Raw genomic sequence first — 72,089 nt, forward strand, 5'->3', positions numbered from 1 at the left:
ACATAATTTTTGCCCTATGAGAACTACTCCCAAAAATTCAAAATAAAATGGTTTTGTGTTGTTTGTAAGTTATGTGTATTTTGTCTATTTTCTATTTTAAATGAGAAAAATGCAAAAATATGTGTTGCATGTGCATTTAGGATTTAATTTTGCAAATTAGGATTTAATTTTACAATTTAGGATTTAATTAAGCAAGTTTGTTTTACAAAAATAGAAAAAATCACAAAAAATATATGCTTTGCATCTTTTGCATTTAATGTCCGAATTGTATGATTTTTATCGTTATTGATGTTTAATTTCGTGTGATAGTTATTATTAAGTGTCAATATTTTTAGTTAATTGCCAATTTTACAATTCAATTAGGATTTTTAGTTTTATTGTTGAAAAGAAAAAATTGAGAAAAAAAATAATAAGAAGAAGAGTTAAATTCAGTTGGGCCAATTTGGCCAAGCCCAAATCCTTACAGCCAAACCAGGCCAAAAACCAGCCCATACCCGCCCCATCCAGTCCACCTGCGACTAATCCGAACGACATCGTTTTTGTCACTCTCAATCGGGGTCGTTGATCTCATTTGATCAACGGTCCAGATCAACTCCTCCGTCACCCGACCCGTTCCCATCCAAGACCGATCCGGTCTCAAGGGTAAACGAAGCGACGCCGTTCCACTTAAATGAGCAATCCAGGCCGTTGATCTCATCAGATCGAACGGCTTGGATCCAATCCCCATGTACGTATATAAGGCCTCCAAACGAACCCCGCCCCCAAACCAAGCCCCCCTCTCCCTCTCATTCTCTCCCAAACCTCATCTCTTTCAGAGACGAGGAACCCTAATAGCCGCCACCCTATCCCTTTACCGTAAACCGGCGGCGCCGGCTCCGATGACCGTGAAAATAACACCCCTGAACCTCCTAACCACCCTCAACACGATTCCATACTCCATTAACCGCGAATCATACCCCAACTTCTCGAATCTTCGATCGAAGACCCCGTCCCAAACCCTAGTTTGTCCACTTAACCCCAAAATCACACCCAATAATCCCCTTGACCTCCTCGTCGCTAATCCCTAACCAGATGAGCTCGAATCCGAGTAAAAACTCATCGAATGGCGGATCTATGGCTCGACAGTACGAGATTGTTTTGAAGCTGTCAAGGTCGAACGATTTCTGGTTAGTATTATAAATCTATTTCTGATGAAATAGACGTATAATACTAACTGGAAATCAAGTTCGAAAGGGCGTATGGTTGAAATCCGAGAAAAGAACAGTGAGTTTTTCTTAACTTCTTTTTCTTTTTCTATGTGTTTGTTTGTCTGTGTGATTAGTCGTTTCTTTAGGGTTTTTAGTTTAAGTTAATCCAGTATATATATTCTGTTTCTTCTTCTAATTTTGGTTAGATTAAATATTCCAATGTTGTTTGAGTAGTTCAATCAACTCTTGGTTTACCTAAATTAGGTTCATTGTAATTCGTCTATTGTCCGTTATTTTCTTTCTTCTCCATCAGTTTATGTTTTGTTGATTAATAACATAGGTTATAAATAGTTTCATCGATTAGTTCGTTCTTGTTTGTAAACCAATAAGCTCGTCAAATGGTTGTTGTGTATGCTTGATCTGTGGACACTTAGCTTCAGGCCATTATCAATAGGCTGACAATGAACCTGCATTCATGTTACCTGCATTCATGTGCATTTTGATTCAATTTTCAATTTCAGTTTAAATGATTCTGTTGAGTTCTGTGTTGTGATTTAAATTCAGTTCATTTGTTTCAATTGGAATTCAACCTTAGTCATTTAGCTGTCAATAAGTTTGGTTATAGCTGTTAGTCAGATTTAGTTTTTAAATCTTTGATAGCTTGAACAGATTTCAGAATTAAAAGTTTTAATACAGTTGAATAATTGTATTAGGGTCAGTAATATTAAGGGGTTTCAGGGGTGATTTGGGAATGTAACAGTTAGGATAATATTTTAATGTTAGTGTTTTGTTAGTGGGATATTAATGTCTTTAAATTAATATGGTAATGGGGAACAAAAGGGAATGGGGGGCTGAAAATAAGGAAAAGTTTTCCTTAGTGGGATTTTGAGTGGAAAAATTTAGATTTTAGTGGGAGAAGGGGGTCGGGCAGTAAATTTGAAAGGAGGGCAGGTCTGTATAAGAGGGGGGAATGAGGTCTGTAGAAAGGGACTGGAAAATTTTTTCTGAGAGCTAGGTGAAGTGGGAAAAGAATAGCTATTATTTTTTATTGCCTGGTTTAGGATCTGAAATAGCTAGAACTTTCTTCCTTTTACTTTTGCTCTATACTTGGGGAAGTTGATAGCTGCTGGTTATTTGTTGTTGCACTGCTGTTGCAACTTCTGTTTGCTACTACTGCTGCTGCTGACTCTCCTCTTCTTCTTCTTGTATTGTCAATACCAGGTGCATGCTTCGAACTCCCTTGATGTAGTTCCTTGAAGTTCACAAAAAATGGAAATATTCACAGATTTGTGTTCATTTGTAGGTTGCCTGTTGTTTACAATTAGATGGATTGTTAGTTAATTATACCTAGTCGGTATTGGTTATGTGTTTTGTATTATGTGAACAGTGGAGACATACAGATTGTAATTAAGAGCTAACTAAACTGCTATGCTCATGTTGACATGCTTTATTTACAAATTTAAACTGCTATGCTCATGTTGACATGCTATTAGTTTACAAATTTGAGCTGCTGGTTGTCAGTTCGCCTCACCTAAACATGATTTGAGTTAGAGTTTGTGGTTATAACTGCTGCGCCGGTATTTTAAGAGTGAGCTTACTTAAAGAATGATTTTGTAATTGTTGGCATTAGAACGTATTCAGCCATTGTTTAGCGTATCTGTTTGTTGGTGATCTTATGGCAGAACTCAATTGTTACAAGGTTTTGTTGGCCTTCTTGATTAGTTGGAAGTTTGATTCCTATTATGGCTCCACCTTGGTGACTGATTGAAATATGTTTGTGATTTATTGCTTACTGCTAATTGACAAAGGGTACGAACTGTTGCTTCTATTTCTATACCATGTACTTTCCAGAAGTCCAGGCAACAAAATCTATTAAAAAGGAAATATAACAACCCGCTTCTTTATGCTTGAATACTAGTTGATTATTGTTACAAAAAGCTCATGTCTAATAAGCGACGAAAACAGAGGCGAACGAACTTGAGATTTTGAATGATGTCATATAATATTTGTTTGGTTGCGCTGATTTTGGTTCCGAATTATTCTGTTATTTAGCCGTTTCGATAATTGTTTAAGCCATAAGGCCATTGTGAAACAAGGAATGTATAGCCTTGCAACTCATTTGGGCCAGCTGCCAGCCCAATGCCATTTCAGCTGAACGCTTAGCTTCAATTTAACACAAGCCCAATAGTTATTAAGTTAGCTTGAACATTAGCCTAAAAATAATTAGAATTCCTTTAAGCTCTCCTTAATTAATTAGACTCTTACGATTGGTTTGAGATGTGCCATATTAGCCAGGCCAACAATTATGGTCCTCACTTAGTTAACTTTAATCCTTTAGAAATCAAGGTGTGCCATTTAGTGAATTTTCCATGGCCTCGCAAAGTTAAAAATGCGTAGTGGCTTTTTAGGGCGATTTTTAATAAAGTTATTTTCGTAAAATCGGGTGCGCATTTATGTGACCCAAATCTAAATCTCGACAAAGTCGAAATGTGACATTAATCACGGGTACATTGATTGTGACGTGGTTCGAGATGCATTTCCACGACGTTGCAAATTCCTTTTAAAAAATAATGAATGAGATGAGTCTCGACAAACAAAAATACACAAGCTGTGGGGCCCTCTATACGCGTTGTTAAAGTTACTTAGACTTCAGGATGGGCCGTTTATCAAAATTTCATGGCCCTACCCAAAATAATGACACGCTAGTCGCTTTAGGTGCGTATTTAATAATGTTATCTTCTTAAACTCGGGTGCACATTTATGTGACCCAAATCCAAATCTCAACAGAGTTGAAATGTGTCAATAACCGTGGGTGCATTGATGTGACGTGGTTCGAGATGTATTTTCACGATGTTGCAAATTCTCGGTAAAAAATAATAATAATAAAAGCGGTACACAGTTAAAATGTGCACATGGATTTAACATGTATCAAAAATCAGATAAATAAGCCGAATATGATAGTTGAGTGACCGTGCTAGAACCACGGAACTCGGAAATGCCTAACACCTTCTCCCGGGTTAACAGAATTCCTTATCCGGATTTCTGGTGCGCAGACCGTTAAACAGAGTCATTCTTTTCCTCAATTCGGGATTAAAACCGGTGACTTGGGACACCATAAATCTCCCAAGTGGCGACTCTGAAATAAATAAATAAATCCTATTTCGGTTGTCCTTTAATTGGAAAAACTCCCTTTACACCCCTTTGCGGTGGCGCGGGTAAAAAGGAGGTGTGACAGCTCTGGCGACTCTGCTGGGGATACCGAACCCAGAATCTCTGGTTTAGGGTTCAGAATTCGAGCTTAGATGAATTGTTATATTTGGCTTTATTTATCATCTGATTTTATTACATGTTTTGTCCTAATGTGCTAAAATGTTGCTTTTTACCGCTTTGATATTATCTGAATTGTATATAAACTGCTACGAAATCCCTCTCTTCTCTCTCTTGAGGAGTGCACGCTGGTCATGACTTCTTTCTGTTAGTGTCATATCCTAAAATAGAACGAGGATACGGAGGATTTGCAAAACCGGATGATCTTTTGGTTATCGGTACGCAGTTCCCATCCTCGGCTCGAGTTGTCCGCTCGGGTAAGCCAGGTCTAGAACAAACACCCAGGATAAACCTAGTATAACAAAACCTCATGTCGGATCCCTAGTAGGAACGCTTATTTGCATCATGTGCACTTGACTTAGGGGACTCAACACAGGGGTTGGGTCCGTCTAGGACAAGCGACCTGAAATGAAAAGATCATCCTACTGCATCCTGTTTATTTTACATATTTATTTGCTGCAGACTTGCATGCTGACCGCTTCTGAAAATACTGGAATATTGAAAAAAAAGGGAAAAAAAAGAAAATAGGAGTGTAGATAAATCTGAGTCACTGGCGAACTCTGCCAAAATTTGGAAAAATAATAATAATAATAATAATAAATGTTTTTTTTAGTGTAATTTGTTTAAACAAGTCTTGTTGTCAGAATTAGTTTATTGTCGTGGCCCGAACTACGCCGGTTTGATTCTCACCGGATGTGAGATACGTAGGCAACCCTCATCGGGTCCAACCTTCCCTTTTGCAAAAAATAGCCAAAAAATGTCAAAAATTTTAATCTTTCGTCAAAATAAGTCGGGTGATTCCATTCTTGTAAAAATAGCTGAATGTCCTTAAAAAGACGCCGGAAGGCTGTTTTTGCGAAAATAGCCACTTTTGGTCATTTGCGAAGTTTTGTCCGGTTGGTAAAACACAGCCTTTAAATCTTTTTCGAAGTGCTAAAAGGCCGTATTGACAAAACCGGAGTTTTATTTAAATGTGTGTCAATTTTAGTTTATTCTTTCTTTGAGTCCAATAAGTGTTAATAACCCCCAAACAAACATACAGAATGAGCCCAGGTCCAAGCTTGCCGGTAACAGTTAGGAGCAAGATCCCTTTGGAGTTGCGCTTGTGGTGGGAGGATTTGGAAAAGTCAGAGCGAGATAAGATCAAATTACATCTAGGAGGTCTCACCAGTTTGTTGAACGTCAGACCCAGATGTGACATCATAAAGGCTTTGGTTACATTTTGGGACCCGGCCCACAACGTATTCCACTTCTCGGATTTTGAACTCACCCCAACCTTAGAAGAGGTAGCAGGTTATATGGACATTACTGAGGGACTAAGGCACAAATATCTGATTGCTCCAAGAGCCGTCAATTCACACAAGTTCATGGATCTGCTGAAGATAAGCATGGGAGTCCCGTACTCTGAGTTGGATAGAGGTTTTTCTACTCTGCAGTTCATATACCAGAGGTATGGGCATATAGGAGGGTTCGACGATCTGGAAAGCGGGGTTTGCAGCAGAGGAAATTGGACAAAATAGGATGAACATAGGCGGTTCGCCTTCATGGTAGCGTTCTTAGGCATTATGGTATTTCCTCGGAAAGACAGAAATATTGAGTTGAAGGTGGCTGGAGTCGTCAAGGTCCTGATTACCAACAACAAAAGCACGTTTGCCCCTATGATAGTGTCCGGGATATACCGAGCTCTCACAGCCTGTAAAGCTGGGGCAGATTTTTTCGAAGGATGCAATTTGTTATTGCAGATATGGATGATCGAGCACTTGTGTCATCATCCTTAGTATATGAGCTATAGATCTACAAACGAAGGTTGCATTGAAGGATATAACACGAGGGTTTCAGGGCTCAAATTGCCAGAAGGGTCTGAAGACTGGGTATCTTGCCTTCACGCCATCACTGCAGCACAAATAGGGTGGATATTGGGTTGGCTTCCTGTTGAAGAAATTGTGTACATGCCCGCCACGGGTCCTTACTTCCTCTTAATGGGACTCCGAGGCATTCAGCCTTATGCGCCTTACCAGGTGATGAGACAGTTAGGGAGGTGTCAGGTGGTACACCCAGATGAAGATCTCAGTGTTTATGAAATCGAGGTTAGCACCAACGACCAATTTCATGAAGAAGCCATTCGTTCTATATAGAATGAATGCCAGTATTTAAAGGTAAACACTCGAGTGCACGACCTATCCAGAGGTGAAGTCTCACCGGCTTATATCGCCTGGTACAGGAAGAGAGATGTTGTAAGAGATGAGCCAGAACGGCCAACCAAAAAACCTCACATTCAAGAGTTCGTTGAGGCGTCACAAGAACCCTGGGACTGGTTGGCCAAAGAGCGCAAATACCGGGCCGAAATAGGCAAGCTGAAACAACAGGTCAAGGATCTGAAATTTGAGAACAAGGTGCAAGTTGTTGCCGATGAAGGAGAGAAGAACAAGTTAGCCCAAGAAAATGAGGCTCTCAAGGCTCAGATCCGACAAATGAGGGTAGATGCTGACAATCAACAAAGGAGTCGGTCGGATGAAAGATTGATTAACGGACTAAAGAAGGAAATCATGGAGCGCCGGGATGACTTGAAGAAATCCGAGGGTGCCGTAGCACAGCTCCGGGCACAATGGGCAAAAATAACAAAAGTGCGCACACAGTACTTGCAGCAGGTGAAGAAGGAATATGAAAAAACCATCGCCAAACTAAAGGGAAAAATGACCACCCTTGAGGACAAGGCAGCTAAGCAAGCTGAAGCTTATGAAATCAAAAGTGGACACTGTTATGATTTACTGGCTCGAATGAAAGATGAAATACGGTAGCTGCAACGGCAGCATCTCCAGAATTCTCAGGTTTTGGGGGGCTGTAGTGATCAGATCAGGCACCTGCTCATAGAAAAAGGTCGAACCAGGAACAAGATTGGTACTATTGCCCATGTCATCATTAGAAGATGCCGAATGTGTGAAGACATGACCCGCACTACCTTCATGTCAGCAGTAATGATTTTCGTCAAGCGGACAATGTACGAACTGGAGCAACTTGAAAGGGATCTCACACCTAAGCCTGCGACAAGGCCGAACGATGCCTCGCAGGCACCAACTTTTGGAGCTTTAATGTATTCATAGTTCGAGTCAGTGTTTTGTTTTTAGAGTCTGTTGTCTGTCTGTATATTCTCTTTTGCATCAAAATGTGTCAGTAGTTTTTTTTAGTCCGTAATTGGTTTTACTTCGGGTTTGTTTTCCTTTCCAAAAAATGTCTAGTTTGTATTATAATGTTTTAGTAAAGAAAATGGAAAATTCCCAAAATTTGCTTTCGCATTTATGTGGCAGAACTACGCCCGGTCTGATTCATGCGGGGACATGATACGTAGGCAATCCACATAAGATTAGACCACCACTAAAAAAGGAAAGTCTGGAGGCACTTAAAAGAAGTCGGAATGACGCATGCAGTCAGAACAAAGGCATGATAGAAATGGCTAAACTGCTTAGGAACATTGCATCCCCAACGTGAAATTGCAATATGTATTAAACTCTAACGCTAACAAGTTTGTTGTTGATACCAGAGATTTCGAAACAGTTAGCTCGTTAGAACGTTCTGGCAGATTACCATTACCACACAAGATCTAAAGGGCCCATTCCTAAAAGTATGTCTGGTTCGGATAAAAGTGTTGAGGAGGAAAAGACGGAGATGCAAATGATGAAGGAGGAAGTAGACAGGTTGAGACAAGAGATAGCTGGGATGCACTTAGCCTGGGCTAGGGGACAAACATCACCAATACTTCCCCCTACTCCCACCCTCTCACCGGCTCGAACTCCGGAACACCCTTCCACTGGTCCATCAACGAGCTTCCCCATTGCCCAATACTATCAGGGGGAAACTTCCTATAATCCCCAAGCTCCACCACCCAAACAAAACCCTCCTCCACCAATTGTTCCTGTCTTCGTGGCACCTCCACTCGCCATATTGCAAAAATCATCCGATGAAACAGTGTTTCAGGTTCACGACAACCAATACTATCCTCCTGAACTCACCTTCAAAGCACCCGAGCCATACATCTACACCCCTCACCTTCAGCTCCCGGCGGAAACTGAAAGGCCGGCTAAGAATCCGGAGCAGGACGAAGTGCTTCGTAAAGTAAAAAGCCTGGAGCAATCCTTCAGGAATATGCATGGATTGGGCAACCAAGTTAGTGTGGCCTACAAAGATCTGTGTCCCTTCCCCGATGTTCAATTGCCGGCAGGTTTTAAGATGCCAAAGTTTGATCTATATGAGGGACATGATGATCCCATGGCATATCTACGAGGTTTCTGTAGTAAGATGAGAGGGGCAGGTGGAAAGGATGAGCTGCTAATAGCTTATTTTGGTCAAAGTTTAAGCAGGTCCGCACTGGAATGGTACATGAGGCAGGATCCTAGCAGGTGGTATACGTGGGACGATCTAGCACAAGCATTTGAAGGTCACTTCCAGTATAACCTTGAGATCGTCCCTGACCATCTCACACTGTTGAAACTTGAGAAAAAGCCCGGAGAGAGCTTTAGGGAATTCGGATTCCGTTGGAGAGAACAAGCAGCAAGAGTCGATCCACCAATGAGGGAAGGTGAAATGGTGGACTACTTCTTACAAACTTTGGAGCCAACTTACTTTGGTCACCTGGTGACGTCAGTTGGTAAATCTTTCAACGAAGTAGTAAAAATGGGCGGTATGGTTGAAGAGGGACTCAGGTCCAACAAGATAATGAGCTATTCGGCAATCAAGGCCACAACTCAGGCTATCCAAAGCGGCACGGGAGGTGCGCTCGGGAAAAAGAAGAGAGAGGAGGTCGCAACAGTCGAAGCAGGTACTTGGTCCAGATCCAGAGGTCCTTCCCCTCGCTACCAACCCGGACCCTATCACCCAAATTACCCACACACTCCATACAACCCTCCACAACCCTATTATTCATCGCAAGAGCCACATTTCTCCGTCCATCACGCCCAAACTTACACCCAGCCTCCGGCTCGCCCACAATGGCGTGCGCCGTTTCTCCAGAATACATATCCACCTCCACAAAACACATACCCACCTCCACAAAGCACATATCCACCACCAAGGGCCTATAGGAATCCTTCAGGGCCAGGCTTCCGCGGAAATCAGGCTTTCAGGAATGACATGGTGCAAAGGCAGAGAACATTCACTCCGATGGGAGAAACCTATACTACTCTGTTCCACAAATTGAGGCAATTAGGCCTATTGAGTCCTGTTGAGCCCAAATTACCAAATCCCCTTCCCAAAAATCTGGACCGCTCAGTAAGCTGTGAATATTGTTCGGGGGCTCCCGGGCATGATACTGAGAAGTGTTGGAAGTTGAAGACTGCTGTACAAGATCTTATTGACACAAATAGGATCGAGGTTTAGGCACCAGAGGCACCCAATATCAAAGGAGGGAAGCCCAAGAAACCCTCACAAACGGTAATAATGATTCGTGCCAGTCCAAGCAAAAAGCCGACCAGTGGGAAGGCAGTGGTACAGTTGGGAAGGGTAAAAGACAAGCCAGTTGTGGTAATGGGGAAAGGTTCGTCTGTTGTTGCGAAGAAGCCAAAGCCAGTCAAGGTAGTGCTGCAGGGAGTACCAAGCACACCAGTGTTAGTTGTGAAGGCGGCCCGCGTAAAACCAGTTGTTATCAGGCTAGTAATGCAGTTGCCGATAACAAGTGAGAAAGTTGTACCTAGGAGCTACAGTCAAGTGACGATGATGCATAAGGGGAAGGAGGTTGTGGAAGAAGTATGCGAGGCCCAGGGGTTAACCCGTTCGGGAAGGTGTTTTGTTCCCGCAGAATTGAGAAGGTCCAATCCTATAACAATAAAGAAGCCAGTGTTGGAGGAAGAAGCAGAGGAGTTTTTGAATATGAAGGCACAGGACTACTCCATTGTAGAGCAGTTGAGCAAGACTCCGGCCCAGATTTCGTTGTTATCCTTGTTGATCCATTCAAGCGATCATTGTCGGGCATTAATGAAGATTTTGAACGAAGCCCATGTTCCGGACAAGCTCTCAGTGAACCATTTGGAAAAAATAGTGCACAAAATCTTCGAGGTAAACCGAGTGACATTTTCTGACGACGAGTTGCCATTAGAGGGTACATAACACAATAAATCACTCTATTTGACTGCAAAATGCGAAGACTCGGTGGTCACTCGAGTACTGATTGATAATGGGTCCAGTGCCAATATCTGTCCTCTGGTCACTCTGAACAAACTGAAAGTTAATGATGATAGGATTCACAAGAACAGCGTCTGCGTACGAGGTTTTGATGGGGGTGGTACTAACACAGTGGGTGATATCATGCTGGAATTGACAATTGGTTCGGTCGAGTTCACCATGGAATTTCAAGTGATAGACGTGCGGTGTCGTATAATCTTCTGTTGGGGCAACCCTGGATCCATGCAGCCAAAGCAGTGCCTTCTACACTACATCAGATGGTTAAATTTAAGTGGGATAGACAAGAGATTGTGGTACACGGAGATGACGGTACAGGCACCGTCAGTGATGCCATTATGCCCTTCATAGAAACCGACGATGACAAGGGCCCATGGGTTTATCAGGTTTTTGACGCAGTCTCAGTGGACAAAATTCCTGAGGGCGGGGACCTTCCACTTCCCAGAATCGCAGCTACGACCTTCATGATAGCCTCGGAAATGTTAAACAGCGGATTTGTACCCGGAAAATGTTTGGGGGTTGATCTGCAGGGTATTGTCCGAACAGTTTCTTTGCCTAAGAACCTGGATACTTTTGGGATAGGATTCAAGCCTACCGCAGCGGATGTGAGACGGGCCCACAAGTTGAAGAAAAGAGTCTGGGTCCTTCCCAAGCCAATCCCGCGCCTATCCAGATCATTTGTCAAAGCAGGTACCAGAAAGCTGTCGGTCCCGAAAGTTCTCAGACCACTGATTGGGCCAGATGGATATTTGAATGAAGGCTTTGAAAGGCTGTTCGCTGATGTCAACATGATAAAAGCTGGAGAAGGTTCCAGTAAGGCAGACATACAGTTTGTGGGGCCTAGGGCCAATATCAACAATTAGATGGCTACTCCCCTTCCTACTCGTAGGGAGTCTTGGTAGTGGGCTCTGATTTTTCTTACTTGATTTTGGATTATTCCAGGGTTGTAATCCAGTTTTGTTTTGTATTCGACAAAGTGTGAAACTCTGTTATCCCGTATTTTAATAAAGTGAAAGCTTTTTCTTTTTATTTTGTTTTAACTTTGTTTTCTTCTTTTCTCTTTCTGAACAGTTCTTTTCATACTGGTTCTAATGACATGGCATGCACAACGGATCTTCAACTTAGTCTAAAAAATCAATCTAATTCCGAACTAATTATATAAGAGGTCGATTATAATGATGAATCGGAATACGATGAGGATGAAGCCTTCGAAGAGATAAACAGAGAGTTAAGCCAGTTTGAAGAGAAATCCAAACCCAACTTAAATAACACAGAAGCCATCAATTTAGGGGATGCAGATGATATCCGGGAAACTAAAATAAGCATCCACATTGCACCAAATATCAGGGAAGAACTAATCAAAGCACTTATTGAGTTCAAAGATGTTTTTGCATGGTCGTATGACGACATGCCGGGGTTGAGCACGGATTTAGTGGTTCACAAATTGCCCACTGACCCGGCATGCCCTCTCGTCAAGCAGAAATTGAGGAAGTTCAAAACAGACATGAGTGTGAAGATTAAAGAAGAAGTAACCAAGCAGCTGCAAGCAAAGGTTATTCGGGTCACTCGATATCCTGATTGGTTGGCTAATGTGGTGTCAGTGCCGAAGAAAGATGGGAAGATCAGGGTGTGTGTCGATTACCGCAATCTGAATAGGGCAAGCCCAAAGGATAACTTTCCATTACCCAACATCCATATCTTGATCGATAATTGTGCCGGACGTGAGATCGGGTCTTTTGTGGACTGCTATGCTGGGTATCATCAGATTCTGATGGATGAAGAAGATGCGGAAAAGACGACGTTCATTACGCCATGGGGAACGTATTGCTACCGGGTAATGCCATTTGGTTTGAAGAATGCTGGGGCAACATACATGAGAGCAATTACTACTGTGTTTCATGACATGATACACAAAGAGATTGAGGTATACGTGGACGATGTGATCATAAAATCCAAGCATCAGGAAGACCACGTCACAGACCTAAGGAAGTTTTTCGAAAGACTTCGAAGGTACGATATTAAGCTCAACCCAGCCAAATGTGCATTTGGTGTTCCAACTGGAAAGTTGTTGGGATTCATCGTCAGTCGGCGAGGCATTGAGTTGGACCCGTCAAAGATCAAATCCATCCAAGATTTGCCACCGCCGAAGAACAAGACAGAAGTAATGAGTCTGTTGGGAAGGTTGAATTATATCAGCAGGTTTATTGCGCAACTCACGTCAACTTGTGAGCCTATTTTTCGGCTACTAAAGAAAGATGTTGCGGTAGAGTGGACGACAGAATGTCAGGAAGCATTTGACCAAATCAAAGCATATTTGTCAAATCCACCTGTATTGGTTCCACCTGAGCCGGGTAGACCATTAATTCTTTATCTAACGGTCTTGGAAAATTCATTTGGATGTGTACTGGGCCAGCATGATGTCACCGGCAGGAAGGAGCAGGCCATCTATTATCTTAGCAAGAAGTTCACAGCTTATAAGGTTAAGTACACTCATCTGGAAAGGACATGTTGCGCCTTAACTTGGGTGGCACAGAAGTTGAAACATTATTTGTCATCCTACACTACTTACCTCATTTCACGCTTGGATCCATTGAAGTATATCTTTCAAAAGCCTATGCCGATAGGCAGACTGGCAAAATGGCAGATTTGCTCACAGAGTTTGACATAATCTATGTGACTCGGACTGCAATGAAAGCTCAGGCATTGGCCGATCATTTGGCCGAGAACCCGGTCGATGAAGAGTATGAGCCACTGAGGACTTATTTTCCCGATGAAGAGGTGATGCACATTGATGAACTAGAACAGGCTGAAAAACCAGGTTGGAAGCTCTTCTTTGCTGGATCCACAAATGCGAAAGGAGTTGGAATAGGAGCGGTACTTATTTCTAAAACAGGGCATCATTATCCTATTACGACACAACTACGTTTCTATTGTACCAATAACATGGCTGAATATGAGGCGTGCATTTTGGGCTTACGATTAGCTGCAGACATGGATGTCCAGGACGTCTTGGTCTTGGGAGACTCGGACCTCCTGGTGCATCAAATCCAGGGTAAATGGGAAACACGGGATTTGAAGCTCATACCATATCGACAATGTTTGCACAATCTGAGCAAGCGATTTTGATCAGTGGAGTTCAGACACATCCCAAGAGTTCACAATGAGGTTGCCGATGCCTTGGCCACTTTAGCATCAATGTTGCACCACCCAGACAAAATTCATGTTGACCAATTGCATATTCAGGTTCGTGATCAGCATGCTTATTGCAACATGATAGAGGAAGAAATGGATGGCGAGCCATGGTTTTATGATGTCAAGGAATACCTCAGGATGGAGATATACCCAGAGCAGACCACCAGAGATCAAAAGAGAGTCATTCAGCGATTGGCAAATGGATTCTTCCTCAGTGGAGGAGTGTTGTACAAAAGAACACCAGATTTGGGATTGCTGAAATATATAGATGCTAGTCAAGCCACGACAGTTATGACAGAGATACATGCTAGAGTTTGTGGGCCACATATGAGCGGATATGTATTGGCAAAGAAGATTCTTCGAGTAGGGTACTATTGGCTCACTATGGAGCGTGATTGTATCAGTTTCGTGCGGAAATGCCATCAGTGTCAGATACACGGAGATTTGATTCATTCTCCACCGACAGAATTGCATTCAATGTCAGCACCATGGCCATTTGTTGCTTGGGGAATGAATGTCATTGGACCGATTGAGCCGGCAGCCTCCAACAGTCATAGGTTCATTTTGGTCACCATCGATTATTTCACTAAGTGGGTTGAAGCTAAGACTTTCAAGTCGGTAACCAAGAAGGCAGTGGTAGATTTTGTTCACTCCCATATCATCTGTAGATTTTGAATCCCAAAGGTGATCATCACGGATAATGGTGCAATCTTAACAGCAATTTGATGAAAGAGGTATGTCAACAGTTTAAGATTACACATCGCAATTCCACCCCATATCGTCCCAAGGCGAATGGAGAAGTTGAGGCAGCCAACAAAAACATAAAGAAGATACTTCGAAAGATGGTAGAAGGTTCGAGATAATGGCATGAAAAGCTACAATTTGCATTGTTGGGATATCGCACTACTGTTCGCACTTCAGTAGGTGCAACTCCTTATTCGTTGGTATACGGAAATGAAGTAGTGATACTGGCGGAAGTTGAAATTCCATCTCTTCGGATTGTCGCTGAAGCTGGGATTGATGATGATGAATGGGTCAAAGCCCGATTGGAGCAGTTGAGCCTGATTGATGAAAAGAGATTGGCAACAGTATGTCATGGCCAGTTATATCAGAAGAGGATGGCAAGAGCATACAATAAGAAGGTGCATCCCAGGAAATTTGAAGCAGGACAACAGGTGTTGAAACGAATCCTACCACATCAGGCCGAAGCAAAAGGCAAGTTCGCCTCGAATTGGCAAGGGCCATTCATTGTAACCAGAGTGTTGTCCAATGGCGCTCTATGTTTAACAGATATCGAAGGGAAATGCGTCAACATGGCTATCAATTCTGACGCAGTTAAGAGATATTATGTATGATTTCTTTTGATTGTAATTGTTGTTTGTTTGTACTTGGCATTTATCGGAGAATGAAATGACGGAGGCAATTCTTTCTTCTATCCAAATACTTTGACCTTTGCTTCCCTTTTTGACCTTATTTATTCTTTCATACCCCTCTTTTGGAATCAGTAATGAAAATGAAAGAAAAAGAGAAAAGAAAATAATGATAATAAAGATAAAAGAAAAGTCACAAGAAAAACAAAGGAATTGGGAACTACGTTTGACCTGATTCCTCAAAGAAGGATACGTAGGCGCCTCACGGCTCGGTCATAGTGTAACATAGTTTAACATAGTGTAACAAAAAAATAAAACCCCCAAGCAAGAAAACTGGGGCAGAGGTTGTGTTTGTAATTTTGGGAAGAAAGTTCGATTCCAAGAGTTGTAATGTTTTACCCATCAAAATAATTTTGAACCCTTTTGATACCCCTTTTATTTTAGCCATACACGAAAACCCATATTGATGTCCAAAAAAGACCTCCCGATCAGTATCCGAGAAGTGCCAAGTCATGCAAACGGAAGTCGGGGATAACACTCTGATCCCCAGCAAATAAGAAGATCATAAGCTGGAAATGAATTGATAGCCGAAAAAATCCCCAGCAGAGAGAGTCATATCGGTAACACTCCGATCCCCAGCTGAAAAAATAAAATAAAATGAGAGAGTCTTATCGGTGAAAACCTCCACAGGCACCATAAGGTGACGTAAGTTGAGAAATAAGACGAGAGAGTCTTATCGGTGAAAACCTTCACAGGCACCATAAGGCGACGGGAACTAAGAGAAATGAGAGAGTCTTGTTAGTGAAAACCCCTCGAAGGGCACTATGAGGCGATACGACAAGATTGGCGGAAAGGATCCGCATTTGACAAAGAGTTGAGCGCCTGTTTATCCCCAGCAAGATGAGGCCGTCCGAAAGATTGATTGATATAAATAGACCGGGTTGATTAATTCGGAAAGCACGACATGATCGTTGGGATCGGTTACATCATTCAGATAAGTTCTTTTCTTTCCTTTTCCCCAGCATTTGTTCAGAAAGATTTCTTCTCTTTCTATTTTTTGAAATCATCACTTTTTCATTTCTTGGTCTAAAGACTTTATCCCCCCCAGCAGTTTATTTTTTAAAAGGATTTTCAGAGCTTATTATCAGTTGCCAAGATGGTGCAAAAACACAATGTGGGTAGGACGGGCCAAAAATAAGGCGACAAAGCGAAAAAGAGTTTGTCGTAAGACCAAATGATGAATGGGTCTAGATCCCAAGAGGACCAAATTTTCGGGGGAAGTTGGAGAAAAACGGAGAAGCAACAGTTAAAAGGTTATGAGGATCCCCAGCAGATTTGCGAGATACAGGAACAACTCCGACAGATTCTCGACCAAGTTCTACAATGGTCGGACAACACAGAGCGGGGAGGGAAGGAAAAAGAAAAACCATCCCCAGCAGGAATATCATCCCCAACGAATAATATCATCCCCAGCAAGTTTTGTAGCAAAGTAGGGAAAGGAAAAGGGAAAAACCATCCCCAGCAGAAGTGGCACGACCACTCACCACGTTTTAAACTAACAAATTTTTCTTTGATTTGAAGCAGGGAAAGGAAATATTATTGACAGTAGGAAGACATGGCCACAAAGAAGATTATCAAATTGGGGTAGAAAATTTTCTCTCATTGCGAAAATTTTCTTGAAATCAGATACCCACTTGGGGAAGATGGAAGATAACACAAGTTTTGAAGAAAGTGAAATCCCAAGCAGTATACGAGAGAAGGCGATACAAATTTTAAAGAAAGCAATCTTGGAAAAAGCAAGATAACCCAGGTTTAAGGGTAGTGGTCTTTGAATCGGTATCATCCACACCATTGTTAAAGAGAGGAAAGTAACTAGTCTTAAAAAAGGAAGATAATTCCCCACTAGTGTTATTCCCGGCAGGTTTCAGAGAAGTGAAAACACCAGTCGGAGAGAAGTAATTCCAGTGGAAGGAAAGTGTCAGCTTTAAAGGAAGTAGTCTTTGAAAAAGGAAAATAACATATTTGCGAATAAAATATTGGTGTTATCCCCAGTAGTTTTCAGAGGAATAAAACACCAGTTTTGAGGGAAGCAGTTCTGAAAGAAGATGATTCAAGTTGTTGAAGTCAGGAGCCCGCCTGGAGAATGGAGGTGTTACATTTTAAGAAGTTGTTGAAGTCAGGAGCCCGCCTGGAGAATGTAGGTGTTACATTTTTAAGAAGTTGTTGAAGTTAGGAGCCCGCCTGGAGAATGGAGGTGTTACATTTTAAGGAGTTGTTGAATCAGGAGCCCGCCTGGAGAATGGAGGTGTTACATTTTTAAGAAGTTGTTGAAGTCAGGAGCCCGCCTGAAAATGGAGGTGTTATATTTTTAAGAAGTTGTTGAAGTCAGGAGCCCGCTTGGAGAATGGAGGTGTTACATTTTAAGAAGTTGTTGAAGTCAGGAGCCCACCTGAAGAATGGAGGTGTTACATTTTAAGAAGTTGTTGAAGTCAGGAGCCCGTCTGGAGAATGGAGGTGTTACATTTCTAAGAAGTAGTTGAAGTCAGGAGCCCGCCTGGAGAATGGAGGTGTTACATTTTTAAGAAGTTGTTGAAGTCAGGAGCCCGCCTGGAGAATGGAGGTGTTGTATTTTTAAGAAGTTGTAGAAGTCAGGAGCCCGCCTGGAGAATGGAGGTGTTACATTTTAAGAAGTTGTTGAAGTCAGGAGCCCGCCTGGAGAATGGAGGTGTTACATTTTAAGAAGTTGTTGAAGTCAGGAGCCCGCCTGGTGAATGGAGTTGTTATGTTTTAAGGTTTATTGAAGTCAGGAGCCCGCCTGGAGAATGGAGGTGTTATGTTTTAAGAAGTTGTTGAAGTCAGGAGCCCGCCTGGAGAATGGAGGTGTTACATTTAAGAAGTTGTTGAAGTCAGGAGCCCGCCTGGATAATGGAGGTGTTATATTTTAAGAAGTAATTGTTGTTGAAGTCAGTAAAGCAACGGGAAACAACAAAATCCCCAGCAGAGGAAGGCAGTTCAAGATTCGAAGGAAAATAACGCGAAGCTCACAAGAAGGAAATAAACAGTTCGAGATCGGCGATCAAGGGAGAATACAAGTCAAGTCAGAAGTGAAAGCAACATCAGAGGAAACACAAGGCAATGAGGCAACACCAGTCACATGACCAAGTTTGACAATAAAATTTTGTAATGCATAGATCATAACTTAGTATAACTTCTTTATCTTTCAGCAATGGTGTAATAAGGAGGTCGAAAAGCAGTAGCAACAGCATGCAGCATCAGTAACAGCAAAAGGCAGTCCCATGGTAGTCCCAACTACCAAAATTTCTTGAACTACATTAACCTGATTCCCTTCTAGCCAGGGATATGTAGGAAACCTTTGAAGCAAAGGTTCGGTTAAATCTTGTCAAAAAATGCTTCACACGGAGTATTCCAACGGGCAAAAATCGTTCATATCCGCTCACTTTATCTTTGCACGAAAACTCTTTGTGTTTTCGGACAAAGAGGGGCAGCTGTGAGCACGTGATTTTTGCCCTATGAGAACTACTCCCAAAAATTCAAAATAAAATGGATTTGTGTTGTTTGTAATTTATGTGTATTTTGTCTATTTTCTATTTTAAATGAGAAAAATGCAAAAATATGTGTTGCATGTGCATTTAGGATTTAATTTTACAATTTATGATTTAATTAAGCAAGTTTGTTTTACAAAAATAGAAAAAATCACAAAAAATATATGCTTTGCATTTTTAGTATTTAATGTCCGAATTGTGTAATTTTATCTTTATTTGATGTTTAATTTCGTGTGATAGTTATTTTTAAGAGTCAATATTTTAAGTTAATTGTCGATTTTATAATTTAATTAGGACTTTTAGTTTTATTGTTGAAAAGAAAAATTGAAATGAATAATAATTGAAATAAATAAGAAGAGGAAGATTCAGTTGGGCCAATTTGGCCAAGCCCAAATCCTTACAGCCAAACCTGGCCAAAAAAAAATAAAAAATAATAGCCCAATACCCGTCCCAATCTAGTCCATCTCAGGGGCAAACCAAACGACGTCGTTTAGTAGCGCTCAATCTGGGCCTTTGATCTCAGCTGATCAACGGTCCAGATCAACTCCTCCGTCACCCGACCCGTTCCCATCCAAGACCGATCCGGTCTCGAGGGTAAACGAAGCGACACCGTTCCACTTAAATGAGCAATCCAGGTCGTTGATCTCATCAGATCGAACGGCTTGGATCCAATCCCCACGTACGTATATAAGTCCTGCAAACGAACCCCGCCCCCAAACCAAGCCCCCCCTCTCATTCTCTCCCAAACCTCGTCTCTTTCAGAGACGAGGAACCCTAATAGCCGCCACCCTATCCCTTCACCGTAAACCCGGCGGCGCCGGCTCCGATGGTCGTGAAAATAACACCCCTGAACCTCCTAACCACCCTCAACACGATTCCATACTCCATTAACCTCGAATCATACCCCAGCTTCTCGAATCTTCGATCGAAGACCCCGTCCCAAACCCTAGTTTGTCCACTTAACCCCAAAATCACACCCAATAATCCCCTTGACCTCCTCGTCGCTAATCCCTAACTAGATGGGCTCGAATCCGAGTAAAAACTCATCGAATGACGGATCTAGGGCTCGACAGTTCGAGATTGTTTTGAAGCTGTCAGGGTCGAACGGTTTCTGGTTAGTATTATAAGTCTATTTCTGATGAAATAGACGTATAATACTAACTGGAAATCAAGTTTGAAAGGGCATATGGTTGAAATCCGAGAAAAGAACAGTGAGTTCTTCTTAACTTCTTTTTCTTTTTTCTATGTGTTTGTTTGTCTGTGTGATTAGTCGTTTCTTTAGGGTTTTTAGTTTAAGTTAATCCAGTATATATATTCTATTTCTTCTTCTGATTTTGGTTAGATTAAATATTCCAATGCTGTTTGAGTAGTTCAATCAACTCTTGGTTTATCTAAATTAGGCTCATTATAATTCGTCTATTGTCCGTTATTTTCTTTCTTCTCCATCAGTTTATGTTTTGTCGATTAATAACATAGGTTATAAATAGTTTCGTCGATTAGTTCGTTCTTGTTTGTAAACCAATAAGCTCGTCAAATGGTTGTTGTGTATGCTTGATCTGTGGACACTTAGCTTCAGGGCATTGTCAATAGGCTGACAATGAACCTGCATTCATGTTACCTGCATTCATGTGCATTTTGATTCAATTTTTAATTTCAGTTTAAATGATTCTGTTGAGTTCTGTGTGGTGATTTAAATTCAGTTCATTTGTTTCAATTGGAATTCAACCTTAGTCATTTAGCTGTGAATAAGTTTGGTTATAGCTGTTAGTCAGATTTAGTTTTTAAATCTTTGATAGCTTGAACAGATTTCAGAATTAAAAGTTTTAATACAGTTGAATAATTGTATTAGGGGCAGTAATATTAAGGGTATTCAGGGGTGATTTGGGAATGTAACAGTTAGGATAATATTTTTATGTTAGTGTTTTGTTAGTGGGATATTAATGTCTTTAAATTAATATGGTAATGGGGAACAAAAGGGAATGAGCGGCTGAAAATAAGGAAAAGTTTTCCTTAGTGAGATTTTGAGTGGAAAAATTTAGATTTTAGTGGGAGTAGGAGGTCGGGCAGTAAATTTGAAAGGAGGGCAGGTCTGTATAAGAGGGTGGAATGAGGTCTGTAGAAAGGGACTGGAAAAAATTTTCTGAGAGCTAGGTGAAGTGGGATAGCTACTATTTTTTATTGCCTGGTTTAGGATCTGAAATAGGTAGAACTTTCTTCCTTTTACTTCTGCTCTATACTTGGGGAAGTTGATAGCTGCTGGTTATTTGTTGCTGCACTGCTGTTGCAACTTCTGTTTGCTACTACTGCTGCTGCTGACTCTCCTCTTCTTCTTCTCGTATTGTCAATACCAGGTGCATGCTTCGAACTCCCTTGATGTAGTTCCTTGAAGTTCACAAAAAATGGAAATATTCACAGATTTGTGTTCATTTGTAGGCTGCCTATTGTTTACAATTAGATGAATTGTTAGTTAATTATACCTAGTCGGTATTGGTTATGTGTTTTGTATTATGTGAACAGTGGAGACATACGGATTGTAATTAAGAGCTAACTAAACTGCTATGCTCATGTTGACATGCTTTTAATTTACAAATTTAAACTGATATGCTCATGTTGACATGCTATTAGTTTACAAATTTGAGCTGCTAGGTTGTCAGTTCGCCTCACCTAAACATGATTTGAGTTAGAGTTTGTGGTTATAACTGCTGCGTCGGTATTTTAGGAGTGAGCTTACTTAAAGAATGATTTTGTAATTGTTGGCATTAGAACGTATTCAGCCATTGTTTAGCATATATGTTTGTTGGTGATCTTAAGGCAGAACTCAATTGTTATAAGGTTTTGTTGGCCTTCTTGATTAGTTGGAAGTTTGATTCCTATTATGGCTCCACCTTGGTGACTGATTGAAATATGTTTGTGATTTATTGCTTACTGCTAATTGACAAAGAGTACAATGTGTTGCTTCTATTTCTATACCATGTACTTTCTAGAAGTCCAGGCAACAAAATCCATTAAAAAGAAAATATAACAACCCACTTCTTTGTGCTTGAATACTAGTTGATTATTGTTATAAAAAGCTCATGTCTAATAAGCGACGAAAACAGAGGCGAACGAACTTGAGATTTTGAATGATGTCATATAATATTTGTTTGGTTGCGCTGATTTTGGTTCCGAATTATTCTGTTAATGAGCCGTTTCGATAATTGTTTAAGCCATAAGGCCATTGTGAAACAAGGAATGTATAGCCTTGCAACTCATTTGGGCCAGCTGCCACCCCAATGCCATTTCAGCTGAACGCTTAGCTTCAATTTAACACAAGCCCAATAGTTATTAAGTTAGCTTGAACATTAGCCTAAAAATAATTAGAATTCCTTTAAGCTCTTCTTAATTAATTAGACTCTTACGATTGGTTTGAGATGTGCCATATTAGCCAGGCCAACAATTATGGCCCTCACTTAATTAACTTTAATCCTTTAGAAATCAAGGTGTGCCATTTAGTGAATTTTCCATGGCCTCGCAAAGTTAAAAACGCGTAGTGGCTTTTTAAGGCGATTTTTAATAAAGTTATTTTCGTAAAATCGGGTGCGCATTTATGTGACCCAAATCTAAATCTCGACAAAGTCGAAATGTGACATTAATCACGGGTACATTGATTGTGACGTGGTTCGAGATGCATTTCCACGACGTTGCAAATTCCTTTTAAAAAATAATGAATGAGATGAGCCTCGACAAACAAAAATACACAAGCTGCGGGGCCCTCTATACGCGTTGGTAAAGTTACTTAGACTTCAGGATGGGCCGTTTATCAAAATTTCATGGCCCTACCCAAAATAATGACACGCTAGTCGCTTTAGGCGCGTATTTAATAATGTTATCTTCTTAAACTCGGGTGCACATTTATGTGACCCAAATCCAAATCTCAACAGAGTTGAAATGTGTCAATAACCGCGGGTGCATTGATGTGACGTGGTTCGAGATGTATTTTCACGATGTTGCAAATTTTCGGTAAAAAATAATAATAATAAAAGCGGTACACAGTTAAAATTTGCACATGGATTTAACATGTATCAAAAATCAGATAAATAAGCCGAATATGACAGTTGAGCGACCGTGCTAGAACCACGGAACTCGGGAATGCCTAACACCTTCTCCCGGGTTAACAGAATTCCTTATCCGAATTTCTGGTGCGCAGACCGTTAAACAGAGTCATTCTTTTCCTCGATTCGGGATTAAAACTGGTGACTTGGGACACCATAAATCTCTCAAGTGGAGACTCTGAAATAAATAAATAAATCTCATTTCGATTGTCCTTTAATTGGAAAAACTCCCTTTACGCCCCTTTGCGGTGGCGCGAGTAAAAAGGAGGTGTGACAGGCCTTAAGTGCATGAAACCATTAGTTGAAAACTTCAGACCTATTTGCCTTTGAGTGCATTTGAATTGCAATTCTTTCACTTTAGACTATTTTTTTTAACTTCAAACTTATTGGCCTTACGTGTAGGAAAATGTTTGTTGCACTTCAGGCCGTTAGGCCTTAAGTGTATCTGAATTGCAATTTTTCACTTTAGACTTACTGGCCTTAAGTGTGTGAAATCATTGGTTCCACTTCAGACCTATTTGGCCTTAAGTATATTTGAAGTGCAATTTTTTCACTTTAGACTAATTTTTTTTAAACTTCAAACCCCATAAGTCTGAAGTTGATCGTAAAGTGGGTAGGCTTACAAAAATAAATTCAAAGTGAGTATAATGTCAATTGTGACTCCAAAACCGGATATAGATACAAAACCCCTCAAATGGTTTTACGGCTTTTGCGTTCAGTAATTTTCATACATTTTTTCTTTGTTTCTTGCTTTTCATAAGACTAGTATTTGTAACCGCGCGTTGCGCGGAGATTTATGAAAATAAAAAATAGTAACAAAATTTACTTGAATAATATGGTAGTCACAAAGAAGCATGATAAAAATTCGGTTTTATAATATTTATTGGCTTGTTATATATTATGAAATTTTTTGTCTTTATAATATTTGAGTGCATAATCCACACATATTGTATGTTTCAAACAAAGAGAAAATCACGATATAGCATAAATAACATTTACTTAAAGCTTCAAACTAATGCAGTAAAGCAAATTTTTGGGGCTTTACATTCTTAGATAAGTTTTTGCCCACTTGCGCGAAGAAATAAAAATGTTAGTGACCTGTAGACTATTGAAAATTTTAAGAATAACTTATAGACTTGATGTCAATCAAATTTACCTTGGCATCTCTATTTCTTGCTCTTGACCAACGCGGTATTCTGTTTTGTGCTTGTCAAGATGAAAAAATAAATAAAATAAAAATGTGTTGAGTTATGCAAATGTAATAGTTTTCACCTGTAAAAAATTTAAAAAGGTATAAGAAAAAATTGAAATCAATACAATTTTAATTTTACAGAAAGTAAATCCAAATACACACCAACTGTGCTCAAATTGTACTACATAATTTGCTAATTTTTGTCTCGCCCCAAAGTTTTTGCATACTTTTTGGAACTTTACACCTACCTCATGTTTTGGGTTTCTACTATATACCAATAGCTGTAATAATTGGTTGTTGTTTCTTTAAAGATCAGGATTTGACAAACTTATCATTTTGGGAATGTCAACCAAGTGATTCTACCGTATAAGCTTGTGAGAGTGAATTTGATGCATGAAAATAAACTTGCATTTTGAATAAGCATTTTATGTCCCTTAAAAGCACAAGTTTCAGAAAGAAATGTCAATGGCACATACTTAAAGCATATGCTGAATCGCAAATAACTGATTTTCACCAAGAGTCTAGAGGATTAAGGAATATGTATTTGAATTTAATAAGGATGGACATGTATTTGGATATAATGTTGAAAAGGATCGCTTGTGACACAAATTGACATCTGATAAAAAAATAACAATATAATAAATACATTTAATAGAAAAATTCATAGAAAATAGTTGAGGCTCTTTTGTGCTACACCCAATAGGATAGGCATCCTCACAGTTAAGGGAATTCAAGAAAAGAAGGTCAGAATGGCTTCTTAAGCCTTTATCCATACAAAAAATTAGCACTGGATTTTACTAACCTGATAGTATGAATTCTATTTTTCATGTCATTTTTGTATCATAAATGTACAATTGTGAAAATTTTGGAGTAGATCCATCTAATTGTAATAAGTTTTCGAGTTGATGATAATTCTGCTTAGACACTCTGAATGTTCTCGGTCCCTTCGTTGGTTGACATAAACATCAACTTTTCCTCCCATTAGTGTAGAAAAAATTAAATCACAAGTTTGAATCTTAATCTGAAGATTATTCTACCAAAATAATGTCTTAATCAAAGGCAATCACTAAGAATTCTATTGGATTCCAACTACATTAAATTATATTTTACAAATTTATGTTAATCTATTTTAAATTATTCAAAAGATTTGAGCACTTATCAAAACAACTTAAATGGTCTTTTGAAGTAGCAATTTTAAGACTTAATGTTTTATATTGCATAATGAGTTGAAACCGTGTTCTCGTGAACCAACTGGCCTTTACCCTTGCCGTGTTTTGTATTTAAAGATGAACAACTTGCAAAGTATGCGATAAAGAAATTAAGATTTTCATTTAACTTAAGATTCTAGCTCTTCCAAATAATTATAGATAATAATTAGATAGAAATTAAGAAATAGGCAAACTATTTCGTAAATATCGTAGGGGAAGGGACTTTGGTTTATATGCAAGTGGTTGTGACTTGTGATGAACAACAACAACAACTACCACCCAATATAATCCCACAAGTGGGGTCTGGATAGGGTAGGATGTACGCGGTCTCACCCCTATCCTAGAAGGCGCAGAGAGATTGTTTCCGATAGACTCTCGGGTAAAGAAGGCGAAGACTTGTGATGAAGAAACAATAACTTATTCTGGACTTGACAACTGTTCATGATTATCACAAAATTAAGGGAATCATGTTATAACGCAAACTTGAATTAATGATTAACAACCTTATATGTAATTTGAAACTGACCATTTATAACTTATTATATCAGACAAAGGAGGAACTGTTTTATCCTTTTCGAGACCATTCCCTCTACCAATTGTGAGACAAACATTCTCCGTAAAATAAAAAATATTGATTACGCATTCTTAAAAAATGAGCTTGAACGTGAATACAATTAAGAGAAACTATATTTTTTCTTAATCAAGTTTCGGTTGTTCTTGTTAGGGACTAAAACACAATTCAAGTTAAAATCTTTCTATTACAAAGTTCTTTTCCTTTGTAAATATTGCTATAGTTACAAAGCACTTAAGTATTGCTATAGTTACTGATAATTAAAATCGAGTAACAGAAACCTCGAATTTGCGTACCTGTTAACAACAAAGGAAGATTTTGCAGAATCTGTTCATTTGCCCGAATCCAATTTCGTCTCTCTTGTAAATGAAATCCTTGTTCACGAACTAAATACCTTGTCTTTGTTTATCACACTGTGTTTCTTTTCTTTTAGGGAGAATCATTTCGTCGTATCTTTCTCTGTTGAGGAAGGAAGATATATATAGGAGAGAGATAGATTTCAAGAAAGGAAAAACTGCTGCTCTTACAATTGCACGTTCCCATTATGTTTTTAACGTGCAACAGTTTTTTTATTTATCTATATTTAACTCCCTGGGTAACCTCTTTTAGGTTTTATCTCCTCTAAATCGGTATGGTTAGTCCATATGGGCGACCCGTGACCCAAACCCAATATCCAACAGTTACAAAGCACTTATATGCCTACATGGTAAGAGTTTCGGTCTACCTCCTTCTGCTTGGGAAAATGTTAGACATAAATTTTTGTGGTTCATAATTTCTGTCATAACCTGGCAATATAGAACATATCTAAAAAGTACTACAGAAGAAAAATTTAATGTAAACCAAACAAAGAAAAAAGAGGGCAAAAGTTCATACCATTGTTATCGGATGAAAAGAAAAAAGTAGTTAAGACTTTCCGTAAATCTATTTTATTTTTCTTACAATTTTTTTCTGATCTTCCATGTCAAATTGCAAACTGAACTTAGTTTGAAGTTTTATTGTGCTTGAAAAAGAAAAGCAGTTGAATCCACTTTGTCTAAGAAGTTATAGAGCCTGTGGAATAGTTATTTGCTTGCAAATAAAAAATACATAAAAATTATTTTAAGAGATAGTAATGATGATGAAAGAACTAACCTTTGGTAATTGAAGTTTTTTTGCGCCGTTTCTGATTAATGTATCTGCTTGATGTGGAGGGGGGTTGTTTGATTCTCCATGGAGAAGAATCCGTGAAAGTGGATTACTATGTCTTTTTGAAAGAAATGAGTAGGAAGATGAAGTGGTTTCATGATTTTGACAGATAAAGTGGGAGTTCAAAAAAGATCGACTTTTGTTGGGAAGAGGAAAACGGTTTTTACTAAGCAGTTTGAGTTTGCGATGTCAGAGCATCGTGGGTCTGAAGCGCGAAAACGATAGAAATTGATATTTATTAGGTCAAAGACGCGTAAGGAGTTATATTATGTGTTGGTTTCAGAATAGTATTTTATTTTTTTGAAATTCAAATTAAAGAAAAAACTATTTTTACCTAATTTAACTAATATTTCCTAAAATTTCCACATGGCATTTTCTTAACGCGACACATGGCAAATTCTCATGGTTGACTTCTTTCCTTTTAATAATAGATAGATATCTATGCTTCAGTTTCGGTTAGAAAAATCAGATTGGTTCCTATTATAAAATTGATAATAAAAATAGGAATTTTCATAAAACACTACAATTTAGAGCCTAACTACCATAAGTAATTATAATTTACCTAATTATCATTCGTAGCTAATATTCAATTGTTATCATCTTATTCACATGAATACAACCAAGATGAAATACAGAAAAATAGAATGCTCTCGTTGAGTCGAACTCAAGACCTCCACTTACTAAGTGGGTGCTCTAACCAACTGGGCTATGAGAGCTCGATGCTATCTTGTTTTAGTTCAAAATAATTAATCTCTTGTTTCAGCACTACATGTGGATTTGCTATAAAATTTAAAAATCTCTAAGTGTATGCATGTAAGTGAGTCTCTATTCGATATATACAAGAATACAAATGGTAATTTTCTGAATGTATAGCTATAAATGATAAATATAATGTATGTTTTTGAGTCGCGTAAGTTTTCCTACTAAAAACTGTTGATACATGGGATGAGGGAGCATAGCACAAATGCATGTAGCAATGATTGTTAATTTGGAAAATTGAATCATAACAATAAAACTGAAGTATGAAATGTATAGCATATACTTCTCAAATCTTACTTATAGGACTCTCTTAACCTTTTTTAGGAGCCAAAGTTTTAATTCAATTAAGACTGTATAACACTTGTAAAAAATTTAATAATGAAAAATTAAGATTGGTTGTACTTTTTATATAGTTTTAAAAACGTAAAATTTTATAATTTATTCTTAAATTTAATGTTTACTCTTGTACTTGTAATAAGGTATTTAGTTCAAAGTTGTTTGTACCTGGAATAAAAAACACAACTTATTTATACATACATATAGACTGTGACTGCAGTTATAGTTTTGTTGGTGTCAAATTGCGCCGCCGGGGGATAATCAATGGAGTCACTGTTACTCTCTTCCCCAGCCTCCTCTTCTTCCTCTTTGTCAATCTCCCCCATTTCCTCTCCAACCAAACACGCCCTAATTCTTCCTAAATCCCAAAACCTCTCCTTCTCTTCCCCTAACTCCATTGCTCGCCTAGCATTGCTCACCTGCGCCGCGCAGCAGATGAACAACTCTCCACCACCCTCTACGGCGGCTGCAAAGGAGGTGAAATTATGGGGCGGCCGTTTCGAGGAGAGTGTTACAGATGCCGTTGAGAAGTTCACTGAGTCCATTTCCTTTGATAAGGCTCTTTATAAACAGGATATTATGGGTAGTAAAGCTCATGCCTCTATGCTCGCTAAACAGGTTAAATTTTTAACTTTTCTTTTAATGTGTATTGCCAAGATTGATTTTTTTACTGTAAAAGTTGATAAATTTGTTGGATAATCAAGTGGGTTACATAAATTATAGTATATTTTTCTTTTAATGTGTATTGCCAAGATTAATTCTTTTATTGTTTAAGTTGATTAATTTGTCGGATAATCAAGTGTGTTACTTTGTAATTTATCTGGATTTACGATAAAAGAATCAATCTTTAGCATTTTTGGGTAGTAAAGCTCATTCATCAATGCTCGCAAAACAGGCTAAATTTTCTTCTTCTTTTTTTCTTTTAATGGATACTATCGAGATTGAATTTTTTTGTTAAAGTTGATTAATTTGTTGGATAATCAAGTGGTTTATCGATGTTGTGTTCTCATTTTCTATTTTAAAACATAAAAGAGCAGCAGTTGAGTACTATAAATACGTAGTTTTTGTATGTTTTTCTTCCTTTAGCGGAAGTTGTGAGCTAAAAGTAGAAGAGACTATCAATGAAGTTTGACGAGAACCATGAAGTCTCGGGTTTAAATGCTAGCAGAGAACAAAGAACACTTGGTGGTTTTATTCACATCTGCCTACGCTTGGTGGACAAACTTATCGGCTACCTGTGCCGGTGGGAGGAATAGCAGGTATCTGGTAGAATAATCGAGATTTGCACAAACTGGCGCAATCACCATCGTCATCCTAAAAGAGAAAATGATAGAAGAGGCTGACAATAATTTCTGTTTATTGTACAAGTTGATTGATTTGTTGGAAAATCAAGTGGGTTACTTTACAACATCCATAATTTAGCTGTTGAGTACTACAATTACCAGTTTATGTATCTGTATGTTATCCCTTTGTTTTCCTTCTTTAGGGAAGGTTTGAGCTAATAATGGATCAAGTGAAGAAGTGAAAAAAGAGAGATGTTTTTACTTTGGCGGTTGGGGGGTGGACGAGCTGGTTAATTGTGTTATTTTATTTCAGTGAGGGGTAAAGGGGTCTTAATATGCATGCAAATTTAGTAATTTACTTGTATGTTGCAGGGATTGATGAGTGATAGTGATAGAGATACTATCCTAAAAGGTCTTGAAGAGATAGAGAGGCAAATAGAGGCAGGTGAATTCTTATGGAGGACGGATAGAGAGGATGTGCATATGAACATTGAAGCAGCGCTTACTGATTTAGTTGGTGAACCTGCCAAAAAGCTACATACTGCCAGGAGTAGAAACGATCAAGTTGCTACTGACTTTCGCTTGTGGTGCCGTGATGCTATTGACAGCATCATTTCACGCATTAGGAATCTTCAGGTCATTTGTTTTTCTTGTCTGTTTTGTCAATTATTATCTTTTGGAGGTCCAATAGGAACACTATTAAGTTCAACATATAGCCATGAGTTTGTATGCTGTATATGGTCAGCAACCATGAGTTTGTATTCTCATGATTCTTCATATTGTGGGAAGAAATGGTGAATTGGCAGCAAAATTGAACAGTTTGTGTGGTGCTGAAAAGTTATTATGCACTCATGTTTTTATTGCAACATAACCTGCAGACGGCACTGGTTAAACTAGCTCTCCAGAATGAGGGTCTTATTGTTCCTGGATATACTCATCTGCAAAGGGCACAACCTGTTCTGTTGCAACACCTTCTCTTAGCATACGTTGAACAGGTAAGTAGAATTGCCTATCAATTATCATTTATAATGTCATATACTTGCTACATTTATCATCATAGGAAGCCTGAGTAAGTGAAGAAGTGTTGATAGATCGATTACTTGAAACTCTTGTTTATGCATGAAAAGAGATTTTTTTTTTTTAAATTCTTGCTTGTGACAAGTGGAGCCTCAGACAATACCACGAACATTTACATCCATTTCCCTTCGCAATTTATTGTCTTTTTACCTCACAGACTTCTATTTATTTTGAAATAGTTAAAACCTGTCCATTTGAAATTTTGAATTAGCTTGCTGACAGAGTATCAGATCTTTCAAAAAGAAAAATCCATTTTGCATTGACAGTACCACGTGGAGCATTTTCTCCTACTTGTTTGTTGAGGGCCTTTTTCCTCCATTGGCAAGTGTACCTCTCACTTGCTTGTTCCAATGAGGCCCTCAACATAATTGCAGACTAGAATTTCTGTGAAGGAAGTGTCTGGTCGTTTCTTGATGATGTTGTGCAAACTGTTTCAACCATTGTTTTTTAGCTGTTTTCCTTTTCTTTCTCTCTTTTTACCTGTTTTTCCTTCTAATTTTTTTTTTGGATATTTTTAAAGACATTTGTTTTTCCCCTCTCCTAAGGAGAAGATCCTTTTGAGTGCCAAATGGTAGAAATATCACTTTGCTGATTGTATATGTCACTGCTTTCTGTACTTGCTTTGTTGTTCTTCCCTTTGGATCTCATGTGAGCCGGCTTGTTCAATAGCTTCATTTAGCTGTGCTGGAGTTTAAGAATATTAAACCTACATATTGCTGACGACAGAAGAATGATTTCTTTGTAGCTTGAGCGTGATGCTGGCCGCTTGTTAGATTGTAGAGCAAGGCTGAATTTCTGCCCTCTAGGTGCATGTGCATTAGCTGGCACTGGTCTTCCCATTGATAGGTTTATGACTTCTGATTCATTGGGGTTCGCTGCGCCAATGAGGAACAGGTACTAATGTATGATAGATATATTGCATCTAATTACATGCTTAATAGCAATGGAACTTGCAACCTTTATTGAACCTCTACTTTGTAGTTACAGACGTACTTTTCTTTCTCTTTCCTTTTCTTCAGAAGGGTTGCTGCAGGGGGTGGGGAAAGAGAAGGAATTGTACTGTACTAATCTTTATACTTAGGGAATCAAGATATAACTGATAGTGGCCTACCGAATTTGGCCCTGATAAGCTAAAGTCCCAAGCTAATTGACGTCAGTAAACTAATGAGCAATGGGAAAACCCAGTGTGCTTCCATGAGGATTTTTGGAAGAAGAAACACTTAATGTTACAGTGTTGTCTCGTGCTTCTGTTGTAATATTTGCTCTTATCCTCTGTAAATCCTCTCTGTCTTTTGACTTTGTTTAATAGACTTGACGTAGTACCCTTTTTTTTGGGTAACTAAATTGTATCAATCACCAAGTAACCAATAAGTATCCACAGCTAAGCTACAAGCCAGCTTGCTGTCAAAAATGGATAATCAGACTCTATTACACTATTACACTGCTATGCACTTTTTCCAGCTAAGTAAAAGAATATCATATAAAAAGCACTACTTTAATATTCCGTACCTAGAAAGAATAGAAAGCTACTTTTTAGCTCTCAGGCACACTCCCCGAGGAGCCTGAGTACAAGAATTTTTAGCTTTCCATGAACACCATTAGACATCCCTCGAAATTCCGACCACTCCACTGAATCTTTTCCGACGAAGCAGCCTCCACGCGCCGCCACGCGAGGCCCTTTCCGGCGACCTTTCCCCCACGCGCCGGGCGCGTGAGCCAATTTCCGGCAGCTTTTCAAAAAAAAAATTTCGGACAGCTTCCTTTATTGCTAATTCCGACCAGATTGTTACAATTTTTTCAGATTTCCGACGACTTTTATTTTTGCGGGAGCGGGAAACTTCTGTTTTGGCCCAAATTTCAGTTTCTTTTACCTCAACAGCTCAACTGTGATGACCATCAAATACTTCTTATAATTTCCATAACCTGAACAGCTGGGTTGTACAATATGGGAGACAACCAAATTTATTTCAACGCAGGATTCAAATCTTTTGACATCACCAGATGGAATTCCAACAAAGAGGTATGGTTCGAATGGGTGGAGAGAAGCCGCAGCATGATGAGACGTTCATCCATGGGCAGAAAGGTAATGGAATGGATTTGTTTTGTATTTAAAGAAGCGTCGAAAGATCAAATGAATTTAGTGAAGCGATGGAAGTGCAAGGAACATATGACAGAACATTTCTGTACCAGGAAATTCAATGTTCATGGAAGATACATGAGCATTCTGTCACTGAAGGGAGAAGGGAGGTCTGTTATTATAATTCCAGAGTTAGCCTTGAATGCAGGTTGGAAAGACATAGCAGCTAAGATAGAAAGATTCATACATCAGACCCCCAAAATGAATCCCACAGTCCCACCTAGAATCACGGTGGACAACTACCCTTATGTCAAAGCAATCAAGGAGAGTAAATGACAATCCAATACCCTTCGAGAGGCAAAGGTCAGCATAAACAATGGAGATATCTCTGTTGTGGAACCGACAGGTAGCGAGGATTCTGGTTTACTAAAAAGATGCATTGTCGGGTTTTTTGGGAAAGAAATCAATGAGAGACCCACTTTAGCAGACATAAGGCGATGGGCTAGTGCGTCATGGAACAAAGCATATGGAGTAAACATGTATGAAATGACAGGCAACATGTTTCTTTTTGAATTTCCAAACAGATTCATGGCGGAGCAGATTATGCAAGGAGAATGGAGTTGGAAAAAGTTCAAGCTTCATCTGGAATGGTGGAGTCATACTGCTGGATGCATTCCAAACTCACAAATCGAGGAAACATGCTGGATTAGAGCCATGGGGATTCCTTTACATCTATGGTCACAAAAGATCTTCAAAGAAATAGGAGATCTCTGTGGGGGATAGATAGCTACTGAAGAAGAAACTGATCTCAAAAATCATCTTAAGTGGGCTAGAATTAAAATTGTTGGTGATGACAGAAAGACTCCCAATGAGGTTGGGATTGAAAGAGACTGTATCAAATTTTTCATCCCAATCTGGGCTGAAAGACAAACAAGATATGAGCTGAAGATGCAAGAAAACAAACAATGTTTTGAAATAGAGAGATATTTGAACAATCAAGTGGGGTGCACCATATTGCAAAACACTGATAAAGGAAAGGCAAGTGTGCAACTTACACAAGGTTCGAGTTCGATGAATCAGAGCAGTAAAGTGACAAACAACGAGCTGAAATCCTATGACTCCGACTTGGCTGCACAAGTCATTTTTAGTGATCTCTCGTGTGAGTTTTCTGATGATATTAGGCTGAAGCCTTGTATTGAGGAAATGGGAGGACCTTCTTACCTGGGGGCAAAAGAGTCCACTCCAGGGGATCCAATCCCCAATGAAAACCTTGAAAGTATGCCAAAGGCAACATTCAACAGCTGCAGTCAGCCAGAAGGTGGAGCAAAGATAGCAAGACTGGAACAGAAGGCATGGGAGCAGAGCATAAACACAAATATGGGGGAAGATCAAGTTGGAAGTGTTTTGGAACAACTAAAGCACTTTAGCTCTATCCAAGATTGAGAAATCGAGGAGGTGAATCCTATAGCAGTTCAACAACACAATCCATTAATGGATAAAGACATGGATGCAACACTATGGGTCCATCAAAATATGATCAAATTGAGGAAAATGTTTGGAGTAGATTTTCAAGGCCATGAAGAAGAAGCATTGGAGTTGTTAATGCAAATTTACAGTTGCAGACAGGTTAGAAGGGTGGAGACAGAGTTGGAGGTGAAGAAACAAAGATTCAAAGGATCACTGGAATTAAAATGTTTAACTTCGTTTGATGTCAAATTCAAGAGTGACGGGAAAAGGAGTAGGGGAAGAGATCTATCAATCATTTCAATATGAAAATCAAAGTAATTTCCTGGAATGTAAGGGGTTTAAACGACAAGAAGAAAAGGGAGATCATAAAAAGTCAAGTGCAGAACTGGAGGGCAGACATTATATGCATGCAAGAGACAAAAGTGGAGGGGGATATTAAGGAAATAATCAGTCAAATATGGGGTGGTAGATGGGTGAGGTATGCAAGTTTAGAAGCTAGCGGCACGAGAGGGGGGAGTTTGTTATTATGGGATTGCAGAGTATGGAAAGGGAGGTGTTACAGACTGGTGCATACACTTTGACTTGCAAGTTCGAGGCTCTTTTACAGAATTTTCAATGTCACATAACAGGAGTGTATGCCCCAAATTGTAGAATAGAAAGGAAAATAGTATGGAGAGAAATTGGTGCAGTGAGGGGATTGATGGAAGGTCCTTGGGCGGTTTGTGGCGATTTTAACGTTACAAGGTACCCTTCTGAAAAACGGGAATGTTCAAGGAGGTCCAAAGCGATGGTGGAATTCTCGGATTTTATAGAAGATATGGAGTTGATAGATCTACGACTTGAAGGAGGCTACTATACTTGGTTCAAAGGGGACAATCATACAGCCGCTTCAAGAATTGATAGATTTCTCATTTCAGAAGAATGGGATGAAAGCTTCAGAAACATCAAGCAAACTATCCAACAAAGGTTGATTTCGGACCATTCACCTGTGGCTCTATACTGTGGTGCGTGGGAACAAGCTAAATCATACTTTAAGTTTGAAAATTGGTGGCTGAATGTGGAAGGTTTTGATGACAGAATTAGAGACTGGTGGACATCTTTTGAATTCTCAGGAAGACCAGATTACATTTTAGCTTGCAAGTTAAAAGCTCTTAAGGGCAAGCTAAAAGAATGGAGCAGAGTTTATGAAGGTAATTTGGGACTGCAAAAAACAAAATTGCTAAGTCAACTAGCAGGTTTTGAGACAATACAACAACTAAGAGCGCTGACAGAGGAGGAATCAGTGAAGAAAGCAGCTACTCTAATGGAGATTGAGGAACAACTCAAGAATGAAGAAATTGTATGGAGACAAAAATCAAGAGCTCTGTGGCTCAAAGAAGGGGACAGGAATACAAAATTTTTCCATCGCACTGCAAATGCACACAATAGAAACAACAATATTGATCAACTAATGATTCGACATGAAGTAGTCGAGGATCCAGACAGAATAGAGATTGAGATAACTGAATTCTACAAGGAGTTATACAAAGAGCCTGAAGAGTGGAGACCAACGGTCAATTTCGAAAATAGCCCAAGAATTTCTGAATCAGAAAGGGAGTTTTTACAGAGTAACTTTGAGGAACAAGAAGTTTTGACCTGTCTGAAGATGTGTGTAAGTGACAAGGCCCCAGGTCCAGATGGATACACAATGGGTTTTTCAAGAAAGTGCTGGGACATTTTGAAGGAAGACATCATGGCGGCCTTCAACAACTTCCATTCTCAGGAGATGTTTGAGAAAAGCTTCAGTGCAACATATATAGCTTTGATTCCAAAGAAGACAAGTGCGAAAGAATTGAGAGATTTCAGACCGATCAATCTGATAGGGAGCTTCTACAAATTGCTCTCAAAAGTCTTAACCGAAAGACTTAAGAGGGTGGTAGGGAAAATTGTCGATGTTCAACAAATGGCTTTCATCAAAGGAAGACAAATAATAGATGCAGTGTTGATTGCCAACGAAGCTGTGGATTCAAAAATCAAAAAGAAGGAACCTGGAATCTTATGCAAATTAGATATTGAGAAGGCCTATGATCATGTAAATTGAAGCTTCCTACTTAGAATGTTAGAACTAATGAGTTTTGGGCAGAAATGGAATAGATGGATGAAATTTTGCATATCTACCGTAAAATTCTCCATTCTCATAAATGGATCTCCTAAAGGTTTTTTCCATTCACACAGAGGTCTAAGATAAGGTGATCCTTTATCTCCCTTTCTATTCATTATAGCCATGGAAGGATTGAACAACATGATCAAAACGGCTAAAGTCAGTGGATGAGTTAAAGGTTTTGAGGTAAACAGGAGTGGGACAAACAATCTAGAGATCACACATCTCCAATATGCTGATAATACTCTAGTCTTCTGTGATGCCGAAAAGGACCAACTTCGATTCCTAAGAATCATTTTGGTCTTATTTGAGGGAGTCTCAGGATTACACATCAACTGGAGAAAGAGCAATATTTTTCCCATTAATGAAGTTAACAACATGGAGCAACTGACACAGATATTGGGAGGAGAAGTTGGGTCCCTACCAACTGTTTACCTTGGGATGCCTCTTGGTGCAAGATCCAAATCAAAAGAAATCTGGAATTCAGTCATAGAAAAGTGTGAGAAGAAGCTGTCAAGATGGAAATCACAATACCTATCATTGGGGGGCAGACTAGTTCTAATCAACTCAGTATTAGACTCACTTCCTACTTATATGATGTCTTTGTTCCCAATTCCAGCAGGCATTTTACAGAGATTGGACAAACTTCGAAGATCATTCCTTTGGCAAGGTAATAAGGAGAAAAAGGTCTTTCATTTAGTTAAATGGAAGACACTCACAATGGCGGGAGATAACAAGATTAGCTGACCTTTACAAAGAGCTGGAAGCATTTAAAGGATTACAGGAAGGTTTTGATTCACTTTGGTGGAAGAGGCACAACAGAGGGGTTTACCGGGTGAAGGATGCATATAAGATTTTGAATCATAATAATCAACAGGTGGACCCATGGCCTTGGAAACATATATGGAAAACAAAGATTCCATACAAGGTAGCTTGCATCACTTGGCTACTAGCAAAGGAGGCGGTATTAACCCAGGATAATCTCATAAAAAGGGGAATTTCTCTGTGCTCAAGATGTTTTCTGTGCGGGGAAAATGCTGAAACTGTCACACATTTGTTTCTACATTGCAAGATTACAGACCAACTATGGAAAATCTATATTAGTCTTAGGGGTATTTCATGGTCAATGCCATACAGGCTTAAAGATGTCCTTTATAGCTGGGAAGAAGCTGGAGCTGAAGCAACTAGTAGAGATAGATGGAGGACTGTCCCGGCTTGTATCTGGTGGACAGTTTGGAGGGAAAGGAACGCTAGATGTTTTGAAGATAGAAGCAATCCAGTGCAGAAGATCAAACTCAATTGTATTCTTCTTTTTTGTTTTTGGTGCAAACAGATTTACATAGAAGATACATTGACAATCATAGACATAGTAGGATCTTGCTAGGTCTCGAATTAGAACATCTACTAATCCTCTCCATGTAAATTTGGTTTTCAGTGCAACCTATGTACTGATGTTTTTAATATATACAATAGTTACCAATTCAAAAAAAAAAAAAAAAAGAATATCATCATCTATCTTCCTCTCTATTTCTTACCATTACTTTGTGTGTTAGATTAATCTGCAATCACATTAATTTCTTTCTTGCTATTGACATCTGGATTTTTCAATTATGGTGACAATGTTTATGTGCAATAGCATTGATGCAGTTTCAGATCGAGATTTTGTGCTGGAGCTTCTTTCTGCTAATTCCATCACTGCCGTCCATCTCTCTCGCCTGGGCGAAGAATGGGTATTATGGGCATCTGAAGAATTTGGCTTCTTGACCCCTAGTGATTCTGTTTCCACTGGAAGCAGTATAATGCCTCAAAAGAAGAACCCAGACCCAATGGAGCTTGTTCGTGGAAAATCTGCTAGAGTCATAGGGGACTTAGTTACACTTCTTGTGTTGTGCAAGGGACTTCCTCATGCGTACAACCGGGATTTGCAGGTAAAGTGCTTTCCTGGAAACTCTGCACCAACGATAGATGGTCAGAAAAAATCCCGTTAGCAGTTTCACTTCTTAGGAAGTTCCTGTTACACCACGTCTCCCCTCTGAATGCACATATGTATATACATCTTGACAATATTTTCTGTGTTTGCATAATTCTCACTTTTAGTTATTTTTCCTCGTTTTATGTTAAATAGGAAGATAAGGAGCCCGTATTTGACAGTGTCAAGACAATAGTTGGGATGCTCGAGGTCTCAGCAGAGTTTGCACAGAATGTTGCCTTTAACCGAGAGAGAATACAAAAGGCTCTACCGGCTGGTCATCTTGATGCCACTACACTAGCTGATTACCTTGTGAAAAAGGCAAGTGATTTTTGGATCCTTGACTTCTACGTTTTCCCTTGTTACTTTGATCTATCATTATTAGTGGCTTTCTAAAACTACAGTCCTGTCAGGAGATAGATGACAATTGTAAAGGAAGTAGTTCTTATGCTGAAGTGGCTTTTAGCCCATGACAGAAGGAAACTTTTGCCAAATTTTTCCTAATGAATCAATATCTTTTGGCTTTACTCAAATTGAGGCTTCAGTTCAGATAATGGAATACGAGGTTTTCATTTGGAGTCCCCTTTCAGCATCCTCTAGTATCCAGAACGTCTTTTACAAATTGTGCATCAAACATAGGCCTTCCTTTTCCAACTAAGAGTAGCCTTGGCATTTTGTTCCCCTCGTGGATTTACAAATTAGTACATACCTCTGGGTTGACTAATAAACTCGTCACTTGGTAGAACTAGTTGGTTCTTTCCTAGTTTGTTGCAGCAGTTAATTATTTGTAGAATAAGAAATCCTTCAGCTTAGCTTTTCTCTCTTAATGATGATGAAGTTGGGATTTTTCCTGCAGGGAATACCTTTCAGAACTTCTCATGACATAGTTGGGAGGTCTGTCGCTTTGTGTGTTTCCAGAAACTGCGAGCTTCAAGACCTTAGCCTTGACGAGTTGAACAGTCTAAGTCCGGTATTTGACAAGGATGTCTACGAGTTTCTGGGGGTTGAAAATTCAATAAAGAAATTCAGATCATATGGCTCCACTGGTTCAGAATGCGTTGCTGGTCAGCTTGATTACTGGATTGATAAGCTTAATATCAGCAGAGAGAGTTAATTTTGGAGAGCTCGTCGCAGCTTGTAAGAATTTTGGAGGCCTTGGTCGAAGAGCGATCATAGCTACTGTTTCCCTAACAGAATTTTGTAATCTCACTAGAGATGTATTTATGTGATTATCTTTCACTTGAAATACTAGTAATTGAGAGCAAGCAAAAAGAATATTGAATTATTGGAAATCAGTAGAGATATAAAAAGAAAGTAGAATTTTATTACCGTATGAGATATAAATTATTGGAAATCAGATTTTTTTACAATACTTCACCATGGATATCTATAGTATCAGATAGCAAGAAGTCAAAACTACAAAATTTATCAGATTACTAGAAATCAGTCTAACTTCCCTTGAGATATGTTACGAACATTGATTATCCAGAACTTGTTTTTAACATGCACAAAAACTAGGTGTTATGTTGCTTCATGTGAAATAAAACTTGAGCTTCTTCACACTGAAAAAACAATCAATTTCACTTAAATATTGGAGTAAGTTTGGAGGATCACTACAGAGACGCTCTTCAGATTAGAGACCTCCCAATCAATTGAGGCAACTCCTTTTCAGGTTAGGAAAAGATTAGCCATTAAAAAAGAAAAACAAGTGGCAGAACATCGTGATCAAATCAACCTATACATACAATTTGAGTCGAAAAAATACAGAACTCATTCACTCAATTTTCTTTTCCATCCGATGTGTTTGCCGGCCGGTGAGGACTTGTAGCAGAAGCTGGATGTGTTATCTGGTCAAATGGATCACTAGTCTCAGAATTCCTCTCTCTCAAAGTGTTGTTTCCATTTGTTAACGCAGAACGCATGGATCTAGGTAGTTTTAATGGAGAAGTACTATCAATCTCATTAACCTTGTTTTCTGTTACTGATGCATCAGCACTGCCCGATTGGGATGGTTTTATTGGGGCATCTGCATTACTTGCTGTAGGAGCAGGAACAAGTTGGATAACAGATTTCCCCCATTTCTTCCGCTTGTCAGGTTTTGGTGCTTTTGATTTCGCCTGTAGGATTGCAAAAGTAAGAAAAGGTAAATTGCAAGAATCCACATTATTCTGTAGAAGGAACTTGAATACATGCTTCTAGCCAAGAACAAAAACTGAAAAAAGAGAGTTACAGAATTGCTTACCAAGGTGTTTCCAATATCTGATAGAGCCTTTCTTCTTGTTTCACCCTTATCCTTTGCCTCCGTAGGCTTTTCAGAAAGGGCATTCTGAAGAAGCATGGCACCTTGAGATGCCAGCATTTGACGCTTCTCAGTTTCATCAATTTCCAATGTGTTTCCCTCGTCACCTACAGTATCCAAAGAGGGCAATTGGTTGTCCTCCTTTGATACCACTCTGTTGCTGCATTTGTTAGGGAGACAACGACATGATACCCCACAGGAAACATCTTCACCCCGGCATTCACATCTAGATGTCTTGCATTCAGACTGTTTACTGCACGAACAGCATGTACCATAATCAGTGCCAGTTCTGCCCTGGTCACAGTCTGAATCCGATGTATCCATATCTTCTAGGTTCCATCCCCCACTGTACAGTAAGGAACTCCGGTTTCCCTGTAGAAAGACACATGGTTAGCAACCCCTAATTTGTGAACACCCAAAACTGATAAATTATCAAGAGTCCGAGATATATGCCTTTTGTCTCAGGTCATAACCATGACCGTCAATGTTACTTTGCACATTACAGCCGGAGTTGTTTGTCCTTCCCTTGTGGTGTTCTAATGCCAATTTCTGTAAGCAATCCAAACAAGAAAACAATTTAATGCAGGAATATGAAATATTATGCTTTTAAATTCTGTCACAATCCCAATTGAGAAGGTAAAGGTCATATCAAGAGCAGAAAACAACTCTGTCAGTAATGCAGCACATTCACCAATCAAACATCTGTAACTTTTATACTTTTCTGAAGACTACCAACTTGCACAGGAAGTAGAATTACAATCTATATTCATGTCCCCCTATTCCCAACATGTAGGAAGATACAGTATGAAGTTCCCTGTTATTCAGTAGGCACTTGTAAACGTTCTTGAACTCAATTGGCACAGACATAACAAAGTATGCTACTCAGGTCTGATTTGATGCAAATGCAAAAAGAGCGGCAAATTTAAGCAAATTAAGATGAAGACATACTTAGTATGCTACTAAGTAGAATTATAATCTATATTCATGTCCCCCTATTCCCAACATGTAGGAAGATACAGTATGAAGTTCCTGTTATTCAGTAGGCATTGTAAACGTGTTTTCTTGGTAACTCAATTGGCACAGACATAACAAAGTATGCTACTCAGGTCTGGTTTGATGCAAATGCAAAAAGACCGGCAAATTTAAGCAAATTAAGATGAAGACGATGCATTGCTCAAAAAACATTCTCCACTTAAACTCTTTCATATTCATCAGTTCCTGCTAAACAAGAGATGTATAATCCTTCAACATCTGTACTCCGTATAAAAATAGCTTACATCTCGCAAACCTCCCAGGGAAAATAATAGTGAGAAAAAAAGAGTGCAGGGACTTCAAACATAAAGACTTTCCTTATTAAAGAAACCTTGACAATATTAAAACTCGCCTTAGTAAAAGATTCAACAATTAATAAACTCAATACTTAAGGTCAAGCAAGTGCCTAGACTTGAAAAATAAATAATTATGCTAATTCGATTAAAAAATGTACTGACCATCAACTTCTCCTGCTTAATCAGTTCACTATTTTGCAACTCTAGCTGTCTCAGTTCACTCTTTTGCGACGCTAACTGTCTGACCAAATTTACGACTTTTTCCTTCGACACCATGATTTCAGCATCCTTTTCTCTGCATTCAACTTCTTTATCCCTTAGCTGGCATCTAGGGGAAACCAAGACCAAGACAACAGTTACAATCTGTTTCAGGAAAGTTAGCATCAGCAAAAACCTGCAAATTTTAAATGCATTTACCTAGAAGATGATGTGAGGTTAAATAAAAAGTTCATAATATTTTTTGCATCAGCAAGAGACCGAACTTGGTTCCATCTTCCCCTACCACTAAAGGTACGTTGTTCACGCTCTTCTGCTTCCGACAACTGTGATGCCATGGAAACAAGTGTGCTAGATGAAGTGGCAAGCATGTTTTCAAGTGCACTTATCCTGGAACATCTTACACTCGGAGACATGCAATCACTGTGAAAGCAATTACATAGGAGTAATTATGTTAATAAGGCCATACACAATATAAATTCAGAACGAATGCAGTTGAAAGAAATTACTGCCATTAAAAGTTTTACCTCAAGTTTTGCAACTTCAACTCTGCAACCTCATTGGCCATTCTTGATCTCCTGCAGTTCAAAATATCACATAAAATTATCAAAAGAAACAAAAGTTGCACTGCTATATCTAATTTTAATGTTTTGTTTTATTAGTTTATTTATTTAATAAAGAGCACTGCTATCTCTGATATCCAAGCTATGTAACAAATACTGAAGAAATACCACTGCTAATAGAAATATGGAATATGAAATAGTGTGTTGAGAAACTGAATCCCTGAATCCTTGGTGTCAATGCTATAAAATATACTACACTATGAATCTAACTTTTATATACTGATCTATAATCACTAAATGAAATTTATACAAAAAAAAAAAACATGAAATATTCAAAGATCATAGCCATTGCTGAGCCTTCATATCCTGCACCAATCTTGGCAAGTTAAGACTTGATATAGTTTCCAAATGCAGAGAGTAATTGACTGAATATGACTGAATATTTTTTGACAAGGAGAGAGTAATTGACTGAACATAAGTAGAACAATATCGGACTACCAAGAAGGAGCTAAGATCGTGTATAATGGTGAAGTGGGTGGTTGGTAAGAATGGAATCTTGTCCATTTAGATACCCATGGACAGAACAAATACAGGCCAATTCAATTCCTGTTTCCCCAACAAAGTAAGAGATCATCTTGGTATTACTATGTGATATGGGTGTTAAGTAAAAAGAAAACAAATCCCAGTCCCAACGATCATCCCATGAACTTTACATGATAAACCCAGACATTGCACCACTCACCAAATGCTAGCTCTCAGAAACATAAAGATGTCAACTGTCCTAACTGCCAAGTTGATTATTTTTTAATAACCGAGAAATCTGTTTAGGGATAGGACCAACAGCAGCCTCAGAAACTCGGGAATAATGAATCTGCCCCTCTATCCTTCTCCACTGCACAGAACTCGAACCTATGACCAAGTCACAATTCCCTCAACCCTTGTGACCTGAACTAAGCCCTAGGGGCCCTAACTGCCAAGTTGATTGATCACTTGTGAACATTTCAAATGCTACAACTCCTAATGCTACTATCTCTACCATCACCTTAGCTCTAATTTACAACAACATCATCTAACATACCAGCTATATTCCCACATGTGGGGTCTGGGGGTAGTATGTACGCAAACCTTACCCCTACCTAGTGAAGGTAGAGAGACTGTTTCCAATAGACCCTCAACACCTTAACTCTAATTTATACACCTATATTATGCATAAGTCATTGATGTCCTGATTGCACCTTCCCACTACAGGAGGATTTCGAAGATGCATCAAATGGTGAGATCAGCCAGTAGTTGATTGATACTATCCAAAAAAAATGGATTCCCTTAAATGCAAAAGATTGAAAATAGTACATGCATACAATCTGGGCAGAAAGGAAACAACCTAAAAACTTTCAAGTGCTAAATAGAAAAATTTGACGGTTAAACCCAATAAATAATAAAAGGGTCTAAGATTAAAAAAGTTCACAAATTATCATTAAAGCCTCGTTAGTGATAATTAGTGTTTTTGTATGACAAATTCATCCAATCATAAAGAATTGACGAACTTACTCTTGCATCTGACGCTCATATTTGGATCGCACTTCATGCACCCGTACAGTAACTTCAAGTTCATGTTCAATTGCTTGCATCAATGCCTGTATTACAAAACAAATAATTAACTGGTTGCAAAAGCTTAGGTTCCCAAGGTCTTTGATGATAGATTCTATGAACAAGAAGAATGGACTTGTAAATTCTCTGTAGAAAGATTTGAAGATAGTTTTAAATGGCAAACAATTTATGATGAAAAACATGTTCTGGGCACCGATACCTGGAATCCTGCGGCACTAGCAGCATGACCTGCCATATCACGTGATGTTTTTCGAGACTCTAGCAACTCCTTAAGTCGTTTACTGGCCATTGCAGCCTCTTCAGTTTTCCGCTGCAACACCTGTATACCATTTAAAGGTAAGCCATGTAATACTTTCCGAGCTGCATGGTTAACAAACTCCAAGAGGAAATCTTTACCATCTTTTGCCTCTGGTTCAGTGCCATGAGCTTATGCATCTCATATTCATTCCTTCTTCCCTCTTTCTTAAGCTGTTGAGACAACACATGACAAAGTTAGTCACAAAAACATGAACTTCACAGCAATAAAAGGAAGTTTACCCTCTGGAGACAAGATATTATGCTATATCTATCTTCTTTGAAAAGCAAGAAAATGAACAAAGTTTCTCATATAGAAGGACAAAGTCACTGCACGTTAATTAAAGTCAAAGAAAAAAGTCACTGCACGTTAATTAAAAGAGAATATGCTCTATTAGATGATTAAATAAAATAGGGATGTTAGACACCTATCAAACATAAGAGAGACTTGTGATATTTCCTAATCAGTCCAACAATGAAAAAGAATGTATAATTCAAAATGGCAGCATGCACACACATGCACGCACACACATACACACATACACACACGCAGAGGATCAGATATTCTACTTCTAACTGCAGGAACCGAATTTATTTATGAAAGGTGTGTTTCTGAATTTTCATGGGCAGCTAGAAAATTTAGGATTACAGCTTAAAACGAATGCAAGCTTCATACATAAAATTATGAATTATAGACTCATAACTAAATCAATAATACCTGAAGAACCTCCTTTTCCCTTGATGCTTTCCACAGCCTGAACTGCTCAGATTCTTGTTTTATCTTTTGCTGTAATTGAACCTAGATGCAGAAAAATGAGGATCTGAACACTAGATCCGCACCGAAATCGGACACGCGCTCGGACACTTAGATTGTTAGTACCTTTTGTGACTTAATTCTGTGGATTTCATCCTGAAGACGTTTTGCTGCATCATCACTCTTCTGTTTTTGCCTCAAAAGCTGTGATTGAGCATCCTGCTTCTTCTTCAACTCAGCAACCTGCAGATGCAATGAATTATGAGGCAGTATGTATCATTGCACAGTTTCTGTTATTTCCCTTCTGCTAGGTGGCTGGAGGATTGAGTTGAAGAGAAAGATAATAAACCATCGCCGCATCTAAGAGCTAATGTCTTCACTGATCGGTGCATATATATAATAAGCCTACCTGTGCTTCTAGAAGATTTAATTTCTGAAGATAGTCTTGCTTCAGCTTTTGAGCACTTTCATCGGAATTTGATGAAGTGTTAGAAAGGTTGCGCTGAAGAGCTTCAATTTCTTTCTGGATCAGAGTGGAAAATCAATAGTAAGACAAGGGCAAATCATGAATAAACTTTCGGTGTCAACAGATAGAGCATTTTACCTGCAGAACGCTCTTTTCTTTTTCCAACTCATGGACTTTCTTTTCGTAGTGTTCCTTAAGAACTGAGGTATCAATTGCCGTGAACCTCTTCATTTCAGCCTTTAGTGGATGAGACAATAAGTTAGGAGAGGGAAGTAAGAAAGTACTTTATTAAGCAGCAATGACAAGTAGTGAATATATTTCTTTGAAATTGTTGTTCACACTAGAACCCAAGAGTTACATCCAATAAAAAATTTAAAGGGACAAAAAGCTTGCAAAACTAATAAATGAATAAACCTATCTCCACTTTACGATCTTTACTCCCTCTTAAATGCTGTCTGATGATTTAAACAGAAGTACGAATTAGTCAAGTCCTACCACCTTTCCTTTAAAGATAACACCTATTACAATGATACTAAGAATTAAGAAAGACCAGCATCATCATGATGTTATCAGATAGGTTAGTTTGACAACATATTCAAGCACAGTAGGTCATTAGTCAAAACTAGGCACATACAGAATGTTCTGTCAAAACAGCTGAGGACATTACTAGATCTCTCTAGCTTTCACCATCTTAGGGAGATCCCTCTCTTAAGTCCCAGAAGTTTCTCAAAGTATTAAGCTTAGGCAGCTTGATTTTCTAGCAAAGACTACATAATTAAAGAACCAGCAATAGAAGAGCAAGTATTATCAAAAGAAATTGTTCTGCTCCTTACTGAATTGCCAGAAAGTAACTATAAAACCGCATCAGGATTAGCAAAATTACCTCCTTCTGTTCAAGTTTTTGGTCCAACTCCTTGAGCTCCATATCCAATTTTTCTTGAAGAGAAGAATGTTCAAGCTCTTTCTCCTCGACTTCGGCCTCACCTTTACACAGCAAGTTTGGCATCAGCCAATTAGTTACCTCATAGGGCTTGGAGAAAGAAATTACTATTGGAATTAAACAAGACAAAGATATATAGCAAAGGGAAAAATACTCAGAATGGTTATTGCCTATCACGCATTAGCTAAAAGCTGCTTACCACTAGTATCTACACTTTTAATGTCAGAATCCTCCGAACATGAATCCTTGGATAGAAGCTCAGCATAGTCTAATCCAAGATAGTCAACAGGTTCACCATGCTTTGAACTACTAGAGCTTTGTAAGTGAAGCAACTCTGCCTCTAGTTGTTGAATTTTGGTCACATATTTTTTGACCAAGTCCAAATCCTGGAGAAAGGGACCTCCAGAACCCAAATCAGAAATTCTGTGAATTTACAAATAACACGAAAAAAGTTTCAGTAGAAATTGAGCCAAACCTGATCAGAATGGTCTATCTCATTCCAAGGTCGACCATTTTTTGCAGATTCGATCTTCAAAATTAGTCTATCCCTTTCAACCTGTCATAGCAGATCCTTATTAGACATTTCTAGCATCGAGCCATTTCACAATTAAGTTAAAATATTTTGCTAATGTTAACTAAACAAACCTGCGCATCAACAGCACATTTTGCTAAATGTTCGCAGCTAATCCGACGTTCTTTAAGCTCCTTCCGTAGCTCTACATTGCTTGCTTCAAGCAAAGAAATCTTATCCTTGAGAATCTGCTCAACAAACACAGAGACTCAACATTATCAAAGGACAGTACTGACACGTCAAATATCTCTTGCCAAGCACATCCGTCCAGGCCCCTTATCCTGTTTCTTTGAAAGGGTTGGAGCAGACAGATATTATAGTAAAACGTCATGAATAGTACTAATTGTCTCCACTACGCACAGATGATCTTAGGAAATGCTGAAAACACCAGTCTTTGCTCACTAAGGAATATTTTACCTGGAGTTCTTCAAGAGGTGCACCACAGTCTCCACGTACATAAAGAAGCTCAGCTTGCAATTGTTCAATTTGACTCCTCATTCTTTGCATTTGGGCTGCCATTGGGTCACGGTTGACCTACAAAACAGGGATACGTTCAGAAACAATACGAAACTTATGATGATCTTGTTAAGTAGATTGGAACTTACGATAGCTTTGTTCTGGATGTTGCGAGCACGATTTGCATACTTCAAAGTATTAAGGGTCTCCTCTGCATTGCTGTCAGCAGGACTGACACAAGCTTCATACATTTAAGAAGAACAAGAACAACATTAATTACAAACATATATTAACACAACTACAATGAAGAACTAGTAAAGTAAACAAATCAAGCAATAAATTTTACTGCCTCTAATAGTAAAGTATACCAATCATAACCGTCTTGCTGTTTCCTCCAAGTGAGTCCTGAAACAATTGTATGCACAAATTACTTTGTCAGAACATTTAAGTCCAATTACTAGCAATCATATAGTATCGGTTGCTCGTTGAGGAGAACCTCCTTATACAAGTGTCTGAGTTAGAGTTCTTGTGCTATATTTCTTTCATTTGGTTTCTCTTCAGATTAACACATTTTAGTGAGGTGACAGGACTTGTTGCTAACATGGAAAAGTCTACCATGTTCCTAGCAGGAGTTCAGTGGAGTGCAATGGTATATCATGCATGGAAGGCAAGGAACTGGACAATTTTCAAGGGAAAAACTGTAAATACAGAGTTAGTTCTGACACAGATAAAGGAGGAGACTATAGAGAGAATAGGGATAGCTCAATTGTCTAAAAAAGCTCGTAGATGTCAGAATATAATTCAGAGGATCACTTGTAATTAGCTTGCAATTGGAGGCCTAGTGTTTTACAATACTCTTCCTACAGCTAGAAGATGGTTGTGGAACTAGGTGCTCCCTAGGTGTATTGATTAATTTGTTTGTTAGTGTTACCAAAAAAAAATCTTCAATTGTTCTTTGTCTTCAAACGGACAAGCAGATTTAAGAGTTGGTTACTGACTGATGGCACCCAATATGATTCAGCTTAGTATATAATTACATTTAAAAGAAGGCATTCCAGAAAGTAATTATAACTGATAGTATAATTAAAGATTTAAGAAGTAAAAAGCAGAAACCAGCAAGGGCTGCAGAAATCCGTGCCTGTAAGAGACGTGTCAGCTTGCTATCTCTGTATGGGATGTGTGCACCTTCTTTCCGCTTCTTCTCATCACCAAGGGCACTTATTACATTGCCAAGAGCAAGCAATCCCCTGTTGATATGAATACCTGCACCGGAAAGATGAATACTGGATATGCACATTTTATTTTGAGAGCTATAGTTGAAGAAACAAAAATCTGGTAGCTGGGGTTATATGAGAGATTATCCATCTAGTCAGAAATGTCTCAACACAAATGGTAGTGTTACAAAATAAATAAATAGTTCAGTCAAATTTCCAAAAATATAATTGTCATTACCCTCTCGTAAACGCATCTCATCAGCTCCAGTTCGCTTTGCTCGCTCTGAACCAGCAAGGTCAACCAAATGAAGCTTGGCACATAATATGTCATCACCATCATCGTTCATTGAGCAATTAGCCATTCTCTTTTGTTCCAATGTAATTGTAAATATGGCATGAGATCGACTGTTGAAAGAAAAAGAACAGAAGGTATGTAACTCCACGACTAGATGAAGAAAACCACAAAATTTATTATAATAGAAACTTAAGTGGGATCCATTTCCACCAAAAAAAAATCATTTGTAAGGTGATGTACACCTTGACTGACTGTTCATCTTGGTGCTTCCGGTGGCACGAGACACGGATCCTCGCATCAGGAAGGACGCCATCTCTTCTTTCGTCCTAACTACTGCCTCCGTCACACCAGCCAGCGTAATTCCTCCATGAACAGTCTCCCGTATTTGAATGGGAACCCTAGCCGGCCCGTCCAGTAAATCAAACACCTCCTCTTTAAAAATCTGCAAGAATAAAAAAATTTAAGATGATCAGCATGTCATTTTTATCTTGCGAGGACATATATCTAATGAAATACCAGAGTTCTCTTTCTACACCTCAATGAAGGATACTCTGATCAGTAATTCTGTAGACTCCTTCATCACCTCCACTTTTGAGAATATAGTATTCATAACGTTTGGAATTACTCCGGCAGTCTGCTCTTCACCATTAAAGTTTGTTCCCATTGTATATGTTTTGCCAGAACCCGTCTTCAACACACATCATTGCAGAATGCATGCTTGTTAGTCTCATATGTCAAGATAGTACATTCAATCCAAGGACATAACCATATCAAATAGAGTTGTGTAAAATAGATAAAATGCAAGTAAGACTAGACCTAGGAAAACCACCAAGAAATGAGCAAAATTACTGGCATCTTACCTGACCATAAGCTAGCACAGTTCCATTAAAGCCGTGGAACAAGGCATCCACAAGTGGCAAAACGCACTCATCATAAATACGTGAAGATGGATAGCCCCCACTCCCGAATACATAATCAAATGTGAAGGCATGTGATCCAATTTGCACCTGTTTGTGGTCAAGAACATCAACAAAAGCCAAATCAGTTTACAGAGCATACTCGTGATGCAATCAAATATGATAGTTAAACTTCATTAATCCACCACATTGTACAATCAAATATGATAATTTAATAATTCAACACTGAACTACTAAAACTTTTGCAAATGCAATAAGTTCAATTATTTAAAATTAAAAATGCTCATCAGAACAAATGACCATTAAGCACATAAATATTGTACAATACAGACAGAATTCCCAATCTATATTTAATTAAGAGCACCTGTGATTCACCAGGGATTACTGTAACACAATCAGTGCATCCAATGAGAAGCTCAGAAGTAACCAGAGGTCTGATGTTCACGGCAACTCTCACGCACTGTGATGTGTCCTTGCCCTCGGAAGTCTCCATTGCCACTCAATGCCAACCCTAAAAACCCAGTTCTGAATCAGACCACACAATGAATAGCAGCAAAACAAAAGTTCCTCAAACAAATTACCAATTGAAAGAGTCAAAGGTTACAGTTGGGGTTTTCAAACCACATTTTCCATCTTTGAACAGACAATTCAGGAGAATTACAATAAATAACCAATATTCTACCTCCATTTCATGAATCAATCAAGGAGGCGCATAAATTTTCACTTGAGATTCAATCTCCGAAGATAAATACAAGGAATGAAACAAAAATTAGAGTTCGAAGACCACATATAAACATCTGCAAAAAACAAGATCCTCAATAAAATAACCTATTGAAACAGTCAAAATTTCCAAATAAAATTTCAAAACCACCTTTGCTTATCGGCAGTCAATAAATCACGAAAAATAGAATAAATAACCAAAAATTATACCTCTGTGCATCTAACAGTGACAAATTTGAACTCTTTAATACAATAAAAAATGCTGATAATGTTCAATTGGATATTCAAGCAGATTACCACTGGAAAAATCATAACAGTCCAGGTAGGGCTAAGAAAAAAAGCTACATTTTCCTACCACACATTCGCATATAAACACTAAAAATACAAAGACAAAAACAATTTCCACTCATAACTTAAAATCAGCAATTAGCACAAAAATGCTAAATCGTAGATTCAAAAAAAAATAAAAAATCAGCCTTCTAGTTAAGGCTCCAAAACAAACCACATTAAAAAATGACCTAATTCTACCTCCACACATCTATACAAAAACACAAAAGAACTAACCTAGTGAATATTATAATAAGGAATTTGGATACAAATTTCGAATCAGAGATTCAAATGAAGTCAGTCCGGAGGTTGAGAAGATAGATTTGAGATGCCCGTTAAGGGTTCGAGAAGAGGGGAGTAGTGTGGTGTTTGAAAAAAGTTGGAACAAAAGTGTGATGTTTTTGAAGGGCAATATATTCAAAATGAGGATCCCAACGTTACAATAAATTAAACTGAATTTGAAACAAAGACGCTTAGGTCCGAACGAATTCAAATTCGTCGAGTTTGTCACGTGCCTTGCGTGTGGCTATTACGACCCGTTTGAGGCTTTGGAGCTTGTAAAAAATATAAGCAGAAAATACGACACTTTTTGGGGGACGAAGTGCACAAATAGCCACTCTTAAAGGATTAGTTAGTATTTATTTTGTCCTAAAATTTCAACGAAATCTTAATTTCAGAATATTTATATCTTGAAAGTTGAACTAGAAAATTAAAATTCAGGATTCATTGGCTAATTCATTGGCTAGAAGATTAAAATTCAGGATTCCTAAATAAAGTCTGTTAGAGTGGATACTTGATCTCATTTCTATCTTTTTAGGTGGTCTTTACTTTTGACATTTGCTTGCCCCATGAGCATAAAGGTTAAAAGTTGAAAGTGTTAGCTCATAGGGCAAGCAAAGGACAACACTTGTTAAACTTTAAATTCTGCCCATAGGGCAAATGGGAACAAAAATTTAAAATCGTCCACTTTAAGGATTATTTATGTACTCACCCAAATATAAAACCTTCAAAAGTCAATAATTTTTTACTTTTATGACGTTGATTAGGAATGAAATCTACTTTTATTAATGTTAATCTGAACGAATAGTAAAGCTTTGATGAAATATTGGTAATGATTTTTTATGCTATTTATGAATTCTACCACTAACTTAATAAAAACATGAAGACCTATATACACTAATCACTTTGATTGACCTCACTTCTTCATCACTTTTGGAAGCCCCTAAAAGCGCATACAAACATGATCATTCTATTCTACTATGTAAGAAAAGTTAATTGATACAAAAAAAAAATAGGTATAGGGTTAGAAATAATCATTTTTTTTATAAACAAAGAGCGACCAAAAAAAAGTGACAATACCTCAACCTCACGGTTGATTATATGAATTTTTAATGATCTTGTCACTCAATTAATTCTAATTTCAAACTATTATATAAAGAAAACCACTTTGTTTAAGCTTATCATAGCAAAAATGCTATCAACATAAAATACTATCAAAATTAGCCAATTACTCATAAATACTACCAATATTAGTTCAATTGGCTACTTAAATACTTCAATTCCTCTCTTTAGTATACCTTCCTCATCTCCTCTCTTTCTCCCTCACAAAATTTAAATGAACCTTCAGTTTCGAATCTTATCAAATTAGAACCCCCTTCCCCCGGGAAAACGTCATCAGGAGGACCAAATATAATAGGTACGCTAATCAATAAGATTAAAAAGCTAGCAATAATTAAAAAATAGCTAATTAGAAATCTTGGCATTCAGGTATCTACTTTGAAAGAAACTAACCCCGTTTGGCCATAGATTTTGGCAATTTTTTTCAATTTTTTTCGGCAAGTGCCTATTTGTTTATAGATTTTATCCATATTTTGACAATTTTTAAATCCCAAAACCAGCTCAAGAGCTATTTTTGGCTCAAAATATTACTATTTGATTTTATAAAAAAAATCAAAAATCGCCCTAAACTTTTGTATTTTATAAAAAAGCTCACTTTCTGTTATTATGATCCAAGTCATCCAACTAATCCATATCTACCTACTTTTTCTTTATTAAACTCATGCGGCTTTGCCCTTCTCTATAAATAGAAGAAAACTTTCACCAAAGTTGTTGTGCCGATCTGTGGCAATCCATCGCAAAGATAAAATTTGAAATTAATTTGCTAAAATCTGCTAATGTTTGCATAAATTTTCTTCAGGTTTGTTTCGCGTATTTTGTATGAAGTTTCTTCAGATTTGTTTCGCTTGTTTTGTATGAATTTTCTTTGGAGTTGTTGGGTATTTTTGATAGTTTTTAAAACTTATGGGTATAAGTCACATTTCATATTTTTTCAAAACAAAAATGAAATATATTTTAAAAAATTATGTCCAAACAGATTTTTCTCTTCAAACCAAACTTCACTCAAATCAGATTTTTTAAAACAAATTTGGGAATCTATGACCAAACACTAGCTAAATCTTTTTTTCCGTTATTCCTAAAAATGAAAAAGAAACTATTCATACTCTCATAACTCAAGTTGAATAACTTTTAAATACTTCAAAGAAAAATCTTTTAGTAGCAGTTAACAATTTTCGAAAATGGGCGAAAGACTCACGAAGCAGTGTTGCATAGAGGTAAAAGGTACATGGGTCGCGAACTTCTTTTCCTCGAGAAGAAGCAATGATGGTATCCAGGCAATAAGTATAGCCAATTGGAAGACTATATGCATCCTGCCCTCAAATTAAAAACATCTTCATTCATATGAATTATTCTATACAGTAATATTTTGTATTGACTATTGATAACATTATGCGTGACAATATGAATTGTTATATTTCTGTTTACCTTGAAAATGGTAATTACAATTAGATTTGATTTTGTGGTTCTAAAAATACGTGATTTATTTTTATGCTAGTTGTTAGACAGTAGATGCTAAGTGTGAAACTAGAAAATATGATAAGAGCTTGAAGGCAGTGTGTCGAGCAAACTGAGTGTACGGGATTCGGGGCCTCGAGCTGGCCTATACGAGGCCTCGAGGTAGAGCTAAGCGTTAGGTTGTGCCCGGTCAATGAAGGAATAACAGTTTTGAGAGCTTTGATAAGAGCTCTTTATGATCAATAATGAGTAATAAATAAAGAACAATTAATGAAACACAATACATGTAAGTAATAGAATCACGGGAGAATGTGTTTAAGTTAAAGAGCAGAGAATGTTCTTGTATTGAATGTTGTACTGGATATCCTCTTACAAAATAACAAGGGTCCCCTTTATATATGAGGGGAATCCCAACATAGTACAAATACATTTATTACAAAGATATATGGATGGTACAACCATTTAATGCCACGGTACGGGCTCGTGTTAGCCTAATAGACTGGGTCAGCCTTAATCACGTGCCTTGGGAACTTCCCCTTTTTCCATCATAACTACTGATTTGTACTGCCCCGAGGTCGAACATTGAGAACCTTCGGGGTCGAGCCTCGAACTGTGCCTCGGGCCCTTCTGAAGACGGGCCATGGGAAGTTGTGGTGATCCCAAAATCGGACTCCCCGATTTTAGGCGTATACAGATAGTCCCCGTATTTCTTAGAATAGAATGATATGAAATGATTTTGACATCGACTTCCTTGAGCCTCTCATGATGACGTCATGCTTATGATGTAAGCTTTTGTGATAACTGAAACGTCCTATCGGTTCATCTTTCCAGAAGTGTTCAATGCACCGTCGGTTTATTTTCTCAAAGCGATAATATCGCTGCCGATCCGTCTCCCAAAAATCATTGATTGCGCCTGTCGATATGTTTCCCAAAGGCATTGATTGCGTCGTCGGCTACACTACCGTCTTTCTATAAATGGGAGCTTCCTTGAACCAAAACTCCATCCAGTCATTATTCAACAGCCTTTAACTCTTTTTCTTCTCTTCATCCTCATCCAAACTCTATTTTCCATGTTTCAAGCCCGTGACTGTAAGGTCATACATCAGCGGTCTCGCCAGTTATGTCATGGCTCTTTCTTAGAGCTCTTCCCCACTGAGTGGGATCGTACTGGTTAATTGTTGTCGTTATTGTTGGCCCGAAATAATGAGAGAGGGGCTTCAAACTATTCTCGTATTAGAGGACATGTGGACCATGAACTTCTGCATCTCTCTTAACTTCAACCTGATGTGGCACTTCACTCCTTTTACTTTCCATAGAGTGCGGTGGTGCCATCTGCTAACTTTTGCATCCTACACCGGTGTAATATCTCAAGAAGTAGCTTCCCAATAGTAGTGCTGGCGAGACCCATACTCGCCAAATTTTTCACCAAGCCACAATTTTCCCCGCCTGTTGAGAGCTTTTGCTCTTTGATAGGCTACAGCCTAGCTTCCTCATCTTTTCTTCTTCGGAGGAGATTCTAAAAAATGTCGTTTGGAAGAAATGGGGTTCCCAAGGAAACTGTTTTTGTAGATGTCGCTCCCGAGGTTGTACCTACGACAGTAGACTAGGCTTTAGACTGTTGTTTTCTGCTCCTTTGTTTCTATGTAAGGACCCCTCGTGGGTTTTTCTAATCATCGTTAAATTAATACAAAAGTTTCTTTAGTTTGCTTTTGACTTGTGTTGGATTCCCTTTTGCCTGTGTTTGTGAAAAAATCCATGCATGTGACTTTATTGATCGATCCAAATACTGGACCTGGACATAGGAATTCCTTTGGTTCATGAGTGATTAATACGGTGTTCTTAAGAATTCCTTGCCAACTTTTGGACCAAACCTGGATTGATTCGATACGAACCTAGGGTGTCGGAACCTCTGAGTTCAAGTTGAGTGAGAGCATGGTCTCGATTTTCTTTAGAATGAGGCTTATCCTCATTAGGCCTCGCTGTTAGTCCTCGAGCGAGAGCTTGCTTAATCATCTGAAAATAAAGATAACCCTTAGGCCTTTACAAATAGTCCCCGAGTGAGAGTTTGCTTGCACTGGGGTGGCCTCCAGTTGAGAGAAAATTGGCCTTGAGTTTAAAAGGAAGATATCCTTAAGGCGCTGTAGATAGTTCTTGAGCGCGGATGCATTCGAACTCAAGTGGCCCTCGAGTGGGAATTGGCTCAAACTCGGGTAGCCATTGGGCTTAATAGCCGAGCATAGGGGTGTGCATTAGATTTATCGATTCGATTTTGACCCTTATCGATAATTACTTATCGATTATCGATTTGTACATATGCTTATCGTTATCGTTTCAATAAGGTTTCGACTTTTTCGATTTCGATTTATCGATTTTTGGGGCTTATTGAATTGGTTATCAATTACACCAATAAAAAAATTTGCAGGATTCCACGGAAAGTATATCGCTAGAAACATGCCTAACTAATATGGACAAAAAGAAGCTAAAATAAGACGAACACCGTTTATAACATAAAAATTGTGTCAACAAGCACATGCAACGAAACTAAAGTAAGGGATCAAATGTATGCCACCAACACTCCAACGGTATAAAAAAAACATAATCACGGCTAATTCTATTTTCCATTAATTTGAACTTCATTCCCTTGAGCTTTAAATATGATCATTCCTTAAATATGGTAGAGGAAATAATATGGTTAGGGACTTAGGGTAAAGGGAAGGGTATTATAGAATAAGGGTAAAAAAAATTAAACATTTTTTTTGTCTTTTAGTATATCTTATCGGTTTATCGATAAATCGATAACCGAAGAAGACAAAATCGAAATAGAAATCGAAAACTCGTTAAGGAAAATTTCGAAATCGAAATCGATAAACCGATAACAAATAATAGATTCGATTTATTGATAAACCGATTTGAATGGACACCCGAGTAGGCGTCGATTCGAGCTCGAAGTAGAGATATCCCTGAGGCTTTATGAATAATTCTCAAGTGAGAACTGACTTGGACTTAGGTGGCCTGAGGGCCGAAGGATCGGGTGAATGACCCGCACTTGTAATAGCTGAGATTCTCGAGATAGGGTACCTCCTCGAGGCTAGGTTTATGGGGACTACTTTGAGCAACTATCTTGTTTCATAGAGTTCTTCTTCCTTGCTTCAGCTCTTTCACCTCTTTAATTCGAAGCTTTCGCCTAAGTCCTTATTTCCCTTCTCTTGTTCCACCACAGTTATGGCTGCCACTCCCAAACTTGTTCACCTAGAAGAGGAGAGTTCTGACTCCGCCTCCCGCTCGGTTGGTAGTACGCCGCTGGCATCCAGTGAGATAACACCGAGAGGCTTTATCTCGAAGAGGGATTTTACGTTAGAGAGGCCTACCAATGTTCAGGGCCATTGGGAGTATGCATCGAGGTTCATTTCATCAATAGGGGAGGGACACCTTGAGGTAGTGAGGAGAGACTGCGGATGGGGAGAAGGGGTGGTATTGCAGGTACCTTCCCTGGAAGAGAGCATCATGGCTCATGTAGAGAGGTTTTTGAACGTATACACGTACCCCTTTACGTTGGGCCCTCTTGACAAAGTTGTGCTCGACTTCTGTCGAAGATATCGAGCTACCCTAGCACAGGTCCACCTGTCGTTCTGGAGGGCAGTATTGATGATGAGGTTCTTCGCGGAGAAAGCCGGGCTTGAATTCACCCTTAGCCATTATATTAGGTTGTATCGGCCCTTTCATCACCAAGGCCTGATAATTTTGCGATGTCGATCCACCAGGCCCTTTGTTGTCGATGATGAAGAAGATGGGGACCGAGGGTGGATGAATCGATTCATCCTAGTAAGGACTGTCGATATTATCCCCGTAGAGTTCCTGTCATTTCCTAAGAAATGGAATGTCACACGTAAGTGGTACACTTGTGTTTTTATTGTTTTTGCTCACGATGGAGATGGACTTTGTAAAGACACTTTCCTTTTCTTTTTTGCAGTAGTCTTGTGGATGACATACGAGGTCCCCGACCTGACGGATTAGGCTTGGAAGCTGGCAGCCCGCTCGAACTATGATGAGCGTAAGTGGCAAGATTTGTCCAAGGGTAGATGGGAGGCAAAACACCATGGTACGTGCCGTATGATTTGATTTCTTTGAAAGGTACTTTATTTTATGTGTATTAACTCCGTCATCGCAGGCATTGGGGAATTTTCTGAGATGAGATCGTGTCCCCTTGGGTAGGAGGAAGGATCGTCGGCTTCGAGGTCGAGGACTGATAACAAACGGAAGGAGTCCTCAAAGGACGAGGGTGCTCATAGTGAGGCAAGCCTTGCTCGGAGGCTCAAAAGAGATGTATCAGCTGGGCCTGCGGCATCTGAGGCTTCTAGCCTCAGAAAAATGGTTCCTCCTTTACCGCCGTCTTTCTTTCCCGTCGAAGGTACTTCGAGGGATACATGTGTTCAGCCGTCATCCTCGCCTCCTATCGAAGGTACTCGAGGGATGTTCGAGACCAGGGGCCACCTAAATCAAGCGGGGTTTCGAGAAACCATGTCCTCACCGAGATCGGTTCAACTGGGGACGGTAAGACCAGGCCAGTAGATGCACGCCCAACCTTTGAAGAGGCTCAGCGGATTTGTTCTGTGGTGAGCTTTGGTTGACTTTGTTGGTCTTTTGATTTTACATTTTCATTTTCTCATTGAGCTTCTTTTTAATAGGCCTTTGATAAGCTCAAGTCCGAGTTGCTCCGCTGTGAAGCCAGGTTGAGGAAAGCCTTGGATGGGGAGAATCCCTCAGGCTTCTTTGTGATAAAAGGGGAAAAGAATTGAGGCACCTTCGGTACAAGGCGAATCGAAGCCTGAACTACGTAAGCCACCTTGAGAAATAGGTAACCTTTGCTCCGAGGGGATGCATGCTTCTTCTTTTTTCCTCGGAGGCTAATATTTTAATACTTCAGTTGCAGAGCAAGACAAAGGATCTGGAACGCCTTTGGGGCGAGGTTGGCTATGCCAAGTATGAGTGTAATGAGCTAAGGGCTCAGATAGATGCCCATGTTGCGGCCAAGAAGAATGCTTTGGCCAAGGTTTCTGCCCTCAAGGTGTAGCTCCGAAACACCCATGAAAACAACTTGGTTCAAATGAGCAAGATTGCAAGGCTCGAGTCTGACTTTTTGGAGATGAAGGTCGAGGTCGTGGATGCCCGGGTTGAAGCTGAAGAGATTCAGGCTAAGGCTGACAAGAAAGTGGCCGTCTATTTAAAAGACGTTGACGAAGCTCGGGCTGAGTTGAGAGGTGCTTCCGATTGAGAGAGCATAAGCGATGAATATGCCCGGTGCAAATCTCGAAAGGAAACCCTCGAAGAGATTCATGTTAGGGGATTCGATCTCTCGGAAGAGATAGCATAGGCCAAGGCAGATGAATACGACGCCAAATTCCTCGTATTTGATGCCGAAGATAATGGAGAGGAGGCCGATGGGGCCGCAGTCCCCTAAGGGAGAATAAATTAGACCTTTTTCTTTTTGATTCTTTGTACAGTGTTCTTAGAGAACTTTGTAAATAGAGCTTTTGTATTTTTTTCACGCATACGTATAAAAGGAAACCTTCCGGTTTCATCTTTCATGCATTTCCCTTTGCTTGTGCACATTTTATTTTGAATTTATATGTTCGTTGATGATTGGCCAAGTGAACTGGACTTTGAGGTAAAACTCTTAGGTGTGCAAATCGGCCCTGAGGCTTGTTGGGCTGGCTCGTAGGCTCTTACGCATTTGCCTTTAGGCGTTTTTAGTTAACTGTTTCGGGCTCAGTCTTCGAGTCAGATTTCGACTCGAGCTCATTGACCCGTAAGTTTTTGAATTTTAAGTTAGTTCTTAGGCTCTTACACGTTGGGTCGGTACAACCTCTAATATAGGCTGGCATCTGGGCTCTTACGCATTGGGTTGGTACGACCTCTTTAATATAGGTTGGTGTCTGGGCTCTTACGCGCTAGGTTGGTACGACCTCTTATGTAAGCTTTATTTTTCCCTCACTAAAGACTTTTTGAAATTTTTGTGTTCACCCGACTCTTCAACGGTTCGATAAGAACCTCGATTGTAAGTCGTTATGTAGCGAGAAATAAGCACCTCAGGAGGTTTTGCTTGATGGTTGAATCGTTTCGAAGCCTGTTTTTTGGAGCTGACATGGTTGAAGCGCTTTTGCTTATGCCGAGGGTAGCCCGATTAACCGGTTCTTTTCGAAGTATTTTTGAAGTAATTTGAAGGCCTGTGATTTTATAGCAACGGTCAGGCGTCCCCGAGTTGCGTGAGTTTGGTCGGAGCGTTGTGACCGTAGTCATTGTGAGCACGTGATTTTTGCCTCACGTGATTTGCTCCTACAGAATTCCCAAAATTAGGATTTTGCTTTTAATTATTTGATTTTTAGGAATTAATTGCATGATTTTGTGTTTATTTGCATTTTTGTGTGCATATTTAATTTATATAATTCATAAAAAATACAAAAATAGTGCATTAGCCTTTAGAACCCAATTTTATATTTTTAGGATAATTAGTTATTTAATATGACAAAAAATGAAGGAAAATCACAAAAAATATTTCACTTTGCATCTTTAATTTTTACTTTTCGAATTTGTCATAATTTTCTTTTAAATTAGGACTTAATTAATTTTTGAGGAAACAATTAGTTTAGTTTTGAAATTAAATCAGGTTTTTCTATTTTAATTTGTGTTTAATAAAAATCTGAAAATCAAAAAGAAAAAGAAAAAAATGATAAAAAAAATGAAAAGAAACAAAAGGTCTTAATAAGAGACCCAAATTTTTGGGCCAAATCCACCCCTTACCCGTCCAGAACCGGCCCAAAACCCACTCCAAAAACCGGCCTGCCCTCCTTTAAGCCAAACGATGTCGTTTCGCCCTATCTCACCTTAACCGTTGGATCAACTAGATCCAACGGACGAGAACTGCCCCCCCAGACTATAAAGCTGTCCGAAAACAGCCCTACCCCCTTCAGAACCCCCCTCTCTCTATCCTCATCGTCTTCAACCTCTAACCCTAGCTAGCCGCCCCCAAATCCTCCACCGCCAGTTGCGGCGCCACCGCAAACCTCCACCAAACTTACACCCCAAGACCTCCTTCATCTCCTCTTCCCAAATCCCTAACCTATGTCCTTCGAATCCCACTGGTTCGTCTCGAATCTTAAATCAAAAACTAGACTAAAAACCTAACTTTTCCCAAACCACTCCAAAATTACACCATAAGACCACCACGTCCCCATCGTTCCAAATCCCTAATTGGTTTCCCTCGAATCCTCACCAGACTCGTCGAATCTAGATTTAAAAAGGAGCCCTAAAAATTGCAAGTCGAGATTCTGTTGAAATTTTGGGTCTAGCATGATTTTGTTCGTGTGTTCTTTATAAGAACACACGATCGGTATCTGGTTTGGCTGGAAATGTGCAAGATTTGAAGACTCGTCGCCATTCTCTACTGGTCCGGGTTTGTTTAGGTCGTTTTTCTTTCTATTCATTACCTTCTTGCTATTTAAATTTCTGTTTTCTTTTCTCATCTTCTTCTACTTGTTCTGTTAGTTTTCTGAATTTACTTCCCATCTTTCTGTCATTTTCTTCACACCGTCCATTTGCATGTTAGTTTTGGGATGTGTTTAGTTATTATTTGTATTCTGGTGCTAAGTTCAGAGGTGTTAGGTTTTGTTTCTAGTTGGGCCAAAACTTTTCAAGCCTTAAGACTCTGTAATTGATTATTCAAGAGTTTTCTAGGTGTTCAGTCTTGATTTGAGTTGGAAATCAAAGAACCCAAAAGAGAATCGAATTGTTTTTTTTAACAGACCCATTAACACTCTGAATGGGGTTGATTTGGCCCATATTCTGCCTGGCCCAGGGGCAATAACAGGGGTCCTAAAGGGTAAGTTAGGAATTCTGGTTTAGGGAATCTTTGAAAACTGAGTGAGGAAGTTTCCAGGAAGCTGGGGTGGGGGCTAACTTTGAAAATCTGATTTTTAGACTATGGTTTCCTAAGCAAAAATGAAAATTGCAAAAGGGTATAAGTGCAAATCTGATCCTCCTTTAGCTGTCCTAGTGCCTTTCCTATAAAGGCAGTTTTTCTTGCCTTTCAAGGCAGAGATTTTTGAGAGCTGGAAATCTAAAAATACAGAAACTGCAAAAATTTTACTACTTTAATAGACTTCAAGAACAAAGATTATTGTTCCATTGCATTCTCTTCTATAATTTCGAAGACTTTTAACTTCTGAAGAATTTCTGATTAATCTGGTGCTGAAATGAATTGAGTTTTGGGTGTTTGAAGTTTGGTTTGAGGTTGCTTTAGGTTATTGTTCGATTAAGGTTGTCTTGTACTGCTTCGTATCCATTTTTTTGGCTTGCATTGGTGTTGTTGGTGCTGAATTCTGCTAAGTACTGCTGCTGACTCCTCACTTTGTTCTTTGCTTTCAATATCTAGGTACTTATTCTAAGACCTTCAGAATGTGAATCCAAATTTGATGAATGAAATGGACATGGAACTTTGAAGCAGTGCATTAAATTTGTTTATTTTTATAGCTTAGCTGTATTTCTGTTTTGTTCATAAAATGCCACTCATATCTTTTGGAAATCATCAGATTTGTAGAGTAGTTTGATCTCCCCTTCATCATGTTTACTCTTGGCTATTTAGCCTTAAACCTGTTTTGTAATATTGGGTGAACTATGGACTTTAGTCCTTAAGTAAGTTTGAATTTGGTTAGGGTTTTTTTAATGTTATAGTTGCAGAAGTTTCATGTTGATTTGTTATGAATTTTGGACCTTGTTTAGCTTTGGGCTTAAATCAGTTGGTGTTATCTGGTGTGAAGTTGTGTTTAAGCTTGCTGAAAATGGCAAGTTGTTGGTTGCTTGTGTAGAATAGGCTCTATTAGAGCGATTTAGTTGAGGGTTAAATTCTCATGTCTTTATTTCAAGTCAGTTGAAGATTTGAAAGTTACAGCTTCCTACTACCTAGGTTCTAAAATTGGATTTTCCATTGCTTTCGAAATCAAGTCATTATTAAAATTGCGTGTAATTGTCTATCGATCAGTTAAAGATGATTCCAAAGGTTGTTTGTATATGCTTGTGCATTGTGGGGACTCGATATTGAGTCCTACACTCAACAACTACAGGGTTCAGAAAACTGGGCTCGTTCTTAGGCCCAAATTTGAAAGTTCCGGCGAATGGGATCTGGACCATTTATTTCTTGTTGGGCCATTAGTTATTTGTGCTAATTCAAACCCCCTTGTTTAATTGATTAACTTTTCTTTATTTAATACCCTTTTAGTTAGTTTGGGTAAAACTCTTAATTGCATTTAGCGTTTAATAAATTAGGCCCATTAATTGGTGGAGGTGAGCCATATTAGATAACACGAATAGCTATGGCCCTCGAAACTAATTTTAGAAGTCCTTAAAATAGAGTGAGCAAGTCGAGGCGTGCCCAATAAAATCTCAAATGCATGGCCCTCGTTTAATTAATCTTGTTTATCCTTAGACCTCGAGGCGTGCCATTTAGCGAATTTTTCATGGCCCTCGCAAAGTTGGAAGTGCGTAGTTGCTTTAGGCGCGCTATTTTAAAAATTACTTTCCTAAATTTGGGTGCGCATTTATGTGACCCAAATCCAAATCTCAACAATGTTAGATAAAATATGTTGCGGACTATGGGTGCATTTATGTGACGTGATTCAAGACGTATTTTTGATAACGTTGAATTTTTCTTAAATTAATTGAACAAAAGCGGTTAAAAAGTTAAAATTGCGCCATAGGCTAAAACATGTATTAAAATAAGATAATTAAGCCAATAATAACAGTTGAGCGACCGTGCTAGAACCACGGAACTCGGGAATGCCTAGCACCTTCTCCCGGGTTAACAGAATTCCTTACTCGGATTTCTGGTTTGCGGACTATTAAACAGAGTCAATCTTTTCCTCGATTCGGGATTTAAACCGGTGACTTGGGACACCATAAAATTATCCCAAGTGGCGACTCTGAATCTTTAATAAGTAATCCCGTTTCGATTGTCCTTTAGTTGGAAAAAACTCCTTTATACTCCCTTCTGGGGGGTGTATGTAAAAAGGAGGTGTGACAGCTCTGGCGACTCTGCTGGGGACCGAACCCAGAATCTCTGGTTCAGGGTTCAGAATTCGAGCTTAGATGAATTGTTATAGTTGGCTCTATTTATTATCTGATTTTATTTTTTTGGGGCATAATGTGCTAAATGTTGCTTTTACCGCTTTGATATTATCTGAACTGTATATAAACTGCTACGAAACCCTTCTCTTCTCATCTTCGGGGATGTGCTCACTGGTCGAGACTCCCTATTCTGTTAGTGTCATACCTTGAAATAAGAAAGAGGCTCGGACAAGTTACTAAGCCGGATGGCCTCTTGGTTCCCGGTACGTAGCCCCCTCCTCGGCTCGAGTTGTCCGCTCGGGTACACAGTCTAGAACATATACCCAGGTTTTGAACCTAGAATAACTTAGCCTCATGCCGGATCCCTAGTAGTAACGTTTGTTTGCATCATGTGTATTTTGACTTTGGAGACTCAACACAGGGGTTGGGTCTGACTAGGACAGGTGTACCCAAAATATAAAGACCATTATGATGCATCTTACTTGCTACTTGTGCATTCATTTATTTCGGATTTGCATGTAGACCGGTTTATAAGGAAAATTAGAAGGGTTAATGAGATGGTTGAGAGGGATAAGTGTCTGTTTTGAAAAACCAATGTCTCAAACATACCGAAACTCTACCGAAATTTGGAAAAAAAAGAGAGAGAATTTTGTAGTTTTCAAGAAAAGAAAAAAAGGGGAAAATCTTTGTGTTTTAGAAAGGAAAAATAGTTGGTTTTATTTTGACAAATTTGTCTGAACTACGCCAGTTTGATTTCCACTGGATGTGGGATACGTAGGCAACCCCCATCGGGTCCAACTTCCTTTTTTTGCAAAAATAGCCCAAAAGAACAAAAATTTTGCTTTTATTTTAAAAATAATTAGGGTGGTGCCATTCTTGTCAGAAATAGTCGAATGTCCCTAAAAGGGCGCCGGAAGGTTGTTTTTGCAAGAATAGCCACATGTGGTCATTTTTTCAAGGTTTTCACCGGTTAGCCAACACAGCCTTAAAATCTTCGACTTCGAGGTGCTGAAAGGCCGTATTTACAAAACCGGATTTTATTTTTAAAATGAAAAAGTGTCAATTTGTTTTTGAGTCAATTGAATCGTGATTTTTGCTTAACCACCCTAATAAATGTGCAGAATGAGCACAAGTCGGAATTTGCCAATAACAGTCGTGAATAAGATCCCTTTGGAGTTTCATATGTGGTGGGATGATTTGGGTAAATCGGGACAAGACACGATCAATCAATACTTGGGAGGCCTCACTGGGTTGTTGAAGATTTATCCTAAGGGGGACATTATAAAGGCGTTGGTTACATTTTGGGCCCGACCCACAACGTATTTCATTTTTCAGATTTTGAACTTACCCCAACATTGGAAGAAATATCCGGATATATTGGGAATCCTAAAGTTCCCCTGAGGCACCAGTACCTGATTGCTCCAAGGGCCATAGCCATCCACAGGTTCTTAGACTTTTTGAAAATAAGCAGGGGGTCCACAACCTAGACTTGGCAGCTGGCTTTTATACTTTGCAGTTTATATACAACAGATATGGTCATGTAGGAGGGTTCAACAAGCCGGAAAATAAAATCTGTAGCAAAGGAAACCGCCTAAAGTGGGAAGAACACAGGTGTTTCGCATTTATGGTGGTCTTCTTGGGATTTTGGAGTTTCCTAGAAAAGACGGAAATATTGACATACGAATAGCCGGAGTTGTCAGTACTTTACTTATTCAGGCCAACAACACCCTTGCACCCATGATAGTAGCTGAAATCTTCCGCGCTCTTACAGCCCGCAAAGCCGGAGGAAACTTTTTTGAGGGGTACAATGTGTTGTTGCAGATGTGGATGATCGAACACTTATGCCATCGTCCTCAATTTATGAGCTATGGGTCGACAGAGAAGACATGCGTAGAAGAATTTTACACAAGGGTTAACGAGATCAGCCTGCCGAAGGGGGTCATAGAGTGGGAAGCGTGCCTCCGTTCCATCACTGCAAACCAAATAGAGTGGACGTTTGGATGTTTTTCTGTGGATGAGGTCATATACATGCCAGCCACCGGGCCTCATTTCCTCTTGATGGGACTCAGGAGTATCCAGCCTTATGCTCCATATCGGGTTTTGAGGCAGCTGGGGAGATGCCAGATAGTTCCGAGAGATGAAGATCTTAGTGCCCAAGTAGTCGAGATCGGACCTAACGGTCAATTTCATGAAGCAATAGTCCGCCAAATCTGGAGCGAATGTCAATACTTAACGGCCAATACCTGTGTGCGTGATCGATCCAAAGGTGAGGTTTCACCAGGGTACCTTGCTTGGTATAGGAGAGAAATTGAGTTTGGGAGACCGGCTAAAAGACCCCATCTTCAAAAATTTGTCGAGGCATCAGAGGAACAATGGGACTGGTTGGCCAAAGAAAGCGAGTATAGGGCTACCATAAGCAAATTGGAAAAACAAGTCAGGGACCTTCAGTTTAAAAATAGCTTGCAAACCATGGCGGACGAAGGAGAAGAGAAAAAGCTACCCATAGAGAATGAGGCCCTTCGATCCCAAATTTAGAAAATGAAAATAGCGGCAGAAAACCCAGCCCGAAGTGCCAAAGATGAGAAACTCATAGCTAACTTGAGGCAGAAAGTGAGTGACTATAGTTTTGATTTGAACAAAGTAGAAGGTGAACTAGCCAAGGCTCGAAAACAGTTGGCTAAAAATGCGTATGAACGAGCATGCCTGGTTAAGCAGCTGAAAGAAAAGTACGATGACGAGGTCGCGGGATTAAAGAAAAGGGCCATCGCCACAGAAAACAAAATGATCAAACAGGCGAAAGACTTCAAGGCTGAAAGGGAACAGTGTTATACGGCAATGGCACGGCTAGGAAAAGACTTGCAACAACTCCAAGAGCAGAACCAGGTGGCCGAACAAACTTTGGAAGCCAGAACCGAACAGATTGGGCGTTTGTTGCAAAAGAAGGGCGTCATAAGAGAGCGAGTCAAAAGGGTCGCCAACTATATCGCGATGAAGTGCAGTAGCTGTGAGCATATGACTAGATCTATGTTCTTCGCTACTGTGATGATTTTGTTCGTCGGGTAATGGAAGATCTCTACCACCTCCAAGGGGATTTAGCAAGTCGGCCCGCGGCGAGGCCGAATGATGCCCCGCGGGTCCCGGGGGCATTTGAGGCACTGATGTATTCATGATTTCTTGAGTCTGTATTTTCTTTTTGTTAAGGTCTGCCAATTTGTATTGAAGTCTGTATTTCTTTTATTAGAATATGTGGGTTGTTTGTTTTTCGAGTCTGTATTTCGTCTTTCATCAGAGTCTGTTAGTTTTTTGTTTAAGTCTATTTCTGAGTCTTATTATGAAAAATTTGAAACTTCCAAAAATGTTTTATTATTTTTTATCTCTAAGAACTACGCTTGGTCTGATTCATGCGGGGTCATGATACGTGGGCAATCTCCATAAGATTCGACCATAACCAAAGAAGAAGAGAAAGAAAAACAAGAGAGTAAAGAAAAGAAAAAGAGCGGAAAAACAAGAAAGAAAAGAGAGAAAATAAGAAATCAAGAGAGAATAAAAACAAAGAGCGGACAAAGTTAAGAGTGAAAGGGAGGAAAAGAAAAAGAAAGAAAAAGGGGGAAGTTTGCAATTGAAAGTAAGAAAAGGCCGGGATGACGCATGCAACCGATCAAATACATAATAGAGATGGTTAACTGCTTAGGTACATTTATGCCCAATGTGCGGTTACCAATCTGTTAAAGCCTAATCGCTAACAAGGTTGTTGTTTGATGTGTTGAGTTCAGGCAGGTGGTTAGTTGATTGGCATTCTAGCAACTCACTCATACAACACCCGATCAAAAGACAGGCTGAATATGGCCAACCAAGAACCGAAGACAAGTATTGTTGACCCGTCAAAAGAGGTGGAAGAACTAGATGTTAATTCAATGAAGGAAGAGATGTATAAGTTAAAGCAGCAGATGACTGAAATTTACCACCAAGTGTGGGCAAAGGGGAATCCACCATCGGTTTATCCCGCCAACCCTACTTATATCCCACCATCAGCCCAGCCTCTGGAGCCTCCCACTGTGAACTCATCTCCAGCCTTTCCCCTCTACCAACAATGCTATGGTGCCACTTCCCATACTTCTCAAGCTCTACCACCCAAACAAGTCCCATACCCTCCCCCACCAATTACACCTGTTGTTGTGGCACCTCCACCTGCTACATTACACCGATCTTCCAGTGAACCTCTGTTCCAAACTCACGACAACTAGTACTATCCCCATGAACCCACCTTCAAAGTTCCAGAACCATATTCTTACACCCCTCATCTTGATCTCCCGGCGAGACCGAGAAGCCACCCAAAAATCCCGAGCATGAAGAGATGATCAGAAAGGTCAAAAGCTTTGAACAATCGTTCCAAGATATGAGGGGGTTGGGAGGTCAAGCAAGTGTGGCCTATAAGGATTTATGTCTGTTCCCAGATGTTCAGTTACCAGCTAGGTTCAAAATGCCCAAGTTTGATCTGTACGACGGGCATGGTGACCCAGTAACACACTTAAGAAGATTTTGTAGCAAGAAGAGAGGAGCAGGTGGAAGAGATGAATTTCTAATGGCATATTTCAGCCAAAGTCTGAGTGGATCGGCATTAGAATGGTATACCAGACAAGATCACAACAGGTGGTACACATGGGATGATTTGGCCCAAGCCTTTGCCTGCCATTTTCAGTACAACCTCAAAATTATCCCAGACTGTCTGTCATTGACAAAGATTGAGAAGAAGACCGGTGAGAGCTTCAGGGAATATAGATTCCGTTGGAGAGAGCAAGCAGCGAGTGAGATGGTTGATTATTTCTTGCAGGCTTTGGAACCCACTTATTTTGGTCACTTGGTGTCAGCAGTAGGCAAGTCCTTTAATGAAGTTGTAAAAATGGGAGGCATGGTTGAGGAAGGACTCAAGTCTAACAAGATCATGAGTTATTCAGCAATCAAAGCGACCACCCAGGCTATTCAAAATAGTACTGGGGGTGTACTCGGGAAGAAGAAGAAAGAGGATGTTGCTACAATTGAGTCAAGAGCTTGGGTCGGTTCCAGGAACCTTCCACGTTACTACAACCCACCTCGACCCTATCACCAAACTTACCCCCACACTCCATATAGCCCACCACAACACTACTACCCATCGCCAGATCCCCACTTTTCCGTCCATCACGCACAAACCTATACCCAACCTTCCGCTCACGTACAATGGCGTGCACCGGCTCCACCAAGTCCATACCTAGCTCTACAAAATGCTCATCCACCCCCAAGAGCCTATAGAAATCCCCCTGGAATAGGTTTCCGGCCAAATCAAGCCTTTAATAATGAGATGTTGCAAAAATAGAAGACCTTCACTCCTTTGGGAGAATCATATGCTAGTCTATTCCGTCGACTAAGACAGTTGGGTATGTTGAATCCGATCGAGGCTAAACTGCCGAATCCCCCTCCCAAAAATCTTGACTGCTTGGTGAGTTATGAGTATTGTTCAGGGACCCTGAGTCACGACATAGAGAAATGCTCGAAGTTAAAAACAGTTATTCAAGAGCTCATTGATACTAATCGGATTGAAGTCCAAGCCCCGGAGGCACCCAACATCAACCAGAACCCATTGCCGGCCCATCATGAGACTAATATGATTGAGATAGTGCATAAGGGAGGGGAGCCTAAGAAGCCTTCGCAAACCATCATGATGATTCGGGCTAGTGAAGCCAAGCCATTTGAAAAGTCAACAAGTGAGAAGTCTGTGATCAAGTTGAACGGGGCAAATAACGAACCATCCGTGAAGGTCAAGAAGGGGTCCTCAAGTGACGTTGCAGGAAAACATGAAAGAACAAAAGTGGTTGTGCCAGGAGTGACGAACAAGCCTGTAGTAATTATGAAGGGAGCCCGCACAGATCCTATCATTATCAAACCGGTAATTCAATTACCCATAGTCAACAGCAAGGCAGTCCCATGGAATTATGAACGAGTGACAGTGACTTACAAGGGGAAAGAGGTTAAAGAAGAAGTGTGCGAGTGTCATGGTCTGACTTGATCGGGGAGATGCTTTGCCCCCGAAGAGCTGAGAAAAGCTAAGACCTCAAAAGATAATCCAGTGTTTGTGAAGAAAGCGGTGACCGAGGAAGAAGCAAAAGAATTTCTGAGAAAGATGAAAGTATAGGACTATTCTATTGTGGAGCAGTTAAGGAAGACACCGGCTCAGATCTTGCTCTTGTCATTATTGATCCATTCAGACGAGCATCGTCGGGCTTTGATGAAGATCTTGAATGAAGCCCACGTTCCTGACAAAATCTCAGTAAACTACTTGGAAAAGATAGCTAATAAGATATTTGAGGTAAACAGAGTCACTTTTTCTGATGATGAGTTGCCCATAGAGGGTACCGAGCACAATAGAGCCCTCTATCTGACGGTGAAATGTGAAGATTTTGTGGTTACGCGGGTACTTGTTGACAACGGTTCCAGTGCAAATATTTGTCCTCTTTCCACTCTGAACAAGTTGAAGGTGGATGATGAAAGAATTCACAAGAATAGTATCTGCATTCGGGGATTCGATGGTAGAGGGAAAGATTCAGTCGGGGACATAGTGCTCGAGCTTATAATAGGACCAATTGAATTTACTATGGAATTCCAGGTACTCGATGTGGCTGTTTCTTACAATCTGCTATTAGAACGACCTTGGATTCATGTTGCCAGAGCGGTCCCGTCTACTCTACATCAAATGGTCAAGTTTGAATGAGATCAATAGGAAATTGTTGTGCATGGCGAAGACAATTTGTGTGTTCCTAGTGATGCCATTGTTCCATTCATAGAGTTTGAAGACGACAAGGGGTCGTGGGATTATCAGGTTTTTGACACGGAAGCGGTAAAGAAAATTCCTAAAGGGAAGTGCGTGCCGACTCCAAGGGTAGCTGCTGCATCAGTCATGGTAGCAGTTGAAATGTTGAAAAATGGTTTTGTACTGGGCAAAGGTTTGGGTGCATCTCTGCAGGGTATCGTACAGCCGGTTTCTCTTCCTAAGAACTTGGATACATTTGGTCTGGGGTTCAAGCCCATAGTCGCAGACGTGAGAAGAGCCAGAAAAATGAAACAAAGAGCATGGACCCTTCCAAAGCCAGTCCCGCGTCTTTCTCGATTATTTGTCAGGCTTGGTACCAGAAAGCGCCCAGTGATGGCGGTTCCCATTTTAGTGGTTGATGTGGATGAAGATTTGATTGAAAGGTTTGAGAGGATATTCACCGATGTGAACGTGTTGGAAGCTGGAGAGGGTTCTAGCAAGGCGGATGTGCAATTTGTTGGGCCCGGTGCAAAGATTAACAATTGGGAAGCTACTCTTCTCCCTACCAGGAGGGAGTTTTGGTAGTTTGCTTTGATTTTTTTTCAATTTATCTGGATTATTCCAGGGTTGTAATTCAGATTCTATGTTCCGTCCGTTTGGATGTATAAACCCCCGTTATCTTTAATTTCAATGAAATGCAGTTTCTCTTTTCCTCTCTTCCTGATAGTTTTATTTTTTTTTCCTTGTACAGTTCTTTTTATGCTGGCTTCAATGATATGACATGCATGCGGAATCTCCGGCCCAGTCTTAAAAGCCAATCTAATCCTGAAATAGTAATTCTAGAAATAGAGTGTGATGTTGAATCGGAATATGACGAGGATGAAGCCTTTGAAGAGATTAGTAAAGATTAAGCTATTTTGAAGAAAAACCCAAGCCTAACCTGAGTGACACAGAAGCAATCAATTTAGGGGACCAAGATAATGTTCGGGAAACTAAAATAAGTGTCCATCTTGAACCACAACTCAGAGAGGAGATAATTAAAACACTGTTCGAGTATAAAGATGTTTTTGCATGGTCCTATGATGACATGCCAGGTCTAAGCACTGGCTTGGTGGTTCACAAATCGCCCACTGATCCGGCATTCCCCCTGTCAAGCAGAAGCTGAGGAAATTTAAAACTGATATGAGTGTGAAAATTAAGGAAGAG

The 72,089-nt window shown here is 39.4% G+C and overlaps 2 protein-coding genes across 3 annotated transcripts; one reads left to right on the forward strand and one right to left on the reverse strand.

Moving 5' to 3' along the window:
* The first annotated feature begins 28,358 nt into the window (after positions 1-28,358).
* LOC107813406 (argininosuccinate lyase, chloroplastic-like) lies at positions 28,359-39,532 on the forward strand. Its single transcript, XM_075232713.1, has 7 exons — positions 28,359-28,767; positions 29,805-30,068; positions 30,311-30,427; positions 31,255-31,403; positions 37,830-38,121; positions 38,319-38,483; positions 39,019-39,532. The coding sequence occupies exons 1-7, from the start codon at positions 28,414-28,416 to the stop codon at positions 39,274-39,276; spliced, it is 1,599 nt and encodes a 532-aa protein (XP_075088814.1). The 5' UTR covers positions 28,359-28,413; the 3' UTR covers positions 39,277-39,532.
* Positions 39,533-39,720: 188 nt separating this feature from the next.
* On the reverse strand, positions 39,721-51,549 carry LOC107802170 (kinesin-like protein KIN-4C). 2 transcript variants are annotated; one of them, XM_016625618.2, is made up of 27 exons: positions 51,368-51,549; positions 50,448-50,594; positions 50,027-50,173; positions 49,702-49,854; positions 49,409-49,608; positions 49,110-49,276; positions 48,796-48,920; positions 48,026-48,062; positions 47,807-47,898; positions 47,619-47,735; positions 47,276-47,389; positions 47,106-47,186; positions 46,830-47,016; positions 46,574-46,674; positions 45,829-45,927; positions 45,634-45,747; positions 45,351-45,467; positions 45,189-45,269; positions 44,573-44,644; positions 44,376-44,495; positions 44,117-44,202; positions 42,533-42,583; positions 42,207-42,428; positions 41,952-42,117; positions 40,915-41,010; positions 40,405-40,833; positions 39,721-40,279 (listed from the first exon to the last, which is right to left on the reverse strand). In XM_016625618.2, exons 2-27 carry the CDS (start codon positions 50,574-50,576, stop codon positions 39,941-39,943), a joined length of 3,642 nt encoding a protein of 1,213 aa, XP_016481104.1. In that variant the 5' UTR covers positions 50,577-50,594; positions 51,368-51,549; the 3' UTR covers positions 39,721-39,940. The 2 variants fall into 2 exon arrangements, with proteins under 2 accessions (XP_016481104.1, XP_075088815.1); XM_075232714.1 differs by having other exon boundaries at positions 50,448-50,608; positions 51,368-51,496.
* Between the last annotated feature and the right edge of the window lie 20,540 nt (positions 51,550-72,089).

Source organism: Nicotiana tabacum, chromosome 16 (assembly GCF_000715075.1).
Source record: "Nicotiana tabacum cultivar K326 chromosome 16, ASM71507v2, whole genome shotgun sequence".
In the NCBI taxonomy this organism is placed as follows: Eukaryota; Viridiplantae; Streptophyta; class Magnoliopsida; order Solanales; family Solanaceae; genus Nicotiana; species Nicotiana tabacum.

Bases quoted from the DNA above. Each gene is read 5' to 3' on its own strand.
- LOC107813406 (XM_075232713.1), top strand. From the start codon at position 28,414: ATGGAGTCACTGTTACTCTCTTCCCCAGCCTCCTCTTCTTCCTCTTTG. The intron at 30,069-30,310 runs GTCATTTGTTTT...CATAACCTGCAG, and splicing joins CACGCATTAGGAATCTTCAG to ACGGCACTGGTTAAACTAGC. The intron at 38,484-39,018 runs GCAAGTGATTTT...TTTTTCCTGCAG, and splicing joins CTGATTACCTTGTGAAAAAG to GGAATACCTTTCAGAACTTC.
- LOC107802170 (XM_016625618.2), bottom strand. From the start codon at position 50,576: ATGGAGACTTCCGAGGGCAAGGACACATCACAGTGCGTGAGAGTTGCC. The intron at 47,736-47,806 runs GTAAGTTCCAAT...CCTGTTTTGTAG, and splicing joins ACATCCAGAACAAAGCTATC to GTCAACCGTGACCCAATGGC. The intron at 42,118-42,206 runs GTAAATGCATTT...GGTTTCCCCTAG, and splicing joins AACCTCACATCATCTTCTAG to ATGCCAGCTAAGGGATAAAG.